Source organism: Ipomoea nil, unplaced genomic scaffold, assembly GCF_001879475.1.
Source record: "Ipomoea nil cultivar Tokyo-kokei standard unplaced genomic scaffold, Asagao_1.1 scaffold2845, whole genome shotgun sequence".
NCBI lineage: Eukaryota > Viridiplantae > Streptophyta > Magnoliopsida > Solanales > Convolvulaceae > Ipomoea > Ipomoea nil.
The window spans coordinates 2,242,593-2,313,533 of NW_017619273.1; the positions used below are offsets into that span (position 1 = coordinate 2,242,593).

The 70,941-nt window shown below is 35.9% G+C and overlaps 8 protein-coding genes across 12 annotated transcripts in view; 5 read left to right on the forward strand and 3 right to left on the reverse strand.

Annotated features, from left to right (window-relative positions):
• The first annotated feature begins 9,015 nt into the window (after positions 1 to 9,015).
• LOC109159815 lies at positions 9,016 to 10,858 on the forward strand. Its single transcript, XM_019307927.1, has 2 exons — positions 9,016 to 9,178; positions 9,534 to 10,858. The coding sequence occupies exons 1-2, from the start codon at positions 9,016 to 9,018 to the stop codon at positions 10,856 to 10,858; spliced, it is 1,488 nt and encodes a 495-aa protein (XP_019163472.1).
• A 4,204-nt stretch (positions 10,859 to 15,062) lies between these two features.
• LOC109160360 (translocation protein SEC62-like) lies at positions 15,063 to 19,881 on the forward strand. The gene is made up of 5 exons (XM_019308691.1): positions 15,063 to 15,261; positions 16,904 to 17,218; positions 17,767 to 17,968; positions 18,365 to 18,593; positions 19,471 to 19,881. The coding sequence occupies exons 1-5, from the start codon at positions 15,166 to 15,168 to the stop codon at positions 19,703 to 19,705; spliced, it is 1,077 nt and encodes a 358-aa protein (XP_019164236.1). The 5' UTR covers positions 15,063 to 15,165; the 3' UTR covers positions 19,706 to 19,881.
• Positions 19,882 to 21,098: 1,217 nt separating this feature from the next.
• LOC109160342 (heterogeneous nuclear ribonucleoprotein F-like) lies at positions 21,099 to 25,918 on the reverse strand. 2 transcript variants are annotated; one of them, XM_019308674.1, is made up of 3 exons: positions 25,700 to 25,918; positions 24,272 to 25,048; positions 21,099 to 21,671 (listed from the first exon to the last, which is right to left on the reverse strand). In XM_019308674.1, the coding sequence occupies exons 1-3, from the start codon at positions 25,711 to 25,713 to the stop codon at positions 21,353 to 21,355; spliced, it is 1,110 nt and encodes a 369-aa protein (XP_019164219.1). In that variant the 5' UTR covers positions 25,714 to 25,918; the 3' UTR covers positions 21,099 to 21,352. The 2 variants fall into 2 exon arrangements, with proteins under 2 accessions (XP_019164219.1, XP_019164218.1); XM_019308673.1 differs by having other exon boundaries at positions 24,272 to 25,051.
• A 1,047-nt stretch (positions 25,919 to 26,965) lies between these two features.
• On the forward strand, positions 26,966 to 27,465 carry LOC109159816 (probable glutathione S-transferase; the record flags this gene model as incomplete). The annotated part of the gene is made up of 2 exons (XM_019307928.1): positions 26,966 to 27,202; positions 27,292 to 27,465. Coding segments are annotated over 2 exons (411 nt in total), but the record flags the coding sequence as incomplete, so codon positions are not given.
• Positions 27,466 to 41,813: 14,348 nt separating this feature from the next.
• LOC109160108 (chaperonin-like RbcX protein 2, chloroplastic) lies at positions 41,814 to 43,774 on the forward strand. Of its 2 annotated transcripts, XM_019308269.1 has the most exons (5): positions 41,822 to 42,450; positions 42,536 to 42,627; positions 43,028 to 43,085; positions 43,224 to 43,289; positions 43,397 to 43,774. In XM_019308269.1, the coding sequence occupies exons 1-5, from the start codon at positions 42,118 to 42,120 to the stop codon at positions 43,517 to 43,519; spliced, it is 672 nt and encodes a 223-aa protein (XP_019163814.1). In that variant the 5' UTR covers positions 41,822 to 42,117; the 3' UTR covers positions 43,520 to 43,774. The 2 variants fall into 2 exon arrangements, with proteins under 2 accessions (XP_019163815.1, XP_019163814.1); XM_019308270.1 differs by lacking the exon at positions 43,028 to 43,085 and having other exon boundaries at positions 41,814 to 42,450; positions 43,144 to 43,289; positions 43,397 to 43,518.
• Positions 42,569 to 46,836, reverse strand: LOC109160105 (putative pentatricopeptide repeat-containing protein At3g13770, mitochondrial). The gene is made up of 3 exons (XM_019308264.1): positions 43,929 to 46,836; positions 42,941 to 43,021; positions 42,569 to 42,655 (listed from the first exon to the last, which is right to left on the reverse strand). Exon 1 carries the CDS (start codon positions 46,801 to 46,803, stop codon positions 44,017 to 44,019), a length of 2,787 nt encoding a protein of 928 aa, XP_019163809.1. The 5' UTR covers positions 46,804 to 46,836; the 3' UTR covers positions 42,569 to 42,655; positions 42,941 to 43,021; positions 43,929 to 44,016.
• Positions 46,837 to 49,553: 2,717 nt separating this feature from the next.
• Positions 49,554 to 51,870, forward strand: LOC109160109 (40S ribosomal protein S9-2-like). 2 transcript variants are annotated; one of them, XM_019308271.1, is made up of 3 exons: positions 49,554 to 49,676; positions 50,323 to 50,704; positions 51,483 to 51,870. In XM_019308271.1, exons 1-3 carry the CDS (start codon positions 49,649 to 49,651, stop codon positions 51,664 to 51,666), a joined length of 594 nt encoding a protein of 197 aa, XP_019163816.1. In that variant the 5' UTR covers positions 49,554 to 49,648; the 3' UTR covers positions 51,667 to 51,870. The 2 variants fall into 2 exon arrangements, with proteins under 2 accessions (XP_019163816.1, XP_019163817.1); XM_019308272.1 differs by lacking the exon at positions 51,483 to 51,870 and adding an exon at positions 50,836 to 50,898 and having other exon boundaries at positions 50,323 to 50,783.
• Positions 51,871 to 53,357: 1,487 nt separating this feature from the next.
• LOC109160106 (dicarboxylate transporter 1, chloroplastic-like) overlaps positions 53,358 to 70,941 on the reverse strand; it is a 24,300-nt gene continuing 6,716 nt past the window's right edge. For both annotated transcript variants that reach the window (XM_019308265.1, XM_019308266.1), the window contains exons 2-4: positions 55,645 to 56,764; positions 54,506 to 54,727; positions 53,358 to 53,962 (exon numbers count right to left, since the gene is read on the reverse strand). In XM_019308265.1, the coding sequence (XP_019163810.1) occupies positions 53,600 to 53,962; positions 54,506 to 54,727; positions 55,645 to 56,727 (1,668 nt within the window). In that variant the 5' untranslated portion in view covers positions 56,728 to 56,764 and the 3' untranslated portion in view covers positions 53,358 to 53,599. The remainder of the gene's footprint in view (positions 53,963 to 54,505; positions 54,728 to 55,644; positions 56,765 to 70,941) is intronic.

Here is a 70,941-nt window from a genome sequence, read left to right on the forward strand (position 1 = left end):
CAGTTATTAGCTAATAGCTATTTGCTAACAACTATGTATGTTTTGTTATAATTCACCTCATATATGTTAAAAATATGAGTTCCAATACTAAAAACTTGCATACTATGAGAAAGACCAGCAATTATACTATGGATTGCAGTCCACAAAGCTTTGTGAACCGAGATACTATAGTGTATCTAAACTGACACTGTCTCACGTATTATTTTTATTATATTATCAAATGAAACTGCAATTGAATTGAAACTACAGTGTATATAAAAATAAAACTGAATAACAATTTCACATATTTGAGTGTATATTATCTAGCGAAACTGTAGTTATATCAAAATGATACTGTAGTTGTGTTGAAATAAAACTGCATTGTATATTTGATGTTTGAACCAGAATCACAATGCATTGCGAACAGCGGTTCACAGTATAATTTGCCTATAAATAGAGGGTACATTGTCTAATTCATGACATACTTTATATCTTACAAATACAAAATTATTGTACTAAACGAGCATTTAATAACAAATTATGAGTTTGTTGTCCTTTTCAAACATTTCCGTTGTCCTTTTTTAAACATCTGTATTGCCCTTCATATTAATTCATCCATAATCTTCATTTTAGATTAATTAATTTGGACCATCATGTTAATTTTCTTCATCACACATTGCCCTAAAAATTATAATATTCCGTATCAAGAATAATGCTAATCAAATTAAGGGTGTGTTTGGTTCGGAGTCGGAATTGAAACGGGGAATCAAATACTTTGTAATGGTAATGAGTTTTGGTGAAAGTATTTTGTATGTTTGGTAGTATGGTGGAATTGAAATATTACCGATATTGATGTTTAGTTATGTATAACCCTATAATGGGAATAAAAATTTTAAAAATACAAAAAAAAAAATGAAATAATAATTGGTCATAATATAATGACATCCAAAACACCAATGTGAATAAAAAAAAATCTAAAAGAAAAAAGTGTCAAATTGGCCCCCTAAGTCAAGCGGAAATTATGCCCTGGACCCGTGTCCACAATGAATTGTGGACACGGGCGCAAAACGACGTTGTTTTTAAAAAAAAAACGCGTCATTTAGTTAAAAAAAAAAAAAAAATTGCGCGCGTTTTGCCTTTAACGGTAACGGCGTTAACGACGTTATTTTTTTTTGGATTATGAATGTACAGTTATGCCGTTATGAATGTACAGTTATGCCGTTATGAATGTACAATTATGCAATTATGAAATTATGAACACAGAGCTATAACATTATAAACTTACAATTATGAATATATAGTGATAAAATTATGACCATGGAGCTTTAAAATTGTGAATATAAGAGCTTCGAAGATTATGAATGTACAGTTATGGAGTTATGAATGTACAGTTATAGAGTTATGAATCTACAGTTATGGAGTTATGAATCTAAAGTTATGAGATTATGAATCTACAGTTATGAAATTATGAATGTACAGTTATTGATCGAATTATGAACAAAGAGCTCTAACATTATGAACTTACAATTATGAACATATAGTGATAAAATTATGAACATAGAGCTTCGAAAATTATGAATGTACAATTATGGAGTTATGAATGTACAGTTATGGAGTTATGAATGAAAAGTTATGGAGTTATGAATGTACAGTTATAGAGTTATGAACGTACAGTTATGGAGTTATGAATGTACAGTTATTAACATATAGTAATAAAATCATGAACATATACTCCTATAACGAAGCGGTCTGAAATTAAAAAAAAAAAAAAAAAAAAAAAAAAAAAAAAAAAAAGGGAGATAACAGTGCCTAACGGCACTGTTACCCGTGTCCAGCATGCATGCTGGACACGGGTCCAATGCATAACGATTGCGGATAGTGCAATTGGGTCCCCTAAGTGAAAAAAGCTCCATTCAAGTCCCCTAAACCGGTAAAATTGTTCAATTAAGTCCAATATGACTTGTTTATCAGGTTAAATCGACATGGTGTTGACACGTGTCCTTTTTATTTTATTTTTTTAAACAAATGTTTTTTATTTATTAAAAATTAAAAATATTATTTATTATAAATAAATAAATTAAAATAATAATAATAATTAAAAATTAAAAAATTTAAAAAAATTTAAAAAAAAAAAAAAAAAAAGAAACAGCCACCGACTGTCTGCACTAGACAGCTAGTGGTTATCTTCCTTCTTCACAGTCGTCTAAGGAAGGCGGCCATGGACGTCTGGCTGTCTTCCTTAGACGGCCGTGGCCGGCTGTCCGTGAAGAAAGAAGACAGCCGGTGACTGTTTTTTTTTTTTTTTTTTTTTAAGTATTATTATTATTTTAATTAATTAATTAATAAAAAAAATAATATTTTTAATAAATAAAAAGTATTTATTTAAAAAATTAAAATAAGAAAGACACGTGTCAACACTATATCGATTTAACCTGTTAAACAAGTCATATTGTACTTAATTGAACAATTTTATAGATTTAGGGGACTTGAATAGAGATTTTTTCACTTAGGAGACCCAATTGCACTATTCACTTGACTTAGGGGGCCAATTTGACACTTTTCCCAATCTAAAAACATTAATTCAAGCTTAAAAATCAGATTACCAATGAGATACATGATACTTAATTTTAATTAAGAAATGATGTTTTTAATTGAAGGAGTAATTAAATTTCATAGTTATATTTTAAAAAATTGTTAACCAAACACTTTGGAGAGTACATGTAGCAGAAACTTTCCATAAACATATAAGAGCATCCACAATGGTTGGGGAGAATTCGGCGCGTGCCTTGCACGCGCCCGTGTGGGCGGGCTGCTGTGCGCGAAACACGCACAGCAGCCTCCTTTTTCTTTTCTTTCATTTTCTTCTTTTTCTGCATTCTCCTTGAATTTGCTGGAGAAATATCTCCACCAATAACTCCCTCATACTTGTTATTATCCCCACCCGAAATAATTCATCTGACATTATTTCCATAATATCCACTGATGTGGATGCTCTAAACAACCAACAACATTGATGAATTGTACTACAGTACTAGGAAGTTTGGTCAAACCTTCTGGAAGGGCAACAGGAAATTCAAAGGAACAGACGTACAAAGTCAATACAAATGAAGTGTGTTGGTCAGTATGTTGGCTACATGTAATTAATGAACACGACTTCTGTAAACATACTACTCCGTAAATATTGAAAAATGCATTCTCAAAAATATAGCATTTTCATTTAGAATTTATTAAAGTAAAAAATGAAATGAATAAAAATTATGACATATGCTTTACTTGAATTAATCAAAAGAAATTTAAAAAATAATAGATTTTTATAGCATTATTCATATGGATTAATATTTGATGCACCGTCGGTGTATAGATGCTATACACTGGCGGTGAAGGAGAAGATGACACATCATTAAAAAACAAAGTTAATATTAACCGGGTCCTTTTTTGCAAAATATCTAAGACTTCATTTTATTAGGTAAGTTTTTTATTTCTAATTAACAAAATATATCTACTCTCCTAAACATATTTATTCCTTGATTATTATATATCTAATTATTAACAATTTTACACTTTCGTTAAAAAAAAAAAAAAAAAAAAAAAAAAAAAAAAACAATTTTACACTTGTAGGTTCAATTCTACGACAGTGACAAATGAAGCATGTATCATCCTTATGAGGCAATTTATATCCTGCACCAGGGCGGGTGCACATTGCATTGTGCGCCCTGATGCAAAACGACGTCGTTTCATATTTTTATTTTATTTTTTTGAAATTTCGCTACCCTGTGTTGGCGGTTAATTTTCTTTAAAAACAAAATTCATGTTCAAAAATGTACATAATTTTATACTAGAATACACATAATTATATACATGAATGTACATAATTGTACAACAAAATACACATTTTTTTTAAGATAATATATATAATCTAACATAATACATAATATACATAAACTTTTAATATAATAAACATCAACTATTAACATAATACACATAAATTTCCTGTTTCGAATGTACATAATTGTATAAAAAAAATGTACATGATTGTATAAAAAATGTACATAATTGTATAAATAAATAACACAATTGTATAAACAATACACATAATTGTATAAACAATACACATAATCACGTCAACTCCCTACATAACTTGCCAAAACGATGTCGTTTTGGGAGGCGCGAGACGCACAGTGCTACGCGCGCCGTGGTGCAGGGTATAGCGATCGTCCTTATGATTGACAAATATTGTTAAAAGGTTCTTTACTTAAAATTTATAATTCTAATTGAACTGAATTTCTAAATTATTATATTTATAATTAAGAATTATTAATTTTAATTAACAAAAATCATCTAATTTTTTATATCTATCTAAATTCTTATATTTATTTAAATCCCTAAACTCCTAAATTTAAATTACAACCTTAGTCATGATTAGAAATAATTTGTGGCTCCTCACCAAATTTGTGGCTCGTTTTATATTTCATCGTCCTAGTTTACAAATTTGATTTCTTACATTATTGGATACTGTTGTGTTGAATATTACTCCCTCCGTCCCGAATTGGATGTCTCATTTACTTTTTGCACGCTTTTTAATGAATCAAAAGTAAATGTTATGCACTTTCCAATTATGCCCCTCACTTTTTCACTTTTGGAAATAAAAACAATAAAGAAAGCAAAAGCTAGAAGGGTAATTTGAAAAAAGTAGAATGATGGTGATGTTCAATTTTAGAAAGTGGACAACATTTTGGGACAAACTAAAAAGGAAAGTAAGACACATAAAATGGGACAGAGGGAGTACATTTTAACTTTTTAATAAGTTTTAAGATATAATTTGACTATTATATAATATTTGATTAAGTGTTGATTTTTTTACATTATTGAATATGTATTCTTACAAGATGTTGCAATTGTTTGTAATAGTGACTAAGGTTGTAATTTAAATTTAGGGGTTTAAATAGATTTAGGAGTTTAGATAAATATAAGAAATTAGATGATTTTTGTTAATTAAAATTAAAAAAAAAAAATTAATTCAATTAGAATTCTTAATTTTAAGTATAGAACATGTTAACAATATTATTAATCATACGGATGATACAGGTTTCATTGTCACTGTCATAGATACGCATGGGACAGAGACGTGGGTTGAAGAACGTCTGGACCGGGCAGTAGCGACCACGGAATGGGTTGACATATACGAAGATGCTGAAGTCCGCAATATCCATACCCTTGAATCAGACCACACTGCCATTTTTCTGGATGTGGAATCCAGACCAGTACGAACGATCAAAAGGCTGTTCCGATTCGAATCGGCATGGCTCACCGAGACGGGGTGCGCAAAGGTGGTGGAGAACGTGTGGCAGCAGTCCGTTGGTCATAATTTTCAGGATCGCATTGCGATGTGCGGTCAGAGGCTACGCAGATGGGGCGGTGATTATGCGCGTAAATTTGGAAACAGAATAAAGATGCTGCGTTCCCGGCTGGGCGTGTTAAAGGAGGACCGGTCAGAGGAGGCCGTTTGGAATTTTTTAGATGCTGAACGTGAATTGAATATACTCCTTCGGCAGGAAGAAATTTATTGGAAGCAACGGTCTAAACAGCTATGGCTGCGGCTAGAGCCGTCAAAACGGGCTTAGCCCGCCGAGCCGGCCCGCCCCGCCCCTACTTAGGTAGGGGGCGGGTTTTGAAAATAGAGGACCGTTTAGGAGCGGGCTTTTTTGGCCCGCCCCGCTTAGGCCCGCGGCCCGCCAGGCTCGCCCCGCCGGGCCCGCGGGTTGCCCGCCATTATTTTATTTTATTTTATATAAAATATTTTTATATAAAATATGCACTTTAAAATTATTTTTATGTGTAATATTTTTGGACTTTGTAATTGTGACTAGTTTGATGTTTGATAAACTATGAACTTTGAACTTTATGTAATATTTAATGTTTGATTATTATGTTTTATGTGAGTTATGACTTATGTATCAATTTATTTTAATTAGTTAGATGTTTGATGAACAATTTTTAAAAAAAAAAAAAAGGGTTTCGGCGGGGGCCCGCCTAGCACGCGGGCCACTGGCGGGGCGGTCCGGGCCTATCAAACCCAGGCCCGTTTAGGAGCGGGCTTTTTTAGCCCGCCCCGTTTAGGCCCGCGGCCCGCCCCGCCCCGCCAGCCCGTATTGACAGCACTAGCTGCGGCAAGGCGACTCAAATACGAAATTTTTTCACAAATCAGCAACAGCCAGACGCAAGCGGAATCATTTGCTTCGGATACAGAACCAAGAAGGAGTCTGGAAAGAAGGGACACATATGAATGATGAGATATTAAGGTATTTTAACCAAATCTTTTCGTCTGGGCATACATCAGCCAATATTTATGATCGAGTCAATCGTCTAGTTACAGATGAGATGAACTCTACTTTGATGCACAGGGCCGTTCCAATAAAAATTGGGGTCCTGTGCAATGTCTCAAATTAGGCCCTTTTCAAGTAATTAATTTGTATATATAAATAATAGTTGTTCAAAAAGTTGTATCAAAAATTCAAAATATAAATATTGTATAAAAAATACATCTAAATTTAATTTTAAAAATTGAGATGCGCCGTGCACATTTAGACTCAAAATCAACCACCAAACTTTTGTTATCAACTTCTTCTAAAATTTCATTTTCCTATCATCGTTGTGCACATTATCATTTAAATTTTTTCCAATCTCATAATCATCTTGATCTTCAAGAGTAGCATCTAACAATTCTTCTTTTCTTTGTACGCTTCTCAAACCCAGATGAATATTTTCTAGAAGATATAATTATAAAATCCTAAGAAAAAAATAAGAATTTATTTTAAAACTTTATGAATAAATAATTAATCAAAAAAAAACAAAATCTTAATATATTATTCTGAAATCAGGATTATTAAGTTATGTAAAAAAAAAAAAAAAAAAAAAAAACCAAGAATTGTGGAATATTTAGTAATTCTAATTACATGTTAAGAGAATTGAAGAACTTTTAAATTTGTGACTTTGTATAATCAAGAATGAATTGAAGAATTCTGCCGAGCTGCGTCTGTCGTATGCTATTTGCGCATTTGCATGCTACTGTTGTATGTTGAAATTGGCGTCTGTCTGTCGCTGCTGTTTGTGAGATTTGGTGATTTGCGTAATGTCGGTATTCGGTAAATCAGTAATGAACTCAAGCCGTCAAAGCTACGCCGCTACGGACCTACAATCCTTATGCTGTGGAACCGTGTCCACCTTATAAGGTGGACACAGTTCTATGTTCATAATTACTGAATTATATGTTCATAATTATAAAGTTATATATTCATAATTTTTGAACTTCATATTCATAATTATTGAACTCTATATTCACAATCACAGAAATCTATGTTCATAATTACTGAACTATATGTTCATAATTATAAAGCTATATATTCATAATTTTTGAACTTCATATTAACAATTATTGAATCTCTATATTCATAATTACATAAATATATGTTCATAATTATTTTCACAACTCTATATTCATAATTATAGAATTATATGTTCATAATTTTTGAACTATATATTCATAATTATGAACAGTTTTGGAACCGTGTTCACCTTGCAAGGTGGACATGGTTCCACAACATAATTTGCCATGGACCTAGTGACCAAAATATCCTTTGATTATACGGTCTCTTGCCGGAAATATTAACGGTGGACTAAAAGTGGAACACATTCAATAACAGTGGTTGTAAAGTGGCAAAAAAATTAAAGTGGATTGAAATTGAAAACGCCCCTATAACAGTAGGACCAAAAATGGAATTCATTCTAATAATAATAATAGTAATAATAGTAATAATAGTAATAATAATAATAATAATAATAATAATAATAATAATAATAATAATAATTATTATTATTATTATTATTATTATAATAATAATAATAATAATAATAATTATAATAATAATAATATGGAATTAGGATTGTGAATTCGCCGAAGAGCTTAATAGTGCAGCACTGCCGCTTAATTGCTTAATGTTTATATACTGTATACATATATCATATAATTTTTTTTTTTAAGATATGGGCCCCCAAAAATTGGGGGCCCTGTGCAAAGGCCCTGGGCAGACTTGCCCAGGGCCGGCCCTGTTGATGCAACCTTTTACGGTGCCAGAGGTGAAAGCAGCTCTGTTCTCTATGGCCTCGGAGAAAGCTCCGGGCCCAGATGGCATGTCGCCAGCTTTTTACCAACATTTCTGGCCGGTACTAGGCCACGACCTTTCAATGTTTATTCTCAGATGAGTTGAGACCCGGAACTTTCCTCAAGGTTTAAACGACTCGAATATAGTCCTTTTGCCTAAGAAGAAAATTCCGGAGAAAGTCTCCGATTTAAGGCCTATAGCACTTTGTAACGTGGTGTACAAAGTGCTGGCCAAGATGTTGGCCAATCGGCTAAAGGGGTGCTTGGGACACGTTGTGTCACTTTCTCAGAGCGCCTTCGTCCCTGATCGTTTACTGACGGACAGTATTATAGCGGCAGGGGAAATCGGTCACTTTCTGAGAAGGAAGACCAGTGGGAAGGTGGGTTGGGCGGCGCTAAAGCTTGACATGGCTAAAGCGTACAACCGTATGGAATGGGGCTTCTTAGAAGGTATGCTGGGGGCTTTGGGCTTTAATCAAGAGTGGGTGGAGTTGCTCATGTTATGCGTGACATCGGTGAACTATTTCATCATGGTCAATGGGGAGGCGGCGGGTACCGTCGGCCCCACCCGAGGCATTCGACAAGGAGACCCGCTGTCTCCTTACTTGTTCATTATTTGCGTCGAGGCCCTGTCCCTTTTACTCCAAAAGGCAGCAGCTCGTGGGGCCATTCACGGTGTAAGGGTAGCCCGGGGAGCTCCAAGTGTGTCGCACCTGTTTTTCGCTGACGACAGCCTTTTGTTTTTCAGGGCGAATCAACAGGAAGCGTTGTAGGTGAAGGAATGCTTGGATTTGTACAGTGCAGTATCAGGTCAATTGATCAACTACGACAAGTCCAGTGCGGTATTTAGTTTAAATACCGATCCCGTTCAGCGTATGATGGTGTCAGAATGCATTGGGGTCCGCAAGGCGAATGACCTTGGGAAATATCTGGGCCTTCCATCGGTGTTAGGACGCAATAAGACTGCTACATTACGGTATGTGAAGGAAAAAGTCCGGGAGCGTATCAGTTCGTGGCAACACAGGTTTCTTTCCAAAGCAGGTAAAGACGTGCTTCTGAAAAGCATTGCGCAAGCTTTGCCAATTTTCACGTTGTCTACCTTTCTTTTGCCGATCCGTGTATGTTCGTCAATTGAAAAATTATTTAATCGTTACTGGTTGGGGGGGGGGGGGGGGGTGAGGTGGCGCAGGGACTAAGGGGATCCATTGGTTGAGCTGGCACCGATTATGTACTCCAAAAATCAAAGGTGGCCTAGGATTCCGTAGAGTGCACGAGTTTAATAGAGCTTTACTTGCGAAGCAAGGGTGGCGACTCATGATCCATCCAGATTCTTTGGTCAATAAAATGTTAAAGGCAAAATATTATCCTACATGTGACTTTTTGGAAGCGTCGATAGGTAACAATCCGAGTTACATCTGGCGTAGTATTATCGCGGGGCAAGAGGTCCTGAAGTATGGCGCAGCTCGACGGCTAGGGGATGGAAAGAATACACGCATCTGGGGCTGGGGTTGGTTGGCAGATTCTGCCAGTCCACACCTTATCACTCCATGCAACGAGAATTTGAAAGAGGCCAAGGTCCACAGGTTACTCAACAACAACGGCCAATGGGATGAAGAAATCATTAGGGACATTTTTCATGAAGATGACGTACGAAGAATCTTGGCTACCCCGGTGAATATTCTTGCTGAAGACACGTGGAGGTGGCCGGGTGATCTGAGGGGAATGTATGCAGTGAAGCATGGGTACCAGTTGCTGACGGCAAATCTAGACGACTCGGAGGTTACAAACCAGTTCCATTCTTGGAATAAACTATGGTCCTTACCCGTATCGCCGAAAGTCAGAAACTTCCTGTGGCGGTGCATTCGTGGCATACTCCCAGTGAAAGAAAATCTGCAGACGAAGAGGGTGTGGTTAGGAGGGGGTTGCCCATTATGCAGTTCACCGTCCGAATCTACCGAACATCTGTTGTGTGACTGCTCTTATGCGAGAGCTTTGTGGAGGGACGAGGACATTCGGCAAGGCTGGAGGATACAACAGTTCATGGAGAGTCGCATAGGCTCAGCAAATACTGATCAAGCGGCGCATCTGGCAGCTATTTGCTGGACGCTTTGGATGGCGAGGAATGATGCGGTATGGAGGCAGGTTACACCTACGGTGGAGGGAATGCGAAAGCAGATACATAGGTTGCAGGTCCTCTGGAAAGAGAATTACGGGAAGAATGATAATGTGAGTCGGGAGAGTAGCGTGCCAGAGCAGTGGGAACCACCACCTTACAATACTCTGAAGTGTAACGTGGATGCAGCCTTGTTTACATCCGGTGCTGGTTTTGGCGCGGTGGTTCGAGACCATGAGGGTCGATTCGTGGCAGCCACGTGTGGCAAGTTGCAATGTGACAAAGACCCGTTTATGGCTGAGGTCGCGGCAGCTAAGGAAGCTCTAAGCTGGCTTAAAGACCTTAATCCAACTCATGTTATTCTCGAATCTGATTGTTTAAATTTTTGCATTGCTTTTAATTCCAGTGTAATTGATTTTTCGTATGTAGGGTCTGTTGTAACTCAATGTCGGTCAATTGCGAGGGACATAGGGAACGTATGTGTTTGCCATGTCAGGAGATCAGCGAATCTGGTGGCCCATAAGTTGGCTCGGGCAACCGATTCTATGGCTGACTCGAGATCGTGGGTTGGTATCCCACCTACTTGTATTGCTGTTTTATTGAATTAATGAAGTTGTCTTGTTTTCAAAAAAAAAAAAATTTAAAAAAAATTAATTCAATTAGAATTCTTAATTTTAAGTATAGAACATGTTAACAATATTATTAATCATACGGATGATACAGGTTTCATTGTCACTGTCGTAGAATTGAACTTGCAAGTGTAAAATTGTTAATAATTAGATATATAATAATCAAGTAATAAATATGTTTAGGAAAGTAAATATATTTTGTTAATTAGAAATAAAAGACTTACCTAATAAAATACAAGTCTTAGATATTTTGCAAAAAAGGACCCGGTTAATATTGAATTTGTTTTTTAATGATGTGGCATCTTCTCCTTCACCGCCGGTGTATAGCATCTATACACCAACGGTGCATCAAATATTAATCCTATTAAGATTATTATAATTTGTTCAATAAAAGTTAACTTTACAATTTAATGAGGTGGCGCGTTCTGATTCACCGCCGTTGTATAGCAGCTATACAACGCCAGTGCATCAAATATTTTCTCTTATTTTAATATGTTGGCTTGCTCTCGTCTCTATATCTTCTAGATGATTTTGAATAGTTAGGTAATACGGCATACATACTAAATTTAATTTATCTGTTACTTGATGAAATTTAAAAAGTGGGTTGACCTAATGGATGGAGAGTTAAACAACGATTGATGATATATGATGTCAATTTATAAAGCCTATATGGTGGGCCGCTTGATCGAGTCCGACGGTAAATTCTGATGTAGACTACGGATAAATGTTCATTTTTAGTATACAAAAGTTTTGTTTTTTATTTTTTGTTTTGTTTGTTTGTTATATTTTTTTTTTTGTTTTTTGTTTTTTTTTTTGAAGAAGAAAATAGAAGAAATATATATATTAAGCACCGTCAAAAATAAGGTATACAAAGGAAAAAGTGAGGATTAAAGAATCACTCCACGTAGTTTGACATAGAAAGGGATTCTCGGGCAATCCTATTCGCAGATCGCTTAATAAAACATATATTCACTTGTAAAAGTTGACTTATAAGAACATTAAGGGACCGTTTACTAACTGGAAATTTTTGGAAACTAGAAAATAAACATGTTTACTAACACAGTTTTCCATTTTGAAAACTGAAAATAATTTCTAGAAATTTTTGAAAAACTGAAACACTCTTAAAAACTGTTTTCTAAATGAAAAATAGAATCATCTATCATCTATTTAGTTATATGTCACTATAACCACATTACTATGATTACATTCATTATCATCTTATTTTACTTATCATTATCTTCTATCTTTTCTACTTACTTTACTTATTTAAACATAACTTATTTGCTTACACTTTAAAGTTAGACATTATTTACATTATCAAAATGAAGAATTAAACTCTATATAATGTTTTAGATTTTGATTAAACTCAATAGATTATTAATTCGAATATTTTTAATTATGTTACATCGTAATACAAGTTCGGTCTAGATATCAGATATTGAAATCTCACACATATTAGAATTCAAAGTAAAAATTATATATTCATATACATGTCATTCAAATGAATATATCCAAAAAATATTTTAAAGGAATAAGGGTCAAATAGGCCACTCAACTGCACATTAAAGTGCAATTAGGCCATTGAACTTAAAAAAAAATACAATTAGGTCCCTGAACAATACAAAATCATGCAATTAGACCCAAATATGACATGTTTACCTGAAATGGCGGTTACCATTTTAAAATTAATTTTTAAAAATAATTCTAAATAACATAATTAATTAATTAAAAAAAAAAAAACTAATCTGCTGGCCGTCTTCGTCTCCAGCCATGGAGACGAAGCGGGCCGGCAACCATGGAGACGAAGGTCTCTAGCCATGAAGACATTCGTCTCCATGGCCGGGAGACGAAGGGACCCATGGAGACGAAGGTCTTCATGGCTAGAGACCTTTGTCTCCACGGTTGCCAGCCGGCTTCTTCTCCAGCCATGGAGACGAAGTCGGGCGGCAGTTTAGGTTTTTATTTATTTATTTATTTAAATTAATTAATTAATTATTTTATTTAAAAATATTTTTAAAAAATAATTTGAGAATCGGTAACCGCTCTTTCAGGTAAACATGTCATATTTGGGTCTAATTGCATGATTTTGTGTTGTTCGGAGACCTAATTGCATTTTTTTCGAGTTTGATGACCTAATTGCACTTTAGTGTGTAGTTGAGTCGCCTATTTGACCCTTATTCTTATTTTAAATATTAGCTTAAAAAATATTAATATTATCTAAACTAAATTTTAGGTGAACTTAGCAGGTTTTTGGTTCAGATATATTTGTTTTAGTTATTATGTTATATACAGATATAAATTTTGTTCTGTTATCAAATGTAAAAATCTTACACATATTAGACTTAAAAGTAAAAAAAAAAAAATTAAATTTATTCCATTTAAACCAAACATATGTAAAAATATTTTAAAAAATAAGTGTTAGTAAATAAGTTTTCTAAACAGAAAACAAAGAATGAAAACTGAAAAATTAGAAAACTGAAAACAGAGAACAATTTTCTGTTACTAAACGGACCCTAAGATTCTGGACAACCAGAAGTGCCTCTATTTCAACTTGGACTTGATTGAAACCATGGAGTTTAAGCCAACTTAGAGCCTCTCGAACTGTCATTGCTTCGACTTCTCTTAGAGAAAAAACACCTCTACACGGCAAACACTGTGCTGCAATAAATGAACCAGCTTAGTATCATCTCTAAGCACCCAATTAAACCCCGTTTTATTGTTAGCCACATCCAAAGCTACAATATTGAGTTTTGTCCATCTAGAATGAGGTTTCTCCCATTTCACCACAGGTCTAGGTGTTACTGGTGCCTCCAAGAATTGACCCACAACCACTATTTTCTACGCTTGAAGATATTGTCTCGCTCTTTCTGCAATAAGCTTTCCATCCGTAGTTCGATTGTTCCATACCATGTCATTTCTAGCTTCCCATAAACTCTAACAATACATCACAAAAGTGCATATATAATCCTTATGCAAAATATTGGAAGCTCTTTCCGCCTAATCTACAAATGAAATCGTATCAGTTGGATGGATATAGTGATTGAAAAAACTCCAAGTTGTCTTTGCAATTTGGCATTCTACCAAGACATGCATGGATACTTAGGATCAGATTGGCATCTCTTTATGTAAAAATGTCTTGTATTACTTCCTTGTCCCATTCCCTGACATTTGTTTTCAGAAGAGATGCAATTGACTCATTCTCAAGATAGAAGAAATGGTTTGTCTCCACCATGGTGTTGGTTTGATGAGGGAGCCATCTGCCTCTCTATATAGAAATGGAATCACCATCCCCCACCCTCCATCTAGTACTCATCCGAATTATGTCCTTAGTCTTAAATAGGCTGCTCCAAATAAAAGATGTGTTCTTTCCCATGTTGGCAACAAGAAAAAAAAAGTAGGAAAATAACAACATTTGAGGATTCTTGCTGTAAGAGAATGAGGGTTATTGATGATCCTCCAAGCCTGTTTACTCTAGGAATGTTAAATTCCATTAACTTACGAAAACCCAATCCACCCCCAAATCTTTTTAGAGTACATAGTTTATGCATGCCACGAGTTCCACCTAATTTCTCTGCGAAACGAAGATGAGTAACCTTAGGGGCGTTACGTTTCTAGCTACAACAACTCTATGCAAGTCTCCTCTACCTTCAGCATTCTCAATCAACTTAATCCTTCTGCAACCAAGATGAATATGTACGGAGACAGTGGATCACCTTGTCGCAATCCTCTTTGAGGGGTGATATGGCCTGTTTCGGTTCCATTATCTAAGATAGTGTACTCAATAGTGGTTGCACACCCTATCACCAGGTTGACTAATCATTATTGCATGGACCATGGTCCACACAAATTGTGTGGACCATAAATAAAAGATACATTTTTAATATACTAAGAGTACATTATTTATATACATAAGGTACATTTTAAAAATATATATTTTTAATATACTAAGGGTACATTATTTTATATAATGTATCTTCAGTACAAAAATAATGCACTTTTAGTACAAAAATAATGTACTTTTAATATATTAAAAATGTAACTGATATTCATGGTCCACACAACATGGTCGATTCAATAATTTGCCATTGGGCAAAGCTTGACATATTGAAATCCAGAAGGCCCAATAAAGCCCAATTAAAAGTAGAAGTTAATTAAACATTCCTAAACCCTGATTAACAGTGTGGTTTTTCCGGTTTCGACTTTACGACGCCGTAAATCATTCTCTTGCATTTCTAATTTCTAACAGAACAGAAAAAGACACCCTCGCAGCTCGCTGACACAGAGAGATGAAGAAACCGGCGGGATCGGAGAAGAAGAGGGTCCGGCGATCCTCCGGTTTGGCATCCAACGGTTCTAATCCCGCCGCCGATATACCTTCTAAGGTAAATAGTCAACTCTCTTCTCCCGCCGATGCTTGTGCATATGTGTGTTTCATATCAATGGATTCAATGCTGAGTTCTTTTCAGTTCACTTTTTCGATTTGATTTAAGATAAACTTATTGATTGATATTTATTGCATTCCATTTTCTCAAGATGATCTACGAAAATGGAGGTGATTTTTTTTTTTTTTTTTGGGTGTTCTCTTTTTATACTTGAAAAATATTGGTATTGAATTCAATAAGCGTTGGACAATAGGCATATTGGTTATTTCAATGCAATTTACTCTGCAAATGGTTTATTGCTTTTAATTCTTTGAATATGATAGGGGCAAATCTCTTAACAAATTTAAGCATACTAGTAAGTTTTAAGTCTTTGTGAGTAGGAAATAATATGAATTCAAGGGTCAAATTGTGTCAGTATAAAGAGGAGTAGACTGTTTGTATGGGGTGCTATATTAGGTATGCCTACTGCCTACAATCTACATGTATTTTTTTTGTTAAGAAGTTGACTTCTCTATACTCAGTTAAAGATGTTGCCTAGAACCTGAGACTAGCCATTGAAATTATTTCTAGAGTGTAGGAAGGTAAATCTGACCTCAGGAAAAAAAACTCGTTTAGTATTTTTTTTTTCCTTTTATTTTGCATCTTAGGGTGTAACCAAAAAATGATCTTTTTGAGAACTGTGCGGATAGGCTTTCTTATGGCATGAACATCGAAATATATGAGAAACTGAAACTGAAAATGCTAGGGCTGATAAAGTTTTACATATATTAACTACATTAATTACAAACTTGACACAATAGTTTTGTAGATGCTAGATTTATTTCTTTGCTCACTGTCTGTGTCTGAGAGAATTTAGGACTTCAATGCTATGTTTCTTTTTAAATTTACTGATATTGATTCTCACCTAATCAGATTGAATGGAATTAAAATGTGAATACCTTTTGGTGGTGCCAAAATCTTCAAAAGATTGTTGTTAAGTCAGTAAGCCTATTTGTAAAAATAAATAAAATGGAATCCAGCTGACTTCCTTTTGCTCTTGCTCTGTGGCTGTTGTGGATGGAGGATAAAATTTCTACCTGTTTAGTTTGGAAAATCTTTTTCCACTCGAGAACTTCATTTTCCCACTTTTCCGTTCTCCAAATGGAAAAACACTGCTCTAAATTAGCATAAAAAACTGGTGGAGTGGAAATTCAACTGTGCTTTCCATTTTGTAAAACAACCTTCTCTTGTTTCCAAAACATGGAAAATTGTTTTCCATTTTCACTTTGGAGAACAAAATGCACTTGAAGACAATCTCCATTATTCAGTTTTTGTTTTCCATTTTTCCGGAAAATACCATTTAGTGAACAGGCTGTCTCAACTGGAATTTAATTATTTAAAGTTTAGCTGCTGAATATGAATCCTACCTTACCTTATTGGTGGTTTTATTAAGTTAAAAGACCAAAGAACATGCATCTTTGTATGTGCTATTACTGATATTTTCAGTTTTTCACCATATTTAGTTATTGGTTTACTGCTTGGTTGGAATTGTTCCCGGTTATTTCATATTATTATTGTATACTTTCCCATACTGGGCTCATTGTTTCTGCTATAACTCTCATTTCTGCATTTTTTTTTTTTTTTTAAAAAATCCGAGTTCCAGAAACAAGCTACAAAGAAGGATGTTTTTCAGTCATTTGCCGAGAAAGTAAGAGATCACAAGGACTTGGAGTCTAGATGGGCTGTCCTACAGGAAACTCGAGTTGAGTATTTTAGAGGAAAGGATTTTGTAAGCTTTATGCGGAATCATCCAGAGCTTAAAGACATACTAGATTCAGATAAAAATTTGGAAACTGAAGATATTGCCAATGCTCTTCTTAGAAGAAATCTTCTACTGCGTTGTGACCGTGTAGTAAAAACTGTTCGACCTGGGAAGAAAAAGTTGTCTACTTGGCCTGCACACTTGGAGATATACCATGTAAGTGTTTTTCTGCACCCAGATCATCATTTTCCCTTCTTGACTTGTGTACTATAATATAATGCAAACACAGTCACCTCTGTGGTAAGCCCTCCAACTTTCATTTTAAATTATGCATTTTCCTCATTTCTTATGCCGGAGTCAGTGAATCACGTGATATTAAAAATCTACTTAATTTATAAATTGATTAAGTATGTTCTATTATTTTATTAAAAAATAAAGAAAAAAAGTAACTATAAGTACATCCAATCTAGATAAGGGGCTGGGCATCTACTGTATTTTGTGTATATCATCTAGTTTTTGATGATTTGAAGCTGAGAATATGGATGAACCCCTGGGAAGTCCCTGTTTTGCATGCCTTTGTTATTTGGTAATATTTGCATCTCATTTTGTTTAGATCTTTGTTTTCTATGTTGTTTTGAATTATACGCAGGTTGGTCCCATTTTATTTTGACTGTATATGTTGTATCCCCCCATTTAGAATGTCATTTTTCTTGTAATTTTTGTCATTTTGAGTTATTATTTCTCCCCCTGATTTATGTATGCAGGATCAAGTGTTTTCTGAAAATGATGCCTTTTTTGCATGGACATTTGTGAGACGAAGGCCTCTCTGGCAAACACTTCTCTCATTTTCTTGGCCAGTTCTGACACTAGCAATCTGCTTATTTCCTGTGTATCCCCATCGGTGCAAGCTGCTTATACTTTACTCGTGCGCGGGTCTCCTCCTTCTCATACTTTCCCTTCTTTTATGTAAGTTATCTGGTGCTTACATGTACGTTTCCATTTTAAGATATACAAGCAATTCTGGATAAATATACAAGAACTACATGGGTATATTGCCTTCTCAAAATTACTTCAAGCATCTAAATATTGTGGCTTGGGGCATTTCCCTTACAATAAAATGATTGAAAGAAAAATCTTCCAGAGGCTGGTTGCATTCTGCTGTATTTGAGAAAAGAAATTCTGCTTTCAATCTGTAGAACATCAAATTTCAACTTTTGGATTCATTGACCATAATTTTTGTTGGAAATTGAGAAATAGCTCCTGTAAGTTTTGGAAGTTGTTGTAAGTATGTGCATTTGGGTTTTTGTTCTAGCTTTCTTTTTGTGAATACAACAAATTGAGAAACATTCTGTATTTTTGCAGTGAGAGCTCTAGTTTTTAGTACTATATGGATTCTTCTTGGAAAGCGTGTCTGGATTTTCCCCAACATCCTAGCTGAGGAAGCAACTCTTGAAGATCTATTCCAGTTTTGGCCCAAGAAGGATGAGGAGGAGCCACCTAAGTGGACAGCAAGGCTTTTCTATGCAATTGTAGCTGTGCTTGTTATATTGCTTCTGAGGCATCATGCTCCTAATGAGGCTGCAAGAGCTAGGTATGTTGACACTTGTGTGTGTGTGTGCGCATTTGTGTACGTGAAAATTAAGGATACCATATAAGAGCAAAAGTAGATACAGAGAAGGCAAAGGAAGATATAAAGAATAAATCCATAGAAGTTTTTGTTCTTACCTTTGATAACTATGCATAGTTGAATATTGGGAAAATGACATATTTGATCCTTGAGTTATATCTTAGGTATAGACACAGTTCCTTAGTTATTGTCATGTCTCTACTTCTGGTCCTTCAATTATTTGTTAATATTCTGCAAGATTTGGACAAAATCAATAAAAAGCTTAAATGACATGGGTAAATTGTGAAAAATTGATTTCCTCCTCCTTATATGAGATAGACTTTCATAGTGTTTCAGTAAGTTTATTTGATGAACTTCGAGCTCCAACATTTGCGGTAAACAAAGTAAGAGCCCTATTCCAAGGACCTTGTGTCCAATGGCACCAAGTTGCTCCCTTATAAGGGAGATTGTGGGATCGAGCTTCAGTGGAGGCGATATTGGCTCTTTGTGCTTTAATAGGTTGAGAAAGTAGTTATGAACAGATACTGCATTGTAATAGAGTCAGTAGTATTAAAAAAAAAAAAATCAAATAAACTTATTGGAAGACTAGGAACGTCTATCTCATACAAGGAAGGAGAAAAAGAGGAAATCAAATTTCCATGTTTACCCGTCATTTATCTATATCTTTTTGTCGTTCAAATCTATCTAATGGAATATTAATGAAAAGAAGCAAAACCACCACTTCTCGAATAACTATAGGCACAAGGGATTGGGTTTATTATACGTGGTGGCGATCAAATATGGCATTTTCCCTTGAGTTGAGAAGAAGAGTAGATTTAATGATGAAATCTCCTGTTTGCAGGTATCACAAGCGGGTTTCCAATATTATTGATGATGTGCTTGAGTGGTCTCCAAGACTGGCTTTATCAGGAATGATGGAAAAGCAAACCGTGGACCCTAATAATAGTAATGTAACCGAAGGTAGCAAAGGAAGTACTGAAAAGGCGGATCCCCTTGATGACATTGATGGAGATACAAACCTTAACCAAAATGAGGAGGATGTCGAAAATGCAGAAGATCATGATGAGTCGTCGTAAGTAATGAGTGTTCTTAGTAAGCTAAGCTGACACATTAAGGTTTTTCTCTCCTTGGCTTCATTTAGTTTTTCTATATATAAATATATTTTGTTGACCTGTAGAACTTTTGTAATCAAGATTGAGATCAGAATAAATATTATCAATTGAAATTATAATAGAATGCTTTCATTTCATTCCATCCATGTGTATTTGCAAACTGAATTTAATGGATTGAGATGAATCAAAGATTCACTATATTATAGTATAGTGGGGTTGGTTGTACATTTACAGGGTGTAAAGAGTAGATTATGTAAAATGGCAAAGTGTTTTGTGTTGATATAGAAAATATGATCTGAGTTAATTCTAGGATGGTTGGTACTTACATTTCCAATTTTTATCGACTTTTAATTGAATCATAAATGAATATATTAATGCCCGCATGGGTAGCTCAACTGGTCATAGAGGTGAAAGTTTGGAAGAATGACCGAGGATTGAGTCTCACTAGCGGTAGTGTGGTTCATGTTCAGTTGACCTTTTGGAAGAATAAATGGATATATTAAAGAATTATTCTGTATGTTACTTGTTTCTATCACCTTTAAATATGCAAATTTGAAGAGACAAATTTGCTAGCTGGTTTTTACGTTATTACTTTTAAATTTAATATTTACTACATAAATATTTAATTAGAAGATCAAATTTAAAATAAAATCAATAGTCAATGGACTGTTTATGATCAAATTAATAATCAAGAATGGTAAAAATCAATAGTTGAGGGACAATTTATGGTTCAATTGAAAGTCAATAATAAAAAATTAATAAATGTCAATAGTTTCATTCCTCAAATTAACTCATGATCTGTACCCGTCCATTAAACTTCGACTAGCTTGGAAGCTCGAGTGATTTAATAGTTCATGGAGATTAGTTGAAGACAATAGATCTCATATAGAGAGTTATATCCAATTAAATTTATTTGAAATTCAATAGGCAAATTTTCTCTTTTATCCGTTGGCTATGAAAGGTGCTCTTTGCAACTAACCACTAGTCCACTACATTAAGGGTCCGTTTGAAAAGCAGAAAAATAACTTCTGGAAAATGATTTCTGAAAAATGAGTCATTTTTCGAAAAACATTTTTCTTTTCCAGTGTTTGGTTGCATTTGGAAAACATTTTCCAGAAGTCATTTTCCGGAAAAGGAAAATGTTTTCCGAAAAATGACTCATTTTCCAGAAACCATTTTCCAGAAGTCATTTTCCTGCTTTCCAAACGGACCCTATATTTATCTCAACTTAAATTGTAGTTGAATGTTGATTCATTTTTCTAGGCTTGGGTTCATGCCAATTCCTTACTCCATTATTAAAGGAAAAATTGCAGAAATGAATGACAGTTATCAAAAAGGCCACCTGACCATTAAAAATTCAAATCTCCACCTGATAAGTCAGGGGATTATGAACAATTAGCAAAGGCAATGAACAAGATGTCAAACATATAGATTTATACAGGAGGATAAAAAACAAAACAAGACCAGCATAAGAATTCGAAAAAAAAAAAAAAGGGCGCTTCAAGTTCTACGAAAACCATGTTCAAACCTAAGACGAAATTGCACTGCATCCTACAAAATTTAAGATTCTCTCACTTACAACACACAAATATATATGTATCTAAAAGTTTGTTACCGCCCCCTTGAAAGAGCATCATTCATATCCTCAGGCGAGGACTGGAAAAGCTCTATGTAACGCCTTCCAAGAGTCATCCTATCCTTCGCCATGGCTGCTTTTGCATCCTCGGGACAGGCAAACTCCACGAATGCTTCCCCGGTTGGCCTCCCTTCATAATTATAAGTAATATGAACCGTCTCCTCTGACAAAACAAAATCTTTGAAGAATTCAATAATATCATCCTTCCCAGCTGAAAACGGTAGTCCTCTCATCCGTAAAACACCCGTGGCAACTTCAGTCTCGTCATTCTCATCTGATGGTTTATCCAACACTCTGTTATCGCAACAAGTAACACTCGTCAATACATCACTTTTCGGATGTTGCATCGGGAAACTAGTATTGGGTACCCCAAAAAAAGCACGAAACAAGTTAAGATTGAACTAATGGCAAATAAATAACAGATTGATTCCCTATATTGATTCTAAAGATTGAACTATTAATAGTAAATAGCTTCCAAATTTGGATGCCAAGATGAAACTAAACAATATGATTATCTATGTTCATCATATAGGCCCTGTTTGGTAAAATAGTTAGCCAAACAGCCAATTTTAGCTTATTTGACCACTCTTAATTGTTTAACTTGGTTAAAAAATCAATATAAGTGTTTGGTTAATTAGCTTTTTGTAACTCCAAAATGCTAAAATTAAAAAAGTTGCTCAAAGCAACTTTTTCAATTAGCTTTTTGAGAAAAGAAATTATACCAAACAGCTATCAGCTAAAAACTAATTTACCAAACACCTTTCTACAATCAGCTAATTTGAGAAAAGATCAAAGCGCTTTGGGCACTTTGGCCGAGCATAGGGTTTCAAGCTCGCTAATCTTCTCTCAGTTGTTGATCATAGGCTTGTAGGTCGAAGGACACGCAAGCTCACTATCTTCTTTTTGATATTTTATTAGGGTTTTGAAATGTTTCGAGGCAGTTTTCATGAGTTTTCAGCTTTTCATAGAGGGGAACATATCCGAAATGCGAAAATGCTCCCCCTAAAAATTTGTGTGCATCATAGGTTATTGGAACACAAGCTCTTAGTTGTCTATCTTATCTATAACTCTATAAGGTAGATAAAATAGTTAGGACAACCAAAAGCCTTGCACTTAACCGTAAAACAAACATATATTTGGCATCTTACACCTATATGCATTTAGAGGTGCAAAATGAATTCTAGATAGAAACAAGTCATATTCTTCAAAATGCCCTTCTCTCTTCCTCAAAGCCCCTTGGAACACATGGTGACCTCCCTATCTCTGGCTATCTTCCACTCTCCTTGCCGCCAGGCGCCAGCAATACCCCCCCCCCCCCCCCCCCCACCACTGCTAGCCAAATTTACCACATGGTAGGGCACTATTTGTGCATAGCCATGATTTCCCAAATGGGGTTAAACCTATAGGAGAGGTGAAGAAATACTTGGCTGATTTGATGCCTTCAAGACTATACACGATAGTAGTCTTCCTTTGGAGTGCGCCTCCCATATAGGTGTTGGGCTGGATCTGCGGGAGACTGGGAGTGTTGCCATGAGAAGATGTTGGCTGGCACTCAATAGTTCTTTGGAACTCTCTAGTTGGCTCTAAGAAGACTGTTCAATTTTGTTGCTTTCAGAAATTTCCAGAATAAAAGCAACAATGAGAAAACACCATGAGAGAATATTTCTTATTCCGGGGTGTCTTATGAATAATATGATTCAAGGGTTTTGGTTTAAGATTGCAATCCTAACTTCTTGCAATTCTTGAAACCTGATTGATTTGAATAATATGCTATATAGGGGTTTTGGTACAAGGACGAGACCCAAAACTATATTTGTAAACCAGTCTTGAATGGGTTCACCCATAAAATCACGATCATGCTTTTCAATAATAATTATGCCTTAAATTAGTCATTGCTTTAGAAGAAGAAAAAAATGCATAAGGCATCAACAATCATGATAACCAATCATTAAAAAAAAAAAAAAAAACACTGGGGCTTCTAGTCAATTGAAGAACTGAGTAGATGAAATAAATTTCTCAATAAGTTAGAACATGTATATATCAATCAAGTTCATAGTCAAATTAACAGTTTTGCCAACTCATTTGTTTGTACTCTTAGATTTGTACAAATATAATGCCTTAGGGTGGGTCTCGTGAGACCATCTCACGGACCCTTATTCGTGAGACGGGTCGGATCAAGATGGAAATGTAATACTTATGCTATAAAATGTAATACTAATCAAAAATAAATTGTTTGTTACTTATAAGGAAAAGTGTAATACTTTTGAGGAAAAATGTAATACTTTTAAATCAAAATGTACTATTTAGGGGTTAAATAGTTACTTATGAGAAAAAATGTGATACTTCTGATGAAAAATGTAATACTTTTAAATCAAAATGTAACATTAGGGGTTGAAGAGTTACTTATGAGGAAAACTGTAGTAGTTATGAAAACCCAACCCGTCTCACAGATCCTCATAGGAGATTTTGCCAATGCTTTAAGATTTATTTATTCTTCTTCTCCTCCTCTTCTTATTCATCAAGAATTTCAAACAACTCCAATCTTGATTCCGACTCATTTATACGGGATAATTTTAATAACAAAATTCGTAACTTTCAAACCTAGAGGAAAAATAGTTACTAGTATAATTCAGAAGTAAACTGGTCCAACCTTGATCCAACACTTTGATGTGAGGGAAAATTTAATAAAAAAAAGTAAGAAATCCATAATTTTCAAACCAAAGGATGAAATAATTGCTAGTATAACTCATAAGCAAATCCTGACAATTCATTGAGTATTAGTTAAAGTAGTTGCACTATAAAGGAATGAACTTATATAATTTTTTAAGAAGATATAGTGATAACTATAAATAAAAACTGACAATTGCTTAATAGAAAAAAACAAAAATTGTCACCTGCACTTCGAAGTTGCTTCCTCCAACTCCTCATGAGATGAGGGGAAAAGCTCAATATAGCGATTCCCTATTTTCATCCTATCCTTAGCCATTGCAGCTCGCGAATCTTCTGCATTTGCAAACTCCACAAATGCTTCTCCAGTTGGCCTCCCCTCCGAATGAGCAGTTATATGAATTGAGTTTTCTGCAAGTACAGAATCTTTGAAGAAATCCACAATATCTTCCTTTTTAGCTGAGAAAGGCAGTCCCCTCAACCGTAATACTCCAGTATGTTCTGCCAAGTCTTTCCCATCTTCAGAGGATCGTGCCCTCGCAGTTGAGCCACCACGAGAATCTGAAAGTTCATTTGCTATAGCCCTATAATATTCTTGCTTCTTGCTTCTGAAAACCTCAACATATCTTCTGCCAATATTCTGCCTATTCCTCTGAAGTGCAAAATCAACTTGAAGAGGGTATCCCAGAACACAATAAGCTTCCCCTGTAAACTTTCCACCCTTGTGGACAAGAAGCACATCAACTACATCCAAACCATGCAAGAACTCCACAATCTCACCCTCTGTGCAGCCAAATGGGAGTCCACGAAGTCGAACAACAGGGAAAGGTGGAGGCTGGCCAATATAAGAAAAATCAGTTGGAGGGGCGGGGGGTGGAGGAAGAGGAGGAGGAGGATTATACATATAAGTAGGCCCTGGAGGAGTTGAGTAATAAGAAGGGCCCTGATCCATTATGCGTTGCCTTTTCAGGCCCATTTCCCGGGCATCACCAGCATCAAAATATCTCCTTCATCACAATTGTAAATAAATAAATAAAAACACTTCTTTTCGCTACATAAACTGGTGAAACCTCATTTCAGATAACAGCATCATTTAAATCTTACAAGTTACAAGTATGATATTGAAGCCTCAAGATGTTCAAAGATTGAACAAACACAAGCTCATCCCCAAACGGAATAGAATAAACAATTGAAACCCAAATTAACTAAGGAAAACAAAAAATCTACTTGATTTTCTTTTCTTTTGGAGGCTTAGAAGGTAGTCAATTTACTCCATAAACCACAATTTCACAATAATGAAAAGCTAGGAAAATTTAAAAATAAAAACATATTCGAGAATTAACATCTGGGCAAACAAACAAGGGCAACTCAAGACTTACAATATCTATCGACTATAAAGCAAAATCAAGAACTATATTTCACTTTGAGAATTATTTACACGAAATGAAAGATCAAACTTTTCATATTAGGAAAAAAAAAACGAAATTGCTGAAATAAAAACCAGACCCAGATTGAAAAATCAATAAATAAGCGAACCTATGAAGGAATTAATTAAAATAAAAAATTTAAAAAAAAAACAAAAAAAAAAAACAAAAAAAAAAAAACAGTAAAATCATGGACAAAAGGGAATGACGAAGAGGGTTCTTAGCAGTTACCCTCTGTTATACATTTTCTCAGCTGCAATTCTTCAATCGATCCTCGTCTTCGTTTACTCACTCTATTGGGTTTTGATGTTAATAATTTTTGTGTGCAATCATAGGGTTGTTTTCTTCGTTACTGCTTGGCTTTCTCGCAAAGGGTTGGCGTCTTGAGACTTGAGACTCGAGAGCGGACCTGAGACGTAATGCTGCAGTGAAGTCGCTTTGATGAGTTTGATCTAGTCATCGACCTCAATAGGCAATTTTTTTATTTTATTTTTTGTCATACCATTGGGTGTTCTGAACATGTCCTAATTGTAGAAGTTAATCCTTTTTGCACCGAATTGACTCAATTGAAGGATAAAGTGCTAGCAAATTGATTTTTTCATATGAGAGGGGATTCAAACTCCGAACTTCTCTTAATAAACAAGAGTACACGATCACTCACGTCAACCAAGTTGGTTTAAATCAATCGTTATATCGTGGACCCTGATCCTATACGACGTCGTTTTGAACTTTAATTTTAATGGAGACCTTTTGTTTTTCAGTTTGCGTTACAGAGTTTTTTTTTTTAATACTGTAAAGCATGTTTCTGTGCATTGTGTTATGTGTTTTTGTGCATTATATTACGAAATTATGTACATTAAGCCTTAAAATTCTATACATTAAATTGATTAATAGTTGTATAACACAAAACACATTGTATGTCTTATTTTATAAATTTATGTCTTATATTATGCAATTATGTGCCTATATGACATTAATTATTTACATAAATCAGATCTGAGAATAAGTAAAATAGAAAACATGTGTATGTATATCATGTTATGCGTTTCTGTATATCATGTTATGCATTTCTGTACATTCAGCGTAAGCAAGGGCGGAGCCAGGATTTGTTGGTGCGGGGGGCCGAGTTCGCCGCCACTGCTCATAGTCAGTAGTCCAAGTTCACCGCGGTTGCCGTCGTGAGTCGTCAATTGAGGAAACGAAAGAGAGGATTTAGCCCGAATTCACCGCGATTGTTGTGACTTGTGAAGATGATGAATCCATCTCCAATAAAGAATAATTCATAAAGGGAGAAGTGTCAAATAGGCCCATGTACTATTGTCAAGTGCTCAATTCCCACCATGAACTAAATTAAATGCTAATTAACCACACTTACCTATTAAATTTGTTCAATTAGCATTTTTAGCAGGTAATTGACTTTTTTTTATAGGTTACCAATTTAATTATTAAAAAATATTTTAAAAATTAAAAAAAAAATTAAAAAAAAAGTTCTTTTAATTTGAATATGAATACGTGGAAGAAGATCTGATGTCGGGAAAGAAGAGTTCTTTGCTGTTGCTGTGCAACCCAGTTTACAAAAAGATTCCGGTTCTGGTGCACAACGGGAATCCGGTGGCGGAGTCGCTGGTGATTCTTGAGTATATTGATGATACATGGAAGCAGAACCCTCTCCTCCCGGAGGATCCCTACGAGAGAGCGCAGCTCCGGTTCTGGGCAAAATTTGCCGATGAGAAGGTACGTTATTATTATCAACCATTTTTTCCGATCATCAAGCCGGAATATAATTCGCAATCACTACTGAAGTTAGTGTTTGTTGTTTTCAGTGTATCCCGGCGGTGATGAAAACGTTTTCCTCGGAAGGAGAAGAGCAGGAGAAGAACGCGAAAGAAGCTCGCGAGTATCTGAAAATCCTCGACGGCGCCGTCGACGACAGGAAGCGCAGTCAGCAGATCGATCTGGACCTCAAACATGAGGTTCAGATCTGGACCTCATATTAGACAGCCGTGGCTGTCCTCGCCGGACAGCCACGACTCTCTTTGAAATGGCAGCCACCGGCTGTCCGGCGAGGACAGCTGGTGGTTGTATTCTTTTTTTTTTTTTTTTAAAATAATTTTTAAATAATTTTGAAATTAATTTTTTAATAATTGAATTGGTAACCTGCAAAAAAAAGTCAATTACCAGCTAAAAATGCTAATTGAACAAATTTAGTAGGTAAGTGTGGTTAATTAGCCTTTAATTTAGTTCATGGTGGGAATTGAGCACTTGGCAATAGTACATGGGCTTATTTGACACTTCTCCCATTCATAAAAATAAAAATAAAAAAATTCAAGGATTTAAAGAATTAAAAAAAATAAAAAATTACCTTTTATACTTGTAAGTAGAAAATTGAAGAGAATCTGTTGTCTGGAATGTCTGCCGTGTTTGCGTATTACGTTTGCGTTTTTGGTTTGCAGATTAGGAATTTGGATGATTTGTGTATTATACTTACTTTGAAAGCTTTCTTTTAGGGGAAAAATATTTGGTGATGGACTGATGGGGATCGATGCAATAACTATTAAGCCTATTAGCATATTATAATACTAATAAAAAAAATTTGGAGTGGAGCCAAGCCCCAATGCCCATGATGTGTAGCCTGTGATGCTCTATACTAACACCTCCCCCTCCCCCCCAAAAAAAAAAAATAAATAAATAAAAATCTTTTTGTGGGGGGCCAAGGCCCCCTCCTACTAAAAGGTGGCTCCGCCACTGAGCGTAAGGATTCTGTGCATAGAATAAATTAAATTTTTGTGTTGAAACATGAGAAACGGAAAGTTACAGAATATGCTAAAACTTACACATCAAACGACGTCGTTTTGATTCAGGGTTCACAATGCTATGTGGACCCTAGTCCACGATATAAATTGCTGGTTTTAATAGGCATATATTTTGAAGAATTTTTTGTATGTGTGACCCAGGAAAGAGAAAATGAGAGGGAAGTGAAAATGAAGAAAAAAAAAAAACATACAAAAAAAATTGAAAAAAAAAAACAATCAAATTAACGTGTGTTCGGCTGGACGCTTGTTGTGACTTTCATGCGACCCGGGCTGACATTTTATTTTTTTTGATGGTCCTACTAGAGTTTATGGAGACAAAAATCAAGTTCTTGCAGTATGACCTCAATCCTTCTCTCTCTTCATTTTTTTCTCTTCCACTTCAACCATAATTTCTTTAAAAACCACTACTCTAAACATCACTTTTGGTCTCTAAAATTTACACTATACTATACTTCACTCAATATTTGGAATATTTATTTTCTCACACTTTCAGGGCAAATTATGTTGTGCAACCATGTGCACCATGCGTGGTGCACACAGTTGTAAAACGGCGTCGTTTTGATTAAAAACGACGCCTTCCAACTTAAAAAAAAAAAATTATTTTCGATTGCCATTAACGGCGTTATGCTATGCATAATTTGAATTATATATCCAGAATTAATGAACTATATATCCAGAATTAGTGAACTATATATCCACACTTACTGGTATTCTGTTTTGACTTATGGCAATTCGCTGCTTCTGTGTATTCAAAATGAATAAACTATATATTCAGAATTAATGAACTATAAATTCAGAATTAGTGAACTATATATCCAGAATTAATGAACTATATATCCAGAATTAGTGAACTATATATCCAGAATTAGTTAACTATATATCCAGAATTAGTTAACTATATATTCACATCGGTTACTGGTACTCTGTTTTGACTTATGGCAGTTCACTGCGTTTGTGTATTCAGAATTAATGAACTATATATTCAGATTGGTGGAGTTTAAAAAAAAATGATTGGTGGAGTTAAACGGTGCTACTAACGGCACCGTTACTCCACCATAGTGAAATAGCGTCGTTCGCAACCGTGTGCACCATGCAGCATAACGATTGCACTTTCAGTTAGGGGTGGAAATAGGCCGGGCCGAGCTAGGCTTTTGAAAATTAGGCCTGGGCCTACTATAGGAATTTAATGCATGAGCCTATAGGCTTTTTTTTTTTTTAGGCTCAAGCCTGAGCCTACCATTAGCATGGCCTAGCTTGAAGCCTATTTAAAGGCTCATGCCTGAGCCTACCATTAGTCTGGCCTGACCTGAAACCTGTTTAAAAGCCTGGAAAAAAAAGCATATCTATCACAATAATTTGAACATATACTTTGGGTTAGGTACTTCAAAACTTAACATGATAATTAATCATCTTTATGGAAATACAGATTTCACACTTGAATTAGTTTTATTTGCTTCTTTATTGACTATGTTCCTAACCTGGAAGTAGAAAGGAATTAAAGGATCATGCATATTAAAATATAAATAGAGTTTGAAGACTATCCCGTGTCTATGTGTACATTATTAAATAAAACACTTAAAGCACTCAATATATAAAGCCTCATAAATTTTTAAATAGAAGAAGTCAGGAAAAACAATTTTTTTTTACTTGTGAGAATGAAAATATTGAATAGCCAAATAACGGAATAGGAAATAATTTTGGAGGTTAGGATTTTCTAATTCACATATATACTTAGGTTATATATATATATATATATATATATATATATATATATATATATACATACTATAAATAGGTCAGGTCTGTAAGGTTGTAGGCTAGGCTTTATAGATATAGGCATGGGCTTATTTAATAAATAGGCTTTAAAACGGGCTTAAGCCTGGTCTATTTACTAAATAGGTCAGGGCCTACGGCCCCTACAAAGAGGTATAGCCTATTTTCATCCCTACTTTCAATTTCTCATTGCAATAGAAAAATAATACGGAAGCCTAAGACATAATTCAACTGGTTAACTAATTTAAAATAAAGTTCATTAATTTTGTTTTGTTTTTTTTTTTTTTTTTTTTTGGCTTTGTTGTGGGCACAACACAAACACAATAAAACTAAACACATACATGAGTCGTTAAGATTAACGAGTTAGAATTCTTGTTGGGCGTCGGTCGGGTTGGTCGAGTTCAGCCCACTCGATTCAAAATGTAACACTATGGCTTACCGCAAGTAGGATATGACAACCAGATAGCCAAAAAACTCTTTGGTTAAGCGTGCTTGACTTACAATAGTCACATGATGGGTCTGAGATACATCAATTATGAACACGAACATGATTTTTAAATTGGTTGATATAATGGACAAGTTTAGTTAACATGGAGCATTATTGGGTGGACCCGTAGGCCCCTACAAAGGAGACTGGCCTATTTCCACCCCTACTTTTAATTTCTCATTGCAATAGAAAATAATACGGTGGCCTAAGACATAATTCAACTGGTTAACTAATTTAAAATAAAGTTCATTAATTTTGTTTTTTTGGCTTTGTTGTGGGCACAACACAAGCACAATAAAACTAAACACATACATGAGTCGTTAAGATTAACGAGTTAGAATTCTTGTTGGGCGTCGGTCGGGTTGGTCGAGTTCAGCCCTTACTCGATTCAAAATGTAACACTATGGCTTACCGCAAGTAGGATATGACAACCAGATAGCCAAAAAACTCTTTGGTTAAGTGTGCTTAACTAACAACAGTCGCATGATGGGTCTGAGATACATCAATTATGAACACGAACATGATTTTTAAATTGGTTGATATAATGGACAAGTTTAGTTGGCATGGAGCATTATTGGGTGGACCATGGTCCAATAAACACACAATTATGTGGACTATAAATAAAAGGTACATTATTTGTGTACATAAAGTACATTATTTAAAAGTACATTATTTGAATATTGAAAGTACATTATTTTATTTTATTTTTATATACTATTAAATGATGTATATTCAGTACACAAAGAATGTACTTTTAGTATATTAACAGCATGTTAGGTTCACGGAATGAATTTGGAGGGGTTAGGAATACTATTCCACTGGGAATGTAATAGGTAAGGAATATAATAGAAATTGCATTCTATTGTTTGGTTCGTTGAAGGAATAGGCTTTAGTAATTGTATTCCAGTGTTTGATTGGTTAAAAGAATAGAAATAGAATATGTTTTAAAGAAATTGTGTGTGTGTGAATTGTAATTCTATAGCTGCTAACAGTTTTGTTTTCATCTTTGTCTCCACATGTGTGTTCATGGTTGTATGTTTTAACTAGCCGGGGCATGCACGTTACGCGTTGTGCAATGATTATAATTGATGCCCAATAGTGATACAATTTAATTGTTTTAGATTACAAAGACATAAGATTTGGTGTGTGTTTTGGTTTGATTTGCAATGCGCAGTACAAATTTATACGCAGTATATTTAACTGTAATTTAATGCGAAATAGGTTAGGTTTGTATTTGTACGCGTTTGAACAGTTGTTTATTGTAGGGAGGTCTATGCTGTCCATTTTGGCTTTTGTAAAGGGTAAAAAGGTCATTTAATATGTCTTACTCAATACTGAGTATATATTTGGGTTGGCATAGCAATTATGAAAGGTAATAAATACGAAGTATATATTTGGGTAATGCAGCTCATAGTATGATCTCCAAATACATCACATATAAGTCTGGTACCATTGCATAACCCTTCACCTGGATTGAGAACAAGATCATTGGACAGTTTTTTTTCAAGTTTAAAATATGAGGAGGTAATCCAGCAGGAGACAATGTATGTAAATAGTCTTGACAATGCATATACTTTGTTTCAAGCGGTTCGTCATAGCTAATGTAACATTTTGTTTCACCTGGGAATTTTTCTAGCAACAGGCGTATTGACCTCATCAACAAATTCATTTTTTGGCGTCAAAATTGCCCGGCCCATTAACAGGAACGGGTCAGACAAAAAACAGTGTACATCCGGGTAAACAGCCTGACAAAGTTGGTCCAGCATAGAAGCGGACCCAGTCTTTTTGGACCAGAAACTCTGGGGGAATTGAAATTTTGTTCTGTTGAACGGTCGGCTCTGTTCCATTGCCAACCCTCATCAAGTACTATGCAAACGTAGGGTCTGATTGTGCACGCATATTCTCTACCAAGGTCAATCGAGAAATATGCGGCCATATAGAAGTTGACCGAACCAATGATGCGTCAATGAAATCCTCTTTTTTTCCAAGCTGCACAATCGGTAATGTTTGCCTAAAATCTCCACAAAAAACAACAACTTTCCCTCCAAATAAATCATTGCAATCCATAATGTCTCTGAGTGTTGTATCAAGGCTCTCAATAATGTTCATGTGTGCCATCGATGCTTCATCCCAAAGAATGAGTTTACTACAACGAAGCAGTCTAGCCGTTGATGTTTGTTTACCTATGTTGCATACATTTTTATCAACATCATCGACAGGGAGTTTAAATTGAGAGTGTGCAGTTCGGCCACCTGGCAAGATTGAGGCAGCTACACCGGAAGTTGCTATTGCAAGAGCAATCCATTTCCTGAACCGTACAGCAGCCAGTAAGCACCGGTAAAAAAAAGTCTTGCCAGTTCCACCTGGGCCATCAACAAAGAAAACTGTTCCTTTGCCTGCAATGACTGCATCCAAAATTGTTTGAAACGCAGCATGTTGACAGACATTCAGTTTGTCAATAGCCAACAAGTCAGCTGCATTAACTTGCAAGGCCTGTTCGTGAACAATATCACTTGTAATAAGGTCGGGTACATCACTGCGCTTCCCTACTTAGTATATAAGTGATCCTCTCATGGCCATAGAAATTAATATATTGAGAATTTTCTAAATGAACTTGCAATTGTATTACAGGCGGTTTCATCTCAGCAATTGCGAACCCAAATATACGCCAAGCAGCCTCGGGAGGAGATATCCACCTTGCATTTTGATACTCTTTTATTTCATCAATAATCTGACTTTCATTATTATTATGACCCAAAGACATGCTTACCCTGTCATGTCATTTATAAATATATTTGTAAATATACTTGACAGTCTTAATACTTGCACAAACCTCAACGTTAATGTAGCAGTCAAACATAAGCAATAGTTGCTGATTATAAGGGACAATCCATTTATTATCAAGTTTGGACCCCCTAACCCGAACGGAAAATGCCGTTTTACGTCTCCGATAAACGGGATAAGAATCATCACCAATCAAAGTCTGACAAGAAAATGGTCGTGGGTATTTACTCTTGCAAGAAGCAACAGGTTGTAATTTCTTCTTAACCATACAAGGGCAAGTAGGATTGAGGACACCACAAGGGCCATGGACCATATGTTTTTTTAAGAAGTTCATACAGTCGAGGCTGAATTTGTGGATCGGGTATTTCTGCAGACACAAAAGCATCGACAAAAGATGGCGAAGCAACAAGAGATTTGTTCTTCAGAATAAGAAGAAAGTGAGCATGAGGCAAGCCTCCTTTTTAAAATTCAATAACATAAGTGTATGCCGATGCCTCACCAAAAAAAAAAAAAAAAAAAAAAAAAAAAAAAGATTTTTTGGCCAACTCATCCTTGAACGCCTGCAACTTAGCATGGAAAACCCGTGCAATGAGGTCAGACCTGTTTTGCGCTTCATCGGCATGCCACAGAAGTCTCCTGATTTATGGCCAATTAGGATTACATGTAATTGTTAAGAACAGATCAGGTTTTCCAAAGTTTTGTACAAGACACATTGCATCCATATACCGACTCCGCATATCCCTAGGGCCTCCAATGAACGAAGATATCAAAATAACGCTGCGACCAACATCATTTCCAAAAACAGCACCAACACCAACACTGTCCACAAGGCCCTGATATTTATCACTTATCAGCCCTGCAAAATTGTTGTTTTTACCTAAAGTAATTCAGCCGCTGTGTCTCAACTTTAATGTAAATTTTAACCTATAAATTGTTGAAATAGCCGGCCTCTATGGAGCAGCATAGATCTGTCTCCTTCCTGTATTTGAAATTTATAAGCTTAGTATTCTCTGCAGGACACGCTCTGCTGCTTACGCCTTTCCCGGAAGACCGCATCCTATGCCCTAATCAATTCATCGATGGTCGTCAAATCAGCAGCAACAATAGACACCGACTTTGTATAGCCAACAGGTTGCACATGAGATGACCGTCGAATTTTCTGAATACCCTCATGCCATCCCACATCACCAAGGGGAAACAAAATCAGATATTGTAACTGATCATAACAACCATAATAGTATTGAATATTTTGACTGCGGCCACAACGGCCATATACATGAATATGTCTATTCTCACGAATGCCATCAGACTCTTCAATCTAGACAGGTTGGGGTATTATAAACTCTTTGATCAAGTGAAGGCGAGGAGTTCAAACAAATACTGAACTCGTCAGAATGGACGACATCCTTTAGGCTTCTAAAAATGCTTGCGTACGGATTGTAATCCAGGAGCTGAACCAATTTCTTGACAGTGTTTTCATTTAGGCATGAAACTGACCCGAGTCTACTTTTAATTTCATGCTCCGTATCATAAAAATACAATTGCAGATTACGCAGAAGGCAACCATTAGCCAACATGTCATCGATAAAATGATACATCTGACCTTGAACTTTGAAAGTATAAACACCCGTATTACGCCTGCACAAATTCGGGTTGGTCTTATGTATGCTAAGAGACGTGAACGCAAATGTATTATTGTACGTCCTAACAGATGTCCTGAAATTCCTGGCCTCATCATTATTTGCAGTATACATCTGCTTTAATAAGTTTGACATCTCATTTGACACAAGAACAACTTCACCTTTGCAACAGCAGAACTGAGGCTGTTTATAAGGCATATGAATTGCACCACAGTAGCTACAATCAGGGACAGTCGGCAAAGTCAGAGATTTAGCTGCATCGCAGCCTCGGTGGATAAAGAAGTCCAACAAACAGAAAAAGAAACCCCAATCGTACAAAAAGAATTGTATAAAGGAGCGTAATCAAATAAATGAATAAATGCTGTTGGTTGAAATTGTTGAAAATATGTGCATTTATAAGCAAAGAATATAATTAAGTGGATTTGTGTGAGTCAACAATCGCAAAAAAAAAAAAAAAAAAAAAAAAAAAAAACATTCCAGTAACAACAGGTCAATCCAGATCGTGAACACAAGAAACATAACAAAAGAAGCAAAGTGAAAACAGGTCAGATGTAACACCATAAAAGAATCAATTAATAACCAAATAATTTCCAAAAAAACTAATATGATTGCGCACCTGTGTTATGTGCACTACACACAGAAGTTGATGGCTGGCCATTTGAGAGCCCGCCAACAACATCCGATGGTGGAATAGTACTGCACTAATCGGCAATCAGCTGTTTCCATGCAGATGCAGTTCGAGCTCTCTTCCATTCGCGCGCCTCCTCGGCAGTAAAACACTTTCGACCATTTGTTGTGCCTGCATTGTTCAATAAAACTGCAAACACAGCTATTTTTAGCACACAAAAAATCAAAGCAAAACATAAGCATCTAACAACAGTCATAAATAAACGAGGTAACATCCAAAAAGGGAACATCATTTCAGTAAATCAATAAATAAATTGGCCAATTTATTCGAATTTGTTTGAAAAAAAAAAACGAAATGTAACGTTTTTGTGCATACAAAGTTTTCCGAAGGACACGCATTCCACAACATATAATCAAGGAACGCCGAGCACTAATGATACGACGAATCTTTGTAGGGCGGACAAGTACAGCCAGCAACGCGCAATGATACCTTTGGTTGTGGCTGAGCTAACGACCGAGACCCAGAACGAACAACGCGTTCATAGCAAGTTGCAAAGTCAATATAGTCGCTGTCGACGTTAGGGTCCTTCAACATACAACGACTGACACCCCGTGTTACGCCCGTTAAACTCGGATTAATTATTTAATTAATTCCATTAAAAGAATAATTAAAAAAGAATTTAAGTAAGCAAATACCCTTAGTTAATTAGTGTGGTCCACGGTGGACCCTTGCCCATATTAAAGACTTAAAGCCCGATAGGATAAAGAAGTTGGGCCCAGTATTAATCAGATTCTAATTAGGAATCCTAAACCTATATAAAAGGAATTAGAAAGCTTTATAACCCTCTCCCTCTTCATTATTCGAAAATCCCCTCTCAGAACTCAAGCAAGGAATCCCCGCCACCAAGCCTAGGAAAGATTGATAGGAAGAGGACCTCGAGGAAAGATCCTTGAACTGTAAGGAGTTTAATTAAAACTACCAGGTAACCCATGTCCTACAAAACCTATTTTCCTTGCTATCTTTTATTGATTGGCTCTGTTAGATGATTGAATGTGTGATTTTGTATGGTTGCCTTGTTAGGGCTTGTCTTTAGGATTCTTGGTATGGATTCTTGTTATTCTTGATGTTCTTGATGAACTTGCGTGGGTGATTGCATGTTCTTGGGTTTATGAGTATTTAGAGCTCGTGTTAGGGTTTATATGGTGAATCTTGTTATTCGTAATGATCTTGGCATTTTTGGGTGGGTTTATGCATGTTCGGGCGTTATTCTAAGTTTAGGGCTTGTCTTTAGGGCTTTGTATATTGGTTTCTTGATGTTCTTGAGGTTCTTGATGCTCTTGAACCATTATGTGTTTATCTTTGAGTCTTGGCATGCTTAGAGTTTGCGTTTAGGCTTCAATTGCATTGTTTCTTGGCTTGTTCTATGTGTTCAAAGTCCCTATTGTTGTTGGTATGTGTTTGGGTGTGTTTGGGACTTGATTTTGGGGAAATTGGATGAATTCTCGGGTTGGGAAAATTGGAAAGAAACACATTCCAGCGGGTAGTCGGTCGGGGGACGAACCCCCACTCGACCACCCGCCGGATAGGGTTGGTTGTTCTAGCGGGAGGGCGGGTGGACGGCCACCTGTCGGTCCACCCGTTGGAACCATGAACCGCCACCGACGGGGGGACGGGCGGGTGGACGGTCGCCCGCGGGTACGGGCCGGTGCGGGGTCGTTCGGCCTCCGCGGGCCGAACCCCGTGCCCCGAGGTGTCTTCGTTGATGTTTTTGGGTTTAGTATGATGTCTTGTGTGCCGTAATGTGAATTGTGAGTCGTGTGTTTGCATGTGGTCCATGCTCGTATCGTGTGGTGCTAAGAGTATGGTCTATAGTGGTCCTTTTGTGTCTTATGGTCGCCTTGATGGCGCTTGTTGTTGAGAGTCAATGTGCATGATGAACCCTTCCCCGATTATCCCCTTGTGGAGTCATTGTTGAGTCTTGCGTGTGTGTTGTTCTCCATGATGAAAATAAAAGATATGAGATTGGTGGTAAAAACTATGATTGGTGGTTGATGCACTGGGCGTGCTTGTGTGTGATGGTACTGCGGTACCGGTGTGTGATTTAAAGGCATCACAGATGCTATGAGATCGGTGGTTATGTAGGAGGTCTTATAGGCGGGGGGCATGCGTTTCCCCGGAGGGATAATTATGTGGTGTGTAGGGTGGCCTGGAGGTACAGGTTGGAATTGTTATAAGGTTGGAGAAGCGTAAAGGTTGGAACTTGGTATAAGGTTGGAACATGGATATGTTTGTGTTACTTATTGTTGTCGAGTCTTATTATTGTCTTGCTTTGTGGTCTTCACTGCATGCTGTGTCTTTATGTGCCTTGTCGTGTCGGGTCTATTGATATACTTTGAGCCTGATTCCTGGTTTTGAAGTTAGAGTCATTTAGGACTATATTATGTATTCCCAAGTCTCAAAATGATTTCTTATATCTATATGTATTGTACTCAACGCGTGGGAGTGTGTTGCTTAGCATTATTCGCTAATGGTTGTAATACCGCATGTTTTTCAGGTGCTGGTTAGTCAATCGCGAGCGCGCTAGAAGGAGATGCGGTTCCTAGCTTAGTTAGTCGGCCTGTGAGCCATGTTTGTATTCGGATAATGATTATGGATTATACCTTGTTTAGTTAGTTTAGCATGTGCATCTAAGTCCTCTAACTTACATGTGGCATAGCACCCCAACACTGATATTTAGCTTCCGCTCTGTTTGGGTATTAATGATAGCTTTGTCTTTATTTCATAAGCTTTAATGGTTTTAAATTATGCTAAAAATTGGGGGTGTTACAACGACACCATCCAAAATGAACCTCTTTATTCACTGACTGCGGCACCATTTCGTCTATGACCGAGGTACGCCCACCAGACGCATGTTCGCATCCACAGCTTGGTAAGATCTGCCTCAACGGACGAGGCATGAGGTCCTCATCATTTGAATAAGAGACCAACCAATCCCTCACCGCCCTAGAGTCGTCATCTTCGTCTGAAGACACCTCTATCAGAAAAGTCTGAGAGTCCCCTTAATAGGCACCAACGTGAGGGCGAACCTGCGGTTAAGTGTTTCCCGTGCGGAGTTAAGTTCTCGTGCAGTTAAGTGTTTCCCGTGCGGTTGTGCGGTGAGTAATGTGCGTGAGTCTTGTGCTTAAGATGCGTGAGTTTTGTGCTTAAGGTGCGTGAGTGTGTACTTAATGTGAGTAGTTGTTGAAACTTAAGGTGCATGAGTCTTGTACTTAAGGTGCGTGAGTCTTGTGCTTAAGGTGTTTGAGTCTTGTGCTTAAGGTGCGTGAGTTTTGTGCTTAATGTGAGTAGTTCGTTGTTGAAACTTAAGGTGCGTAAGTTTTGTACTTAAGGTGCGTGAATTTTGTGCTTAAGGTGCGTGAGGTTTGTACTTAAAGTGCGTGAGTTTTGTGCTTAAGGTGCGTGTGTTTGTGTTCTTAGGTGTTTTGTTTGTGTGCTTAATGTGCATGTGTTGTATACTTAAAGTGCGTCAGTTTAATGCTTAATGTGCGTCCAACCGCACGGAAAGCCCTCCCCGCACCTGATCCCTTCCACACACACACACACACACACACACACACACACACACATATATATATATATATATATATATATATATATATATATATATATATATATATATATATATATATATGTATGCATAAATGCACCACATAGTGTTCGAAAATACACCATTATGTGTGGTGTATTTTTTAATTTTTTTTTTGTGGTGCATTTTTTGGCATTTCATTCTGGTGTATTCTCGAACACTGTATGGTGCATTTATGTATAACTAATGGTGTATGCCGCACTGACCGCACGGGAAAACCTGTTCTCACAGGAACCATAATATATATATATATATATATATATATATATATATATATATATATATATATATATATATATATATATATATATAAATAATTACATTCAGGTAAAAATACATCTTAAAATACAAACATGTGGACTAATTTGGGCCATTGGATGTTGCGTATGGATGGCTGTGATTTGGGCGTACAGTTTAGCGTTAGTTTATTGTGTGTTTATGTTAAGAGGGGTATATATGGAATTTTACTTGTGTTGAATCCTAGTCAGATTAGGTTCAATTTCACGCGCACGTCTGGTGTCTTCATATTCTTCTGTGTGTTCTCTTGTCGTGCGTAGGGAATGTGTGGACGAGCTTGGCGAATCGCGTCGGCTTCTCTCGTTTGCCGCCACTGCAAAACAATGGTGTTACTCCTGATGGTGCATCCCTTGTTTTGTGGAGGCTAATTCAAGTAGGCATTAACTACGCATAAGGATTTAGTATAGGAACTTTAACTGGAATTTGTTTTTGTAGTGTAAAATGACTATAATTTTGTAGAAAGCATCAATAGCTGCAGGTCTATATCTAATCATGTGCCAAACTTGAATATGCAGTTTTGATTTGAACTCTAGCAAATGGATTCACTGTCGTTGTTTATTAAAAGGAGGGGAAAAAAACAGTTTCAAATGTGTTAAATTCACATCCAGCAAATATTAAAGTTTGCTCTTTTAGCGTTGAAAATGTATATTATATTTTGCATTTACCTGCGTCTAGAAGATTTTTTTTTTTTTTTACTGATTCATAATGATAGGGCTAAATGGGATAGTATTTGATGGATGATCGATAGGAGTTAGTTTTTGAATGTTAGTGCACGCTAATCCCTGACTGTGTGCACGGCTTCATGGTCGCCTTCTTTGTCGTTAGTGAATGTCCTTTGACTGTATGACTATGTTTGTGTGTTTTTTGCCATCGTATGGTGTTTTTTTTAATGTGTGCAGGCTTGCCTATTACTGTGTGCACGGGGGAAAACTTGTATTTTTTTTTATGTTGGTTTTGATTATCAATTTGCCAAATCAGAAATTGGGGGTGAGGGGAAGCTTCTGCCGCGGGGGTGGGGGTTGTTTTGGGTGTTCATTTCGGTTGTTTTTTACTTCTCTATTAATTTTTGCTGCTTTTCTATACAATAAAAAAGATACAGTGTCGTTATTAATTTGATTTATTGTGTTGGAGGTGTTTGCATGGCTTGTCGTAGTTGTGTGCTCGCCCTTGTTGTTTGTCGGGTTTAGTTTGGTGTGTGCGTTCTGTGTTTACTCCGGTGCCTAGGCATGTGCAGGGGTTGGAATTGAACGACAACAAGTAGATGTTGGTAGTTCTCTCTTTGAATTTTAGAGATGGCACTAAGGATGATGACTTAGCATAATGACATTATTTTCCCTTTTTTTTTTTTTTTAATTTGCTGTAAAAAAAAAAAAAAAAAAAAAAATGAGAAGATGGGTTTGCCTATGAGAAGAGGATGAAAAGATTTAGGGATAAAATTACCTTTTAGAATGATGTGCGAGGAAAAGATTTAGGGGTAAAATTACCTTTTAAAATGATGTGCGATTAGCCATATGAAAACACTAGTGCAACCAGTATTTTGAAAATCAATTTATTAGTACAATCAACTGAACCAATAAATTTATCAAAAAAAAAAAAAAAAACCTTAACCAATAAGTTAATTTATCACTTACCAGACACCCATTTTAGCTATTTGACCAAGTTAAATAACTACTTCTTAAAATTATTCAAATAAGTTAATTTTTTGTTAATCAATCATTTACCAATCAAGGCCTAAATCTTTAATCATGAATTCAATTCTTATATTTGTAATTTGTAATTGATTTTTTTTTTTAAAAAAAAAAACTATATATTCACACCTTTAATCATGAATTGAATTCAACTTTCAAAAAAAAAATCATGAATTGAATTCTCATATTTGTAATTTGTAATTGATTTATATAAATAAAAAAAAAAACTATATATTCACACCTTTAATTGCGCCTGTGATTGAAATTAGACTTCCCTCCAAGTAACTTCCAAATATGTTGGAAAACTTTGAACAGTTAAAACACGTGGGTTGAGATCTGCCTCTCACAAGTCACCAAAAGCCACCAAATTGGAACCAACCAACCGTCCAGATACAGAAAGGCAGAAAGAAGGAAAAAACACCCATCTCTGAATCTTCTTGAATCTTTCATCCGTTTATTCATAAACTATCTGGTTGGAGAATTTTGGACCTCAAAATTTTATTTATTATCGTAAAAATAAAAACATTTCTGATAATCGGTAAACACACTCCAAACAAATAGCAAGAATATTTTTATTTTTATTATTATAAATATTAAAAATGAGGAAAAGGAAAAAGAACCTTTTTCTTTTTTTCCTTCTTGAGTTTCCGTCTTTGTCTAGATCACCTCACTTCCGTAACCTGCAAAGAAATCAAAGTTGAACCTGCTACCCTTTTAGTATAAGGGCATGAATCTCTAAATTCACCTGCCAATCTCCAGCTTTCTTGAAAACCCACTTCTCTTTTCTTGCTTTTCTCCAGGTTTCTTGAGAACCCATTTCTGCTTCCTTGATTTTCGCCACAGGGTTTGTTGTGTCTCAGTTTCATTGGAATTCTTGATTCTGGGTGTCAGTGATGGGGACTTTGGGTGTAGTGGTTTCATCAATGGTGATGGACTCTCATTCCAGTCCATGCTTGTGTTTGGATGCTCTGCCTTCGTGTAATCTGAGCAGTGGGGATTTAGCTTTACATAGGAATTCTTCTTCAACATCACTCTGCAGAAGGCAGATTAAAACCCCAGGTTCATTGGAATTGAGCACTTCATTTCTGGATAGGAGGGGGTTGGGTAAAGGGCAAAGGGGAAATTTCAGCAGTTTGAAGAAGCAGAAGCAGCCAAAAAAGAGGGGCTTTACAGTGGTGAATGAGTTGGGTGGTCAGTATGAAGAGACATTTGAAGATGTGAAATCAGTAAGAACATTCCATTCCATTTGCTTAAAGTTAATGTACTTACAACCAATTTATTCACAGCTCATGAAATGCTCATTGCCTGCAGCAAATTCTCAACTATTTCACATACAAAGCTGTGATGACTGTTCTAGACCAGCTTCAGGAAATGAACCCTCCACAGTATCAATGGCTCAATGGGTAAGCCCATCATCTTCCAATGTTTCACCTGTCAAGTTTCCTTGTCTTAATAGGGCAACTCCAACCAAGTTGGTCAAGTTGTTTACTTGATAACCACAAGGTTACAAGTTCGATTCCCGACGGGAGCGGCTTGGTTTAACCCGGTCAGCAATGGACAATGTTTACCTCTTTGTAATCCTTTACTGATTAGGATCACAATGCGGGGTTTACTCATACTAACTCCGGGTTTCTTTCGTCACCCAAAAAGTTTCTTTGTCATAATAGCTTAAGTGCTTCTCTACATCATTGAATATTTAAGTCTGGAAAGACTCACCTTGATTGAAGTTGTGAATGACTAGCCGGTACCGGAGTTGTTCCAAATTTCTGATACATGCATCTCAATAGGCTGTTGATTCTGCAGATTTATAGAAACAAATAAGCCTAGAGATGGGAAGCATTTCATTCGCAATCTTGTAAAGGTAATCATATACAAACCCTTGAATGCCATTTATGAATGTCTTATGTTTACTTCAACAGTATCATAGACATTACCATTGTGGGAAGTGGCAGAACAAAGAAATGGATAAAGGCAACAGCTGATTGTCATCTTATTACAGGAAAAACAAGACCTTGCAGAAAGAGTGATGATAACACGACTGCACCTCTATGGAAAATGGATAAAGGTATGAAATCCAAGTACTAAATGTTTTCCACCAACATTGCCTTGAAACTATGCAAAGCACATGGTAAATTGGAATTTAATGCAATTTTGTATCCTGTTCTGTTCTAGAAATGCGACCATGATGAACTGTATAACCAAATATCTGATCAGAACTTGGAGGTGATGCGTGAACGACTCATGGAGACAGTGATTTGGCCATCAGATGACACAAATACAGAGGTGGTTGGGTGAAGGAATGGGAGCTCTACTGCCATCACCCAAGTTCTTTCATGTTTTCATTTCATTTCATTTCATTTCTTATGGCTGTAACTTAATAGTGTAGGTGTGTGCTTAGGAGGATTTGCTAAACAGTGTTTTATTTTATGCTATAACAGTCATAAGCAATCTTAGTTTTAATACCAAATGGAAATTTGTGCATAGAAATTCCATGTATCAGTTTGATTCTATTTTTGGATACAAACTATACAAATCTTATGCCTTATGGAATGATGAATCCCTATTGGAAGGCCATTCAGAAGATGAAAAGGGGTTTAAAAAAATTAAAGGCAACAAAAAGGCAATAAAGATGAACACAAAAAAGTAATGTGCAAATGCCACAACCAAATAATCTTAAATCACATCATAGGTATTGGATGCATACCATGCTCTTGTTTGCAAGACTGTTTAGTCACTTTCTGGAAGATCCCCAATCCAGGACTCAGATTCAAGCAACTCTTTACCATCCAAACTCACCAGTAATCCTTGCATGAGCATACACCATTAATGAAGTGATGGAAACGATTTCCATCCCTCATAACTATCTCTCTCCCAGTCACTTCAGAAACATATTTACTAAATTCATGGCAATCACCACAAATTCGTAAGTTTTTAATGATCAAAATTTGCCCCCCTGCTCTTACATTGATCAGTCCAAAAGCAATTGCCAGCTTCTCACTGTGGCTAGAGATCCGCATGAGTTTCTCTTCTTCAGATTCATCATGAAGAACCCAACGAAGATCTGGTACATACCCTCTTTCCTTAATCAAAGACAATAAGGAGTTCAACTTCTTGTAAATTTCGACACATTGAGGGTGAGTTTTGTCTCCTGCAATAAATTGATGGACTTTGTTTCTGGTCAGAATCCAACTCTTTCCCGGAGGCTTTACCAAACCCTTTTCCTCAAGCATGGCTCTTAATCTGCTGACCTCAGTCCAAAGGCCAGCTGCTGCATATATATTTGATAACAAAACGTAATTGCCAGCATTCATTGGTTCAAGTTCAACGAGCTTTTCAAAGATAATATTTGCATGTTTAGTTTCACCATACACTCTACAGCCACCAAGGAGAGCTCTCAATACAGATGCATCTGGTGAAATTGGCATTGAGTTAATAAAGTTCCATGCTTCATCTAATAAACCTCCGCGTGCCAAGAGATCAACCACACAAGAATAGTGCACAAGTTCAGGGATCATGCCAAATTCATTAACCATCGAGTGATAAAGTTGCAATCCATCCTTTATCAACCCTGAATGGCTGCATGCAGATAAAGCAGATACAAATGTAACTCCAGAGGGGGAGAATCCATTCTCTAACATTTGAGAGTACACAAGCATAGCATCCTGTCCTCGCCCATGCATGCCATAGCCTGCTATCATGGCATTCCACGAGACAATATTTTTCTTTGGTAAGGCTTTAAAAATTTTCTCAGCATATTGCATACACCCACATCTTGCATACATAGATATGAATGCATTTGCCATTGATAGATCAAAACCAAGTGAGGATGCCCTTCGCATTGCATAAGCATGTATGCACTGTCCTTGATGAAGATGGACAAGATGTGTACATGAATTGAGAGCATTTATTATTGTAGCCAAATTAGGTTCCACTTGAATAACCATGTGGTGGAAAATCAATAGAGCTTTGAATGGTTCACCGCAGTTGACATAATTGGCAATCATAGCATTCCATGAGACTACATCTTTATTACCAAAACTCTCAAACAAATTCATAGCCGTTGCTTCATCGCTGCATTGCATATACATTTCTGTGATAGCAGTATTAACTTGTGGGTCACTGTCAAGGCATTGCTTTATAGCATAACCATGTATTGATCTGCCCACACATAGAAATGTATCATTACTGCAAGCACTGAGGACTGAAATAATTGTATGAGAGTTAGGTTTGACATCCGTTTCATGCATCTGACAGAACAACTTAAATGCTTGATTGCATAGTTCATTGTGTGCCAATGCTGAGATCATAATGTTCCATGACATTACATCCAAATTTTTTGTCTTACTGAATATTCTCAGGGCATCTTCAACACAGTTTAACTCTCCATACATACTTAACAGTGCATTTATAGTGTACATGTTATTTTCAACTCCAAGTTTAATTACCTGACCATGCAGGCTATTCCCAAATCTCAAACCATTGGCGAAGCTAAGACATAATGGGAGCATAATCGCAATTGTTCTCTCATCTACATTAATGTCTTCCACCTGCATTTTGTTTATCAATTTTACTGCTTCTTCAGTGCAGCCTCTCTCAACGTATGCAGAAATCATAGAATTCCACAAGGCAGTATCTTTGGTAGAAGAAGATTGAAATAAAACATAAGATGTTTCTGTATATCCCATCTCACTATACATGTTTATCAATGCATTCACTACATTGAGATCTTTGTCATACCCACATTTCACTGCCAGTTGATGGACTTGCATACCCAATTCAACTGACCCAAGTTCACCACATGCCTGTATGACAACTAGAATTGTCACAGGATCATAGTTCAAACCTTTCTTAAGCATTGCAGAGAAATTCTTTAAAACATCCATATAATCCCCATTATCAAGAAAACCACTTAGCATTGCATTCCAGCTTGCTATACACCTCGAAGCTAATGATTCAAGAACCCTATATGCAACCTCCACATCAAACCTTGAATAAAACCCAATCAAAGAAGTAGAAACATGTGCATTCCTATCCAAGAGTCCATTTCTCAAACAATACCCGTGAATCCCCATCCCAAGCCTAAAGTCCGAGAGCTCCCCGGAAGCAATAAGCAATGACACCGCTGTCCTCGAATTCGGTCTCAAATTTTCCCTCTGCATCTCCTTAACCAAACATAAAGCCACCTCATATTCCCGGCACTCCACGCTCCCAGAAATCATTGCGTTCCAAGAAACCACATCTTTCTCGGGAATTCCATCAAACGCATGGAGTGCATCTTCAAAACTGCCACACTTGCAGTAAAAGTCAATCAGAGCAGTACCCACTCTCACATCTTCAATCAAATGCGTGCCATTGATGTCTCCGTGAATCTTCCTCCCTCTTTCGACGGCCTGCAACTTGCCGCATGCCTTGAGAACGAGGGGCAGCGTAGTGTTGTCCGGGAAAATGCCCAGTGATTCCATCTGGGTATATGTCTTGAGTATCGCATTATCGTTTTTCAGCTTCGCTTGGCGCTTGATGATTGAGTTCCATTGTCTGGAGTGGTCGGGATGGAAGTTCAGTGTTGTGAGTGCTTCCATTGTTGCCTCGAAAAATCGTTATGAGCGGTTAGGTCAACTATTGAAAATGTAAAAGGAAAATGAATACGTTAAATTATTACAGTATTATTATTTTTATTTTATTTATAAAAAATAAAAAAAAAAAAAAAATTGCGACCCAAGCCCGAGTAAATTAGAGGGAAATTTGTAGGGATTGTTTACTAAAATAGAAAAATTGAGAATTCTTTGGAAAAACAGAAAATTGAAGAGGTTAAAAAATGAAAAATAAAAAATTTGTTTACTAAATTTATTTTTCTAAATGTCTATTCTATCTCCATTCTTTACTTCTCTTATAAATTTTGAAGAACTAAGAAACAAACTTCTCCAAATGAAAAAATAAAATAAGTGGATGAACAATAATTGCCGAGGACTTGGGTTCAAATCTTGTTGGCGCCGGTGACTCTTATTTTCAGTCCTTAGGCTTGAAGCACCTCTTTTTAGTCCAGTAGTTATTATTTTATGGAAAAATGGTAAAAAAATGTCCTTTTATAATATGTCATCCATGAATTATGAGTGGTGTAAATGTTGCCCTTCAATTATCAAAACGGTGCACATATAGCCCCTCCTGTAACAGACATGTGTTTCCCCGTTAGTGTACAACACCGTTAAGTCGAAGCAAATATATAATTTAGTTGTTTTTCCCTCCCTCGATTCAAAGTACCAGCGATGGATAGCGGTGGGAACCACAGGTCCGTTACGGGAGGGGCTATATGTGTACCATTTTGATAATTGAGGGGCAACATTTACACCACTCATAATTCAGGGGTGACATTGATAATTGACATATTATAGAGGGGCATTTTTTACAATTTTTCCTTATTTTATTATTCAGTATCTACTTTAGTTTCCTTGAAATGAAACTAATTTAGTTGTGCTTATTCAATATCTAAAATGAAATTAAATGTATCACAAAAAAAATTGAATAACTTGTCACGCATAAAATAAAATAAAAAAAAAACTGAATAATTTGTCTCGCAATTGAAATGATACTTTAGTTGTGTTAAATTGAAACTGAATAACATGTCTCATATATTGAGTGTATATCGTCAAATAAAATTGTAGTTGAATTGAAATTATACTTTTGTTTTGCTGAAATGACAAATTGAAATTATACTTTAATTTTGCTGAAGTGAGAACTACTGTATGTATAAAAATAAACTAAAAAACATGTCTCACATGTTGCGTATATTGTCAAATGAAATTGTAGTTATATCAAAATTATACTTTAGTTGTGTTGTAATAAAACTATAGTGTATATAAAATGAAATTGAATAACATTTTCACACATTTTAATGTATATTGTCCAATGAATCGTAGTTGAATTATAATTATAATTTAGTGGTGTTGTAATCAGAGTGCAATGGGTATAAAATGAAATTCAATAACTGGTCTCATTGTAACAAGACTATTGTATATATAATGTCAAATGAAATTGTAGTTGGAACAAAATGATTTTTTCTTTTGAATAGTTGTACTTAAATGAAACTACAATGTATATAAAATTGAACTGAGTATGTTATACAAACAGAACTAATTACACAGAACGTGTGTCGTTTATTTTCATTACATTAAAAGAAATGACACCGTTTTGGACCATGGTCCACAGTAAAATTTGCCTCAAAACTCCCTACAGGCCGCGATCCAACGGCCCCAAGTCCAAAACGACGCAGTTTGCGCGTGTGAAAATAACAGTGCCGTTAGTGGCACCGTTTTCTCAGCCAATGATTTTTTTATTATTATTGAAAACAACTCAGCGAGTGAATATTTAGTTTTGTAATTGTGAATATAGAGTTCTTTAATTGTGAGTATAGAGTTATGAAATTGTGAATATAGAGTTCTGAAATTGTGAATATAGAGTTCTGTAATTGTGAATATAGAGTTCTGCAATTGCGAATATTGAGTTCTGTAATTTTGTATATTGAGATCTAAAATTGTGAATATTCAGTTCTAAAATTGTGAATATAGAGTTCAAAAATTGTGAATATAGAGAAACGAATTCTGAAGACAAACGGAAAGTTAACGGCAAGGAAGGAAGCAATTTTATTTTAATTCGAACCGCATCGTTTTGAAGCAAAACCAATCATTATGCCGTGCAACCACGTGCACCATGCATGGTGTACACGGTTGCGAACGACGTCGTTTCACTATGGTGGAGTAACGATGCCGTTAATGGCACTTTTTAACTCCACCAATTAATTTTTTTTTTCTCAAACCATTGTCAACTGAGGTTTACTTCTTCTTCATGTATTATGCATTTTATGGATATATAGTTCATTAATTCTGAATTTATAGTTCATTAATTCTGAATATATAGTTCATTCATTCTGAATACACAGACGCAACGAACTGCCATAAGCCAAAATAGAGTACCAGTAACTGGTGTGAATATATAGTTCATTAATTCTGGATATATAGTTCAAATTATACACAGCATAACGCCGTTAACGGTAATCGAAAATGATTTTTTTTTTATAAGAGTCGGACAGCGTCGTTTTTAATCAAAACGACGTCATTTTACAACCGTGTGCACCATGCATGGTGCACACGATTGCACGGTATAATTTGCCAAGCAAAACGACGTCATTTTAGACCGGGTCCATAGCATAATTTGCCAGATCGAACAGAGCTTGATAATAGAATCATTAGGCTCATAATTTATAATGTTGGCCCAAACATAATAACTCAACATAAGCCCACTAGGGCTGTTGTCTTCTACGGAGTATTACATAAGGAATGCGCTTCCATTACTCAAAACCCTAGTGGCCACTCTCAGCTCCGGATTTCAGTTTGATCGCCGAACTGAGAATTCCACCGCCGGCGGCCCAAAATGGTGCACGTCAACTTTTACCGGAACTGTATGTTTCTCAATTTTTTATTTTTATCCTCCTTTCTCCCACAGGTGTCCCTACATTTTTGTGTCTGTATACGCGTTTTTCGTTGATATATTCATGTATGCCTCTATGTGTATGAATTGATATCTATTTTGATATATAAGTTTTAATTGTACTGGCATGTGGTTGGCTCAGTTCGTTTAATCTTGGTAACTTGGTAATCTCTGGCCTCTGGTCAGTGCATTGTAGTTCAAGTTTGTTATAATTGCAGTCTTCAGTGGAACAATGGGATTTTTCTTATCAATTATCTTAGATTTTCAGTGTTTTGGATCGAAAGCTTGTTATGGGTAATCTGGGTATCTCCTAATGAATGTAATGATAGAATAAGCATTTCTGTGTGGATCTATGCTGTATATCATCTTGGTGTGTCTATGAAGGTGCTAAGCTTTAGAAATTTTTTGTTTAATCCATTCCAGTTGATGCCAACTAAGACTATGTTTTGTTCTATACATGAACTTTAACAGCTTTTAGCCAGACTATTGTATTGAACTAATACAGGCAACACAAAATTCTGTCTTTTTAGTTATTCCAGATAATAACAAATAAGTGCTCTTTATCAGTCTGTTCTTGATAAGACTTCTGCTAATACTATGTGCTATATTGAATTTAGATGGGAAGACATTTAAGAAGCCTCGTAGGCCATATGAGAAAGAGCGATTGGATGCTGAGTTGAAGCTTGTTGGTGAGTATGGACTTAGGTGCAAGAGGGAACTCTGGAGGGTTCAGTATGCATTGAGCCGTATCAGGAATAACGCAAGAATGCTTCTCACACTCGATGAGAAGGACCCAAGGCGTATTTTTGAGGGTGATGCCCTTTTGAGAAGGATGAACAGGTATGGCTTGCTTGATGAGAGTCAGAACAAGCTTGATTATGTCCTTGCCCTAACTGTGGAGAACTTCCTTGAGCGCCGTCTCCAAACTCTTGTGTTCAAGGCTGGCATGGCAAAGTCAATCCATCATGCTAGGGTGCTCATTAGGCAAAAGCACATCAGGTATGTCACTTTTTATATGATTTATATAGTTCTAGTTTGGGTCTTGCTTCCTTTCTGGCTTGACCTCTACAACCCGTTGGTGGTGAAACATAGAGTTGTCTGTGTAACCAAAGCATTTGTGAATGAAGTAGTTAACTGTCAGTTATGACCACTGTCATCCATTCCTGGCCATTGAATGATGGCAAGCCAGAGATTGCCTTCGGGTCATGCCACCAATTCATTCAAGGGTATTTAGATAATTTTATTAGCTGTTCGTTTTCCATTCCTAACCCACTTAGTGCTTTATATTCCTTTCTGCCAACCAAACCATGGAATTATATTCCTTTTGAATTCCTTCATTCCAATTCCTCTGTTTTCATTTAATGAACCAAACATGCCTTTAATTCTTGTGTAATTCTTTATAATCATATTTTTTAAAGGTTTTAACTATGAAACATTGAAACCTCTTTCTCACTCTGGCTTTCTTCACTCTTCTTTCCCTACCTTGATATGGCTTAAAAAGAAAAGAAGCCCTAGGAAAGATGATTGCATTCCTTTGCACATTTTGTAGGACATCTATAGCAAAGTATCTCTTTATTGTCTCTTTATCCCCCTCCATTTATCACAAGGAAGATATTAGCTGGTTATTCTATAAATTTCTGACTCTGTACTTGTGTTTTTATTGCTTCAATTCAGTTGTGTGGGAAGATAGATTCTATGATGGTGTGCAGTCTCTCATTGAAATTTAGGCACTCGGTACATTTAGCCATGGTATTCAAGTCTTTTTTTTGTACTTCAGGGTTGGAAGGCAGGTTGTGAACGTCCCCTCCTTCTTGGTCAGAGTGGACTCGCAGAAGCACATTGATTTCTCACTGTCCAGTCCTTTTGGTGGCGGTCGCCCTGGTAGGGTGAAGCGAAAGAACCAGAAGGCAGCTGCCAAGAAGGCTGCTGGCGGCGATGGAGATGAAGAGGATGAAGAGTGAGTGAGGTGCTTTTGTTGCTAATCAAAAACCAAAGAATGAAATTCTTCTTACATTCTGTTTTGGATTTTTGTTACACTCTACCTCCAAGTGGAGAGGCTTAGCTTGGAATTTTTCTCTTTTTGTTTTTACTTTCTATTTATGTTCCTTGTTACTTCAACTTTTAAATATCCTTTTAGAACTTTTCCTCAGTGCTCTTCATTTTCATAACCCCCCTCGTCACTTTGTTACTATTTGATTAATCTCAAGGCAGTAAGACAATTAGATTATAGCCGAATATGTGAAAAAGGGTTATCACTTATCAGAGGTTCCTTGTTTTAGTGACAATTTCAAATTTAGTATCTTACTATTGTTTTTGTCATTTTACATCCTAGATTGTCTTTTTGATTTTTTCTATTTTTAGTAAGGGTATTTTTGTCTTTTTATATTTTTCTTTAGTTATTTTTTTAGTTGTAACTTGTTTAATTGGTTTAGAATTTTACTAAAAATCGATTAAAAAATATGGTTACTAAAAATAAAAGGTTATCTAAAATTTTAAACCAAAACTGATTTAAATTGAAAAAATAACAAAAGAAAAATATGAAGAAATAAAAATATCTTTATTGAAAATAGAGAAAGTCATGAGAATGACTAAAAGTATTCAAAAAATAATAGTCTGAGATATAAAATGACAAAAATATAAAATTACTATCAAAGACAAGGGACCTGTGGAATTAACTTTTATGTGAAAAACTTAGAAGGGAGGGCATTCATTCTTTATTAATGTTATATAAATATAGAATATTCTGAATAGCATGAAATGAGAAATTGTGTGCAGAATTTGTAAGGAAGGGGTAATTTGAAAATAGTATAAAAAATCGGGGTCAATTGCATAAAATGACTTAATTTATGAAGCTTTGTGAGCAAAATTGCAAGAAAAGATAAATTTCAAGTCAAGTCCCAACGTCATCTCACCTTCCCCATTTTTTGTTCATTGAATTCTAGAGCATTAATATCAGTTTAGAATTATTCACAAATTTTTTATGAGCATACAAGAAAAGAGAATAAACAAATAGAAGAAAAAAGAAAAAAGAAGAAAAAGGAGAAAAACTGACCACGTCCGTCTAAGGAAAATGAGAAAAGCTGACCACGGACGGAATTAAAAAAAAAAATAATAATAACCAAAAATGCGTCAGAGGGCACGCTCCCTACATGTTACGCGTAGTGATTTAGTCTTGCAATGCATTTTCTCTCACATGGTGATCCCACAATAAACTTAACATTGCAGGAGAAATAACTTGCAAAAGAACTTCTCCACACTTGTTAAAAACTCCTCATAGGTTTATTGATATGCCCTGAACCAAGTAATAACTTTTGATGTGGATGCTCTTAAGCTCATCCATGATCACATCATATCACATGTTTTTTTTTTTTTTTTTTTTTTTTTTCTTTTTGAATATTATTGACTCTATATGATATATACTTTCTCTAACTACTGCAGCCCAAAGAGTCAATATCCCACCATTAGAGTTTGATCTTGTGAGCTTCCCTTGAGGTGTCACAGAGGTGTCAGAGCACAAAGTGCTTGGCTATGACATAGCTTATTAGTAAAGCTAAATACTAGCTTATACCAGTCTCGTATAGTATATTAGTTATAAAAACTTCATCCAAGTCAAAACGCAAAAAATCGTTTCTTTAAAATAAACGCGGCAAAATTGAGCAAAAAATAAAGATCCACTATGTGTCAAAATTTGTAAACATACAAGCCTCAAGCCTGAGCTTCAACTATGAATGAACCTAATGCTGTGTATACCATCCTCAACTATATGATATGATATGTCCGTCCATCAAAGTATTATTCCTTAATGAAAACTATGAATGGGTCACCAAAACATCCTTAATCTTGAATAACCACCAAAACTAGGTTGGTAGAGCATATCATGCTACCAAGCTGGCTCTACCACAATCCGATCGCCTTCCACCAAATTCCTCCCACTCCAAGCCAGATAATGATATTAACGACAGAGATCAAGAACCCATAGCCCCACCATTTTGCAAGTGGAACGTAGTTTGCACCATAGAACACGGGTGCTGATCCTATACCGTAGTGTGTGAGGCCACCCATGATGTTAGAGAGGAAGGCGAGTACCAAGGCTCCCAAGTATGGCGGGGTACCTAGAGCGCTAGCTACCGACAAGAATGCTGTGAACATGGCTCCAATGTGAGCAGCTCCACTAGCAAAGAAGTAGTGAGAGTAGAAGTAGAGAAGAACTAAAATGCCAAAAGACAGTTGCCATGAAAGGCCTAATCCCCCAACAACCTGCAATTAAAAAGAATAAATCATATTTGCAATGGACAATGAGTAAATTACTCAGTTGGCATTCCTATCCTATGCCAACCATGTGGTGCTAAATTTTCAAAAGTAGATGCAAATATGCAATTTAAACCACTGTCAATTTGTCATTTCAATTCAAGTTCAGCTAAAAGACTAGGAAATATAAATAGGTGGTGGTTCTGGAAACATCATGAGATCAATGACTCAGAATATCAAAACAGAATGTGAATATTCATAATTTTAAAAACAATTTATACTAACACAACAGTATAAAAGTTTAGACTTGGTCCTAAATGTTTAGATACAAACTCACATGAGAAAAACAAATATGCATGTGAAAGTGTGAAATGGATGATACTAGAAAACAATTAAATAATAAGGAAACATTGATTATTTTGTTAGTGAAAGTATCATGGGGACCCAAAAAAAACCGAGCAGCAAATGGACATAACAATTTATCAAAAAGAGCAGAATAAACTACAAGATTGTGCAACTGTAGTCTAGAAGAAGAAATCAGAGAAAACAAACCTTAACGACAGTCTCACTAAACCATGAGATAAGGCCATATTTGTTGAGATAACCAGCCATTGCAATGAGTGCAGCAAACCAAGTCAGGGTATCCCAAGCAACTGCTTCGGCTAAGCATTCCTTCCATGTGACAACTCCAGTCACAAGGAGGACAGATAATCCAAGTATTGCAGCAGTAACAGCATCAACATTTAACTTACTACCAAAAACCCAGAGTCCCACCTGAACAAGGCAGAAAGGAAAAAAATTTAGAAAACAAAAAATTGAAGGTACATCTACAAAGTTACAAAATGAGGAAGTATTTAGCTTCATCGTTTAAAAAGTATAATAACAGAGTGGAAATTGTCCAATGTTAACAGAAAATAGAAATTGCAATCAGAGACTGAGGAAACTTGAATGGAAATTTTTAAAATCAAATTGGCTTTATCATAAAGCAAACCCAAATGAAAGATTAGATAAAAATAAACCTAAAGTTCGTCGTTGTAGAAACAGCTTGACCAGTTGACCTCTTGAAACTTTCAGCAAAGATGTAAAAGCAGAAACTTGACCCTATGACATGACATTACAAATCCCTACAATCCTGTAGACATGGATACTGTACCATGATCTCTACAGACCACCATGCTGATTAAATGCTAATTACCTCAAATGGGTGGTTATTTAATACTGTGTATAATAACCCTTATGGCTTTACATAGGGTTGAGAAATCTCCATACTCCAGAGTAGCTTTGTTTTCTTAGTTCTAAGCTCATTACAACTTACAAGAATATCAGCTACCAATGAATAACTTTTGAGCCATCTTACCAATCAGAACTTTCCATTCCATACTTCAATTTGAAAAACAAGGCAGGCAAAACGCATATATTGAAAACACAAAGTCTACATAGAGGATCAAATACAATTACATTGTACTATGTTCCAAGTTGATTCTATCATCTGGCATCAATCGGAACCTACTGCGTATTGATCATTAAATATGAACTATTCAAATTTCAATTCTGACACTTTGCATACTTATCATGTATAATCCTAATCCATTCATTTTACTTACAATTGGAAACAGTAAAGAAATATAAACAAAGCAGGACAAGCAGGCAAATACTATCAATGCAAAGCTGACCGGGAACGAAATCTTTACCGTAAGTAGCAGAGTTCCGGCCATAATGATCTCATTCTTCGACATTGGTCCCATCTTCTCCAATTTCTCCCTTGCAAGCTTAGGTGCATCGGGACTACTCTTTACTGTTGGTGGATAGATAATGTACAACAGCAATGGCACAACAACCAACGACACCAAACCAGGCACAATGGCAGCTTTAGCCCAATCCATCCACCCAATTGTCTGACCAATGGTGGTGGAAGTCAAATTGGCGCTCAAAGGATTGGCAGCCATTGCCGTCAAGAACATGGATGAGGATATCACTGATGTCTGGAAGCAAGTTAACATCAGCCACGATCCCAGCTTGTTCTCCGTTCCATCACCGACGTTGCTGCCACAAGCCACACAAAGAGACTTCACCAGCGGCAAGAAAATGCCTCCGGCCCTCGCGGAAACAGACGGAATCGCCGGCGCTAATAGAGCTTCACTGAACACTAAACTGTAGCCTAATCCTAAAGAAGAGCTACCGAACAAGGAAACGAACTGATACGCGATTCTATTCCCCAACCCCGTTTTAATGAACCCGCGCGCGAAGAAAAACGCGAGGGCGATTAGCCAGGGGATGGGATCGCCGAAGGCGGAGAACGCGGCGGCGAAAGTGAGGGTTTTCGTCAACACGCACGCGCCGAGCCCCATCAACGCCACGGCGCCCAGGGGGAGAGGCTGGGTAATGATTCCCACAATGGTGGCGAGGAAAATCGACAGCAGCTGCCACGCATTCCGCGAAACTCCACCTGGTTGCGGAACAAGCCAGAGCACGACTCCGGTAGCGATGGAAGCAATAAGTGGCTTAATCGCCGCGCCCTGCCAAGGCTGCGCCACCTGCTGCTTCGGAGCTGCCAGGACCGCCGCCGAACCGGATGCACCCGCCGCCGCCTTCACCACGTGGTGCTGCAGGCGGCGCCGCGCATCACAGCATTTGAGCGAGGGAGTGAGCAACGCTTTAGTTTCGTCGGATTTGAATCTGAATTCCCGCGATCGAGCAGAACAGAGACGAGGCTTGTCACCAGGGAGTGGCCGGAGACGGAGGCTCACGGCGGAGGTGAGGGCTAATGACGCCATCTTCCCGACGGAAAATTGGCTGCGGAGAGATCTGAGCTAGAGAGAAATGCGAACTCAGAAAGATTCAGAGAAGAATGGGAAAGTAAGAAAGAAAAGCAGGGGAAAGGGGAGAGAATAGATCTGGGCGGTTGGGAAATTGATCGGACGGTAGAGAGGTGCTTGACAATGGCATTGGCATAGTTAACTCCGTCACGGATTCGGTGAAGTCCGTCAGTCAATTCATCAGTTAGTTAAGGTGGCGGTGTGATCCATGCTAAGATGCGCCAGCTCACCGTCTTTTCAATTCACAATCATTTTATTCATTCCCACCAAATAATGTAATTTAAATTTTTATTTTATTCTTTTCCATAAAATTACAATTCTTTTTCTCCCTAATTCTTTCATTTAAACCAAATACCATATAAGAAATTAAGGATCCTTTACTAACTGAAAATTTTCAGAAATTGAAAAATAGAAAATAGAAAATATGTTTACTAACATAATTTTTCATTTTAAAAACTGAAAATAATTTCTGGAAATTTCTGGAAAACTGGAACACACTTAAAAAACTGTTTTCGAAATGAAAAACAGAATCATCTATCATCTATTTTGTTATATGTCACTATAATCACATTACTATGATTACATTCATTATCATCTTATTTTACTTATTCATATCTTCTATCTTTTCTATTTACTTTACTTATTTAAACATAATTTATTTGCTTATACTTTAAAGTAGACATTATTTACATTATTAAAATTAAGAATTAAACTCTATACAATGTTTTAGATTTTGATTGAACTCAATAGATTATTAGTTCGAATATTTTTAATTATGTTACATCATAATACAAGTTCGGTCCAGATATCGGATATTGAAATTTCACATATATTAGAATTCAAAGTAAAAGTTATACATTCATATACATGTTATTCAAATGAATATATATATATATATATATATATATATATATATATATATATATATATATATATATATATATATATAAAACTATTTTAAATATTAGTTCAAAAAATACAAATATTATCTAAACTAATTTTTTTGTGAAAATTAACAAAATTAGAAAACAGAAAATAGAGAACAGTTTTCTGTTAGTAAACAAGTTTTCTAAATAGAAAACAGAGAATGAAAACTAAAAAATTAGAAAACAGAAAACAGAGAACAGTTTTCTGTTAGTAAATGGACCCTTGGCGTTTAGTTGGGGGGATTTTAAATTCTCTTCCCACTTAATTCCCACCTAATTTCAAAGACCATTAAATTCCGTAGTTTGGTTGGAGGGAATTGCAATGGGTGTTGCTATTTCTACCCCTCTTTGACCAAAATGGGATAAAAAGTACATTGAAAATATAAAAAGTTAAAAACTTATAATAAATACATAGGTGGTGCAAATAGCCTAATGGGTGGTCAAAATGCTATTTGCACCACCTTGTCAAATTTGCAATTAATACTTTGATAATTTAAAATTTAATTAATTAATACATAAAAAAAAAAAAAAGACTCACCTTCTCCGGTGAGAAGGCAGCCCAGTGGGTCGCCTTCTCGCCGGAGAAGGCGACCCAGACAGATTTCTCCCTGGGTTGCCTTCTCCGGTGAGAAGGCACCCCACCGTGAGTTGCTTTCTCACCGGAGAAGGCAACCCAGGTAGTTTCTACCTGGGTCGCCTTTTCCGGTGAGAAGGCGACCCACTGGGTTGCCTTCTCACCAGAGAAGGTGACGCCTAGTTTTTTTTTTTTTTTTTTTTTTTTTTTTTTTTTTTTTAATAATTAATAATTTGATTGTAAATATATATATATATATATATATATATATATATATATATATATATATATATATATATATATATATATATATAATAATAATAATAATAATAATAATAATAATAATAATAATAATAATAATAATAATAATAATAATAATAATAAATATTAGTCTTTTGAACACATTAAATGATGGGGTGTAAATAGCATTTTTTAGTTAGCACCACCTATAAAGTGGTTTGACCTATTATGTAGGTGGTGCAAATAGTAAAAAGCGGGGTGTAAATAGAATTTCCCATTGCAATTCCATGGAATTGCAATTCCTCCATTTTCATGGAATTAAAATCCCATGTCCCCCATGAGATTTTAATTCCTAGGAAAAAAAGATAGTGATGAGTCAAAATTATCCCTTCTTTTTTTAACCTAAAATTAATGTCTAACAACAATAATGAACATTTTTGACTTTATACTACTTATTACCTTTCAATTCTCATGTATACCAAATATTGAAATTGAAATTCCCAGTAATTCTATTCCTGTCAATCAAACACTGGAATTTAAATTCTCACTTTATTCCCCGTAATTCAACTCCCATGGAATTACAATTCATTTCCCACATAATTTCCCCCCTCCAACCAAACGCCCTAATGTTTAGAGTCGCCTCAAGTAACATCATTGAATTTGAATTTTGTTTATAATTACTCATTTCGTCCTATTTTATGTGTCTGATTCGGTTAACGAGACTTGACCGAAGTTATTTTTATTCAATTTTTCATACCATTAAGTTTAGTATTAGTATACAAAATTTATATATTTAGAAATTACACTAAAAGTACTATTAAACACAAAAAAATTAAATATGTTCAAAAAATTAAATTTAAAAATAAGTAAATAATACTAAAGAAAATAAACAAAGAAGAAATAGTTGATTTGACCAATGAAGTAAGTAGGATAAATAAAATGGAACAGATGGAGTAATTGTTATAATTGCTTAGCGAAAATAACATGTTAATTTTTAGATTTTACATCTCAATTTATTAACGAGCCAATCTTTTAAAGTTTATGTTTCAGGGTCTATTGATGATGTGATAGGAAATATACCCTAGGCTTAGACGTCCTTGTATGTCCATGCTCTCATTAAGTATTCGGATCGGAATCAAGGATTAGAGTTAGCGGGTGAAAGTCAAACCCGTCTATGCCTATTCCTACTTAAAGTGGGTGCTCCATTTTCCTCTATTGGACTACTCTCTATTCCTAAGATGACTCCGGACACTCACAATCTCTCGAAAAGCACTCTATATTCTCTCTAAAGTCTAGTCATTGAAAAAGGAGGCTTCAATTCCCAGATTCCATTCTCTATTCTTCATAGATATTCATGCTTGTTCATACGCATGAAATACGAGACACATAAAATACATATTCCAGGCTATTTTTTCTACATCAAATGGCGCCGTCTGTGTGTGGGGATCCATACTAAAAGCTATGTTCCTCAACCATCAAGGAAAAGAAGTTGAATCTGCAATAAAAAATAAAAAAAAATGTGAGACTCGGGTTGCTGACAGAATCCAATCCAATCAATCCATGGCCGCAAGAGAATAATGGCCTCGCCAAAGATACAGGAAGATTATTATCCCCTCACTCACTGTAACACAAGCACAATCATCTAAATAGTACGGTTCAGAGTAAATATATACCCCCTCATTTCTCCTCCTTAGCTTCAATTCCATCCAAAAGCTGTACAGTATCAACATACAGCTGATCATCTTCTTCACCGTTGACCCCTCGTTTTCCCCGGCAAAGCAGCAAGCAACTCAGATGGAGAGTTCCACTCCACGCTGGTAGTGGCGGATGAGGTGATGGCTCTGGCATTCGTCTGATGTGTGTCTGGCTTGCATGCAGCGGGATTGGGTGTGAAAGGTGGCAGCACTATTTACTGAGCTTGGAAAATTGCAGTGTGGTTAAGTCAAATATTTGCTTCTGATGGAAGCAATAGTTTGAATTATTAAAATGGCATGGCAGGTTAATTTGGGTCCATGAATTTTAGTCCCTGGTTCGTTGGGCTTGAGTAGCACGGAAGCTAGAGTTTCTACACTTGTTCGAAGCGGTGGCCAGGAGCAAAATGTTTAAAATTTGTTACATTTTAATGTAATTTTAAATTATAATCTGTAGCTTGTATAGGCTATAGATTTGCATGTCAAATAGAATAAGTCTAGTTATGTTGGTATTATCACCCCCGGAACCCTAAGTCCGGTCAGATTGGTCTTGCCATCACTTGCATTATTAAGTCTGCGTCCGTCCCGGCACGGTTGATAGGCCAAAGCCCTATAAGCATATGCATTAAGCCCGGGGACAGTCCCGGCAGCAGTCGATAGGCCAAAGCCCTACGAACGTAGGCACTAAGCTTGGGAAAATTCCCAGCACTTGCCCGGTGGCCAAAGTCCTAAAAAATAGGCATTAAGACCGGGAAGAATTTCAATTCAACACCACACCTGCCCGAAAGTCAAAGCAATCATTAGATCGAAAAGCTTGATCCGTAGATCATTCCGGCTAAAGACCGCAAACTCCATCAAGTGCTCGAATTCACCAGTTCGAAGCCATGACCAAGTGAAGTAGAGTTTTTTAGAACTTGTAAATTACTAGTTTAAGTTACTTTGTAAATTGTACCATATATATAGCAATAAGCAGGCATTAAGTGTACATAAGCCTGGTCAGGTCGGCCTCACCACCACCGGTGCTCTAAGTCCGGTTAGGTCGGCATTGCCACCACCGGCGCTATAAGTCCGGTTAGGTCGGCATTGCCACCACCGGCCCAGTTAGCCCGATATCGCATCTCGGCATAAGACCTATGAAGTAGGCAGTTAAATCCGGTTAGGTTAGTATTGCCACCACCGGCCCGATTAGTCCGAGACCGTATCTCGGCGTTAAGCCTTACGAAGTAGGCAATTGAGCCCACAAGGTCGGACTTTCCACCTCTGGTAAATCCAATCTCTTGATTGGTAGATTAATCACCTGGTCACGTTAAAAATCTGATCGCTCGATCAGTAGCGTTCAATTCCCCTATCATGTTAGAGATCTGATCTCTTGATAGGTCAGTTTAGACCTTGTAAATCCCAAAGCCCTACAAGTTAGGAAAAAGACCATCGCTACTATAGGTATGGTCCGATACATCGGCATCGTGAGCTCGATCGTGTAACTTCCCGATCACTTCGAGAAGACGTCGTATCTACTCCCTTATGTTGATGATTCTCGCAACATAGGGAGCAGGGGGCTAGTGATAGGATTGTAGGGCAACTCCCTCGACCTACGAAGCTCGTTCGCTAAATCACTTTCCGAGCAAAGTAACCTTTCCGGTCTCATTATCGTTAGAACTTCGGGTCCTCTAGCGTCCCGAGCGCTTCCCGAGCAAAGTGAACTTTCCGGTCTAATTATCGTTAGTCTTTCGGGTCCTCTAGCGCCCTGAGTGCTTCTCGTGCAAAGTGACCTTCCTGGTCTCCCGATCGTTAGACCTTCGGGTCTCCTGTAAACCGAGCATAAAAGGGGAAAACTTCTCTGTTCAGCTGATTGTTGTTTTTCAAATTGCAAATCGCTATCGTTAGACCTTTAGGTCTCCTAATGTCCCTCCGCCTGGGACTCTCGATTCGTGAATCAAGTGCTAAAGGGTGAAATCATCCTGGTCGAATAATTTTTTGTCTTCAAAAACACATCATAGTGATTAATACAGTAATGAAAGCCAACCGAGCGTGATCGACTAAGAACGATCTAGAAACCAAGTAATCCAGGTCGGGGTTTTTTTCCGAGCACAAACCAGCTACGACCGATTAGCCTGTGTGAAGGGCATTGGGAAAAACGTTCTTGCTTTTGATCGATAAGATCAGTAGAGGTCCTTGGACTGTGAGCAAAATTCAATATCTTGATTGGTAAGACTCGATCATTAGGTCTCTTCCTGTAAACACAATCTCTTGATTGGTCGGTTTCAATCCTTAGATCGTAAGCAAATTCAATCTCCCGATTGGTGTAACCCAATCCTTTGATTGGTAAAAGTAGATCCCTAGATCGCAAGTTAATTCGATCTCTCGATTGCAGTTGACAATCCGGTTGCTAGATCGGTAAAATAAACCTCTAGATCGCAATTAAATTCGACCTCCTGGTCATAGCTAGCTTCCCAGTCACTAGATTGGTAAAAATCTGACCTCTCGAATCGTATTGCAAATTCGATCCTTAGATTGGTAGAACTCAAACAACCCGTATAGTCCAAAAGGCTGTGCCTAAGGTTGTGCTTCTAAAATTTTTTCCCACTGGATTTTTTATTAGCCTAAGGTTTTTAACGAGACAACCGACATAAGTCACAGACCGTATAGTAAGATTTTCAAGCCCGAACCTTTCCTTACTTGCTCGACGTCAGGGCACGGATTATGGTGCAATTTGATAGGGAATATACCCTGGGCTTAGACCTCCTTGTATGTCCATGCTCTTGTTAGTTAGTCAGGTCGAAATCAAACGGTTAGGTAAGAGTTAGCGGGTCAAAGTCAAACCCGTCAATGCCTATACCTATATAAGGGACATTGGCCCTTCGTTTTTTTTTTTTTTTTTTTTTGGGGGGGGGGGGGGGGGGGGGGGGGGGGGGGGGGTGCTTTCCTAAGATGACTCCGGACACTTACAATCTCTCGAAGCACTCCATATTCTCTCTAAAGTCTAGACATTGAAAAATGAGGCTTCAATTCCCAAATTCCATTCTCTATTCTTCATAGATATTCATGCTTGTTCATACGCATGAAATACGAGACACATAAACACACATAAAATACATCCAGGCTATTTTTTTTTACATCATGATGAGACTCAAAGACAACAAGCAAATGATTCATTAAAAGTCTTGACTGGCCTAGTAACAAAATCCAAGTCAAATAAGATTCAAGAGGCTTTTAATACCTTTGTGCAAGCAAATTGGTATCTAACATCTTTTTAAGAAAGAGAAGATCAATATGGGAAAACAATTCTATTCAATTCCACATAAAAAACTTTTGAAGAGAGCTACTAAATTAAGGGGTGTGCTTCACTAGCTAACTTGGTAAATCACCTACTTGCTTAGTGATTTACCTACTTGTTTGTGTAACTTTCTCGCTACCTAGCTGTTCACTCACCTTCTTGATTGTTATAAACCAAGTAGCTCAAACAACTAGCTTATTCATGGAGACAAAACATTAAATGCATATCGCAACCCATGTGAAAAAGCAACAAAATGTTGGAAGCAAATTAGACAATTCAGACCAAATTCATAGGACAATGTGAATTATTTTTGCAAGTTGTTGTTATTTTTTTGTTTTTGTTTTTGTTTTTGTTGTTTTTTTTTTTTTTTTTTTTTTTTAGGTTTTTTTTTTTTTTTTTTTTTTTTTTTTTTTTTTGCTAATTAAGGGATAAGGAAACTAGAATATTTTAATAATTTAAGTATCTAGTTTTTTCCTATAAATACCGCATACCCAATGGTTCAAAACAGATTTGTAATATGTTGAATTTGTAAAATTTTTTCTCTTTTCTTTGAATGAGAAGTGCATTGAATTATATATAATTAAGGGATAATTAAAGAACCTAGAATATTAGGCACGGAATAGGTGAACGGACCAAAATACCTATATTTTAATGCTGAGTACACGAAATACCTAACAAAGGGCTGAATTGGGTGAATTTTAAAAGACGAGGGACCACATTTGATACAATTAGAAATCGAAATGCAAAATTGAGAATGAGCAATAGTCCCATTTTGGAAAAAAAATTCTAAAATTTAAACAAAAAAAAAAAAATATATATATATATATATATATATATATATATATATATATATATATATATATATATATATATATAGGCTTTGGTTCCCATGAGGTCCCTATTACAAATGAGATCATGAGGCCACATCTCAACCATTCACTCAATTAAAATTGATGGATGAGATTGAAAGAGTAATATCAAATAATTAAGGATAGTTTTTAAGCATAAGGAGAAAAAAGTTAGTGTGGTTTATAAGATTTCTATGGCCTGTGCACCATCTACGTGTGGGACGTGAGATTGTGGTTGGCCAATTCTAGTGCATAAACTGTTGTTATAAATTCGTTCTGTTTTCTTTTTTGAATTGACGGTGGTAGTCTGGCTGTTTTCATAAACTGGACGTGAGCTTTGAGCGGCAGTGTGTGCGAGTAGCTGTTATGGTTTGTGCATGTTTATGGTTTGGCTTGAGTGAATAGTGAATGTGGAGATGAACAGGAATGTTACATGTATTGTGGGTGGAAAACATATGCGTTATTTTGTTGTGGGTGTATGTATGAATTTGTTTAGGCTTGTGCATGGAGTGAGTAGGGGTTTGTTTGCAAGGTGGGGGAGAAAATGTAAAGCCGTAGCAATATGGTAATTGGGAGTCTGTGCGTGACAGTGTTGTGGTTTGTGCGCGATTATGGTTTGCGTGAGTGCGTTGCAAGTTGGCAAGTGGGTTTTGGTTTTGTTGAGTGAATTGCAAGATGGGAATTGAATATTTATATTACATTTATTCCGGATGGAAAACAATCGAATACTTTGTTTGCGTGTGTGTGCATTTATTTTTTGGGGCTTGTGCATATATTAGTTTGGGCTTGTCGATTGTGCGAATATGTTACGGTGTGTGCGAATTGGAGTAATGGATGAACACACTAGTTTCGTTTTTTTAAAGATGGGTGAAAAAAGAATTGTGGGGTGTATTGGTGGATGGATGTTGTGTGTTTGTTTGTAAAGTCGTTGTCTTGTTGGAACTGTGCGCGGAAGTTGTTTTTTTTTGTTTTGTTTTGTTTTGTTTTGTTTTTTTTTTTTAATTGGAGAAAACAACAATTTGTATAGCAGCTTGGAGTAGAGTAGTATGCGGTGTGTGCATGTATTTGGTTTGGCAGGTGCGTAACGTAGAATGGAATATGTTAATGAAGAAAAGTGTTAGTATGGGTATTATTTGTTTGTTGTAGCTAAACCAGTAGGCAAGTGAGAAGTATATGGTGTGTGCGTGAATATGTTACGATGTGTGCGAATTTGAGTAATGGAGGTCCACACTGTTCTGCATTTTATTAAATAGGGAAAAAAAGGTTGGGGGTGGGACCTGTACAATTAGGTGTGTGCGTTCTCGGTGTCAGGTGTATGCGTTATGGTCAAGAGCCTGTGCATAAGCAGGTAAGTGAGTGTGTATTTCAAAGAGGAACGGAAAGTAAAATGAGCATGTGCATACAATCACGGTATAAGATGTGTGCGTTATGCCGAAATAGACCCAAGAACAACTTAATAGAAATCAACATAACAAACAAACAACGTAAAATAGGACGCCAGTCACAGACCGGCACCGGAGACGGATTAACGAGCGTCACCTATCGGAGAAGAATAGGACGGACGAGAGGCACATGAACCTTGCTATCGTGAATACCGAAGAAGAGAGAAAGAGAAATAAAACGACGGAAGTTAAAAAGACCGGAATAAATACTGATAGTGATTTACGACCATAAATATTTGCCTACAGACCCACAAAATCGGCCAATCAAATCTTTATTCCATAATAACAATATAAACAAAAGACAAACATGCCCCCTAACTCTAATAAAAACGCAACGCATGGCTTAGTCATAGTGCAAATCTGAACCGTTGAATAATATTAATAAACGAACAAGATCGAACCTCACGACCTCACCAAACAATAGTGACCTCACCGGATCCAAAATATAAATATATAAATATATATATATATATATATATATATATATATATATATATATATATATATATATATATATATATATATATATATAAATAGCATTTCATATCTCACCATTGAAAAATAAGTTCTACTACATGTACTCTCTCAATTTTACTCTCCAATGTAGCAAGCACTAGTAAGTTTTTTTTTTTTTTTTTGAATTCATTACAAGTGTCTACATAAAGATTTTATATGTGAGAGTAAAAGTTGAGAATAATCAATGTTTATTTTTAGTATATACTGAATGTTCATATTCAAAAATGAACATTTAATGTATACTACAAATAAACCTTATATTAGTAATTCACATTGTAAGGTGAACCACGTAGATTTTATAATGATTGATTCCAATCCAAACGCAAATTATGCCATGGAATCGTGTTCACCGAGAATGGTGAACACAAGGCAAAACGACGTCGTTTTTAGGCAAAAAAAAAAAATTTCGTGGATGTGGAGTTAACGGCGTGCGTTTGATCAAATTATGAATTTTATGTTATGAGATTATGAATTTTATGAAAATTCATAATCTCATAACAGAAAATTCATAATCGCATAACAGAAAATTCATAATCTCACAACTGAAAATTCATAATCTCATAACAGAAAATTCATAATCTTATAACAGAAAATTCATAATCTCATGGTTCCAAAGTGAATGTGTAGGCATGGTTCCAAAGTGAATGTGCAGGCATGGATTCATAATTTATGAATGTCCGTGATTTCGGACAGGAATATGTAGGCATGGTTCCAAAGTGAATGTGCAGGCATGAATTCATAATTTATGAATGTCCGAAATTATGAATGTAATGAAAATTCATAATCTCATAACAGAAAATTCATAATCGCATAACAGAAAATTCATAATCTCATAATTGAAAATTCATAATCTCATAACAGAAAATTCATAATCTTATAACAGAAAATTCATAATCTCATGGTTCCAAAGTGAATGTGTAGGCATGGTTCCAAAGTGAATGTGCAAGCATGGATTCATAATTTATGAATGTCCGTGATTTCGGACGGGAATGTGTAGGCATGGTTCCAAAGTGAATGTGCAGGCATGAATTCATAATTTATGAATGTCCGAAATCTTTGTTCACCTCAAATTAAAGTGAAACCGAAAAATGTGAAAATAAAGAAGAAAAGTCACGCAATTAATTAAAAAAAAAAGATAACGGTGTACTAACACCGTTGGAACCGTGTTCACCATTCATGGTGAACACGGTTCCATGGCATAACGTCTGGAATGCGCAAATTATGCTGTGCAACCGAATGCACCTTGCAAGGTGCATACGGTTGCAAAATGGCGCCGTTTTGGTTAAAAAAAACGCGCGTCCCACTTAAAGAAGAAATCAGGTTCGATTCCCGGCAATAGCATTTTTATATATCCAGAAATTCATAACTATATATCCACAAATTCATAACTATATATCCACAGGGAATGAATGAAGTAAAAATCCACAATGAATGAATGAAGTAAAAATCCACAATGAATGAATGAATGAACTAAATATCCACAATGAATGAACTAAATATCCACAATGATTGAACTAAATATCCACAATGAATGAACTAAATATCCATAAATTCATAACTATATATCCAGAAATTCATAACTATATATCCATAAATTCATAACTATATATTCACAGTGAATGAATGAAGTAAATATCTACAATGAATGAACTAAATATCCATAAATTCATAACTATATATCCACAAATTTATAACTATATATCCAGAAATTCATAACTATATATCCACAATAATGCTATTGCCGAGAATTGAACCTGAATTTTTTTTTTTTTTTTTTTAAAGTGGGATGCGCGTTTTTAGTCAAAACGACGTCGTTTTGCATCGTATGCACCATGCGCATGGTACATTCGGTTGCATGACATAACTATTGGGGAGAATGAGAAAGAGATTCGAAAAACGCCTTCTGAATAAATGAGTATTTTTTTTAAAAAAAGGAGCCAGCATGGCATTGAATAAATGAGTATTTTTTCATTGATTATAATGAATATTTCAATTAACTTAATTTTCTATATGAATAGTCAAAAATAAAAAATAACTTTCGTAAATTATTTTTTAGATTTCCAAATTGATCATTAATAAACCAAATTGCTTAATATGTTACCTTTTTAACTCATTAATATTAGGATTAGTTATGGCCTATAAATGTTATTTTTTCATTTTAAATTAATATTATGAATATCTTTATTATTGTGTTGGATTAATTCTAGATTCTATAAAGTGTTTTTTTTTTTTCTTAATTCATATTAACATGTTTAATAGGTTTAGACATGTTATAGACTTATAGTCAAATAGACCCAAAATGATTAATTAAGCGTGTCTATCTCTCTCAGTGCAAAATCTACGCACATGCAAAATAGAAACTTATAGTAACATGTTGAAAAAAGTGCTAGTATTCTGTAATACATGTGAGATACAACAAAATTATAGGAAAACAGCAGGGAACAAAACTTGAATCATTTGATATCTTTAGGCATGTAATCACTTTCTTATAAACTTTAAATTTTCCTCTATAAAAACAATAAGGTTCAAGATTTAATCTTATGAGATATAAAAAGATAACTGAAATTCTCAAGTTGTTTTGTTTGAGAATTTCCTGCAGAATTGTAAGCCTGTGAAATATCTTGGTGTCCTGCAAATTGCTTGCATACCTGGCATATCTCAATTGCCTTTTTGTTTAAGATGTTTCTCCAAAATATTTATAAATGAAAATACGGCTGTTGGAGAAGTTACATGTTAGTTTCTGCAGTTTTAAAAACTCAACTTCCATAAAATATATCTTAAATGATATATTTATCATGGGAGAAAATTAATTATGTAAATTATGTTCAACATGAATATATACGTAATTATGAATCTTTGTAAGGTTATAAACCACATGCAAATAACTGTGCAAATGATGGTCATGTAGAGATTCAAATTTCACCCCAAAATATTTTGAAATCAAAAGGTGATCCAATACAATCCATATTTGATAGTACATTCCATATGTTTCGATTTGGGAATTTTAATGGTGACTTCTTAATTAGTCGCGCTATTTTGACACCGACTCTTGAAGTTATTGATGAAATTAATGACTACATGAATAGTATGAATGCATCTAATGGAAGAACATATTTTAGTTGTGATATTGCTTGTACGACTTATTGCAGTATAGAAACTATTGATACCCCAGAATTCTTGAATGGGTTGCGTGTTTGGGTGTGTCAAACCACTCACTATATTTAAAAGTTGGGTCTCCCGTTATGCTTTTGTGAAATATAGATCACTCGATTGGTTTGTTTAATGGTACGTGATTGATCATTTCTAAATTAGGAGATTATGTTGTTGAAGTTAAAATTTTAACTAGATATAGTGCACATGATTGTCATTGATATCTTCAGATCCAAGATTGTTATTTAAGCTCTCAAAAAGACAGTTCCCATTGATTTTTTCTTATGCTAGCTATGATAATAAATAAGAATCATGTTCAAACTCTTTCCAATGTTGGTTTGCTTTTAAAGAACTCAATTTTTGTACATTGACAACTTTATGTAATGTCTAGAGTTAGTAGTTCACAAGGTCTTAAAGTACTTGTGTGTAATGAAGATGACTAATGTGGCTTATCAATTGCAAATGTTGTATACAAAGAGGTGTTTAATAATTTATAAATTCTTTTTAAAAAATTCAATTTTGAGAATGTTGCTTTTGTTAAATATAATATGTTTCTATTTGAGTAAATATTTATATGCAAAATTAGAGTTAATTGGTAATGGATGGAATATTGCCAGTGTTTCTTTATACTTGCATAGCGTATGATAGTAGTGAGAAAGAGTTGCGTTCAAATGAGAACTACAGTTAATGTGAGAATATGAGGTCTAATCAGTTAAAGTTAGGATAGTAGTGTCTTATACAATTCAATTTTCTTCTAAAAAGCTCTTGTATATATAGTGGTGCAAATCCACTTCTCAAACCAATGTGGGACAAGTGCATGCTTTTACAAGCCTTTCCACATTTATTTTTCAACTCAAATGTGTCCATTTTGAGAATCTATTTTTCATTCACTCATTATCCGTTTTGAGTGTACAATATATTGATTTCTTCGTCTCACTTCGAAGAACTCAAATGCACTTTGACTCGATCAAAATCGAAAATGAACCCCACATATATATAATTGTACCACAAAATAACCACTTAAAATATCATTTTATGCTAAAAATTCCAACATTACACATGTGCGAGATTTACCCAGTACGCATTGTTTATAGCTGCAAATTTCTCTCATCATCCAAAAATAATATACAACACATTGTCGATCAACACTTGTACCAATATCAGGTATAATCATGTAAACTATTTTTATTGTTCCAAATACTATTATCACTAGTACCAATAATAATTTTATAATTAAGTATAATATAGATCATATATGATTGTATTTGATAATATTTACTCACCTAGGAAAATACAATTTATTATAATTTCTTGGATTTTTAAAGGAGCTGGCTCAACTTACCTTTCACACTTCATTCCTATAGCCCTATAGGAGTATACCTAGCTAGGGTAAAAAAGGGACAACACTTTACAAGGAAAAAAGAGTGGGGACAAAATGTGACCTCATTGACATGCACAATTTACGTAATCATCAATCACGTGAAAGATAATCAAACAACTAAACTTCCCTA

Excerpts from the sequence above, each read along its gene's own strand:
- LOC109159815 (XM_019307927.1), top strand. The coding sequence starts at position 9,016 with ATGGTGTCAGAATGCATTGGGGTCCGCAAGGCGAATGACCTTGGGAAA. Across the intron at positions 9,179-9,533 it reads CAGGTTTCTTTCCAAAGCAG|GTAACAATCCGAGTTACATC; the intron begins GTAAAGACGTGC and ends AAGCGTCGATAG.
- LOC109160360 (XM_019308691.1), top strand. The coding sequence starts at position 15,166 with ATGAAGAAACCGGCGGGATCGGAGAAGAAGAGGGTCCGGCGATCCTCC. Across the intron at positions 15,262-16,903 it reads CCGCCGATATACCTTCTAAG|AAACAAGCTACAAAGAAGGA; the intron begins GTAAATAGTCAA and ends TCCGAGTTCCAG. Across the intron at positions 18,594-19,470 it reads AATGAGGCTGCAAGAGCTAG|GTATCACAAGCGGGTTTCCA; the intron begins GTATGTTGACAC and ends TCCTGTTTGCAG.
- LOC109160342 (XM_019308673.1), bottom strand. Across the intron at positions 21,672-24,271 it reads GAAGCAACTTCGAAGTGCAG|AGTGTTGGATAAACCATCAG; the intron begins GTGACAATTTTT and ends TTGCGATAACAG.
- LOC109160108 (XM_019308269.1), top strand. The coding sequence starts at position 42,118 with ATGGGGACTTTGGGTGTAGTGGTTTCATCAATGGTGATGGACTCTCAT. Across the intron at positions 42,628-43,027 it reads CAGTATCAATGGCTCAATGG|ATTTATAGAAACAAATAAGC; the intron begins GTAAGCCCATCA and ends TTGATTCTGCAG. Across the intron at positions 43,086-43,223 it reads TCATTCGCAATCTTGTAAAG|GAAAAACAAGACCTTGCAGA; the intron begins GTAATCATATAC and ends ATCTTATTACAG.
- LOC109160105 (XM_019308264.1), bottom strand. The coding sequence starts at position 46,803 with ATGGAAGCACTCACAACACTGAACTTCCATCCCGACCACTCCAGACAA.
- LOC109160109 (XM_019308271.1), top strand. The coding sequence starts at position 49,649 with ATGGTGCACGTCAACTTTTACCGGAACT. Across the intron at positions 49,677-50,322 it reads CGTCAACTTTTACCGGAACT|ATGGGAAGACATTTAAGAAG; the intron begins GTATGTTTCTCA and ends TATTGAATTTAG. Across the intron at positions 50,705-51,482 it reads ATTAGGCAAAAGCACATCAG|GGTTGGAAGGCAGGTTGTGA; the intron begins GTATGTCACTTT and ends TTTGTACTTCAG.